Source organism: Chiloscyllium punctatum, chromosome 7 (genome assembly GCF_047496795.1).
Source record: "Chiloscyllium punctatum isolate Juve2018m chromosome 7, sChiPun1.3, whole genome shotgun sequence".
NCBI classification, from domain to species: Eukaryota; Metazoa; Chordata; class Chondrichthyes; order Orectolobiformes; family Hemiscylliidae; genus Chiloscyllium; species Chiloscyllium punctatum.
The window spans coordinates 81,141,754-81,200,884 of record NC_092745.1 but is presented as its reverse complement, the minus strand read 5'-3'; the positions used below and the strand labels follow the sequence as shown (position 1 = coordinate 81,200,884).

The following is a 59,131-nucleotide window of genomic DNA, read 5'->3' as shown; positions in this document are numbered from 1 at the left end:
TTTCATAAAAAATCTAGCTACTGAAATTGGTGCTGAGGCACCTTGTTCATACTAAGCACTTTGCACCTGACTGTGTTGGAGCAGATGGTCGGTATCTAAAGCAGATATTTGAACTTGAGCACAGAATTCATTATGCAGAGTACAATGAATGAAAAAATGCTGCATGTTTTAGTTAGGCAAAGATTAATTTAATAGACTTAGGCAAATCATTTCAAAGTTGATTATAAGCTCTTTCACATATTTCTGAACTTTCAATGCCATTAATTAGCAAATAGTAAATCCTGTGAACAAAAAGTCTGCTTTAAGTTATTGCCAGAATAGGTCAGTGTTTAAAAGAAGCACCATTTGATTCTAATTGACGAAATATGTTAGATTACTTTGTGTGGTCTCAAACATGCATCTCATGTGTTATAGAGTCCCAAAAGTGCAAAGCAACACATTCCTATAAATCATAGTCATATGTGTTTGAATGAGACACTGTTGAAGGCTTATTCCTTTAGAAAACTTTGCCGAGCTTGGTACCTTTTCAAGAGAAAGATGCAAGACTTAAATTTGCTTGTCAGTCCAACCTAAACAGAAGTAAAATATACTGACGCCACCTCATTACTGAAACTTCGAGCCAGAGTAACACCCAGCAGGAAGAAAAGACAAAGCAATATCTTGAGGTTACACTTGGGAGCATTGTTTGCCTCTGTTCAGTTGAATAGGCTCTGTGTGCGTGATTTTAAACGGACTCAGGTGCGTATCAGTCTGCATGACATTAGGACAAGCACTTGTTCAAATCATCGTGTAATGTGAATCTCCTGGTTGTTTATTAGGAATTAGCTGGAAATGTAAGTTTTTAACTTGTAAGCCAGAAAACATAAGTCACTGTTGAAACCCTAAACTCATAGGAATTCAGATTGAAATATATATGTTCTTAACAAAAGAATTTTGCTCTAATTGTTAAAGACAAAATATGAACAGTGACAGTAAACTAAATCTAAGCAATCTAATAACCAAAATCTAGAAAAGACATCTGCTGTATACAGAAATGCAATGAATCTTTTTTGTAAAATTCAAATATTCAAATAGCACAATGTGAGTAAATTTGTAGGTACATGTATATAGCTTCTGTTTTTGGTTTTCATAGGAAGTATTTAAATGAGTGCAGTTTGCTGTAGGATGGGTTCATGGTGCGATCGTTAGAACCCTGATTGTTGAAAAAGGGGGCTATTAATCAATTCCAGTTACAATGGAGCAGTATATATTTTGCAAAGTAAGATTATGCTTAACCAGACTTGTCCAAATCAGACAGCTACTTTTTTGAATAGCATGCCATTATTTTAGTTCTGTTTGTGATTATCTCAGTGCTTAGAAAATGCTTTGTGAATTTTGGCTTCAATTAATAATACCAGGCAAGGTAAAGCACTTTCAAATTTTCATTAAAAGAGAATTTAGAAGTTTGTGTTAAATTTAATACGTGGCATTTCCCTGCTTTCACTCTAAATGGTATGTTATTAGTGGGTTCGACGTGTTTCTCTGTTTTTATGGATCTTAGCCAAAAAGAAAATGTGTGATTAGATATAAAAGCAGACTGATGGTAAGCTCTGGTCTGTCTTTCCAGAGACTTCCCTTAGAAATGCCTTTGCAGAATTTTACAGTAGGCCGAAGCATTTCTGTTTCATATTTCTGAAGTATGGTAGAAGTTCTGTTTGGAAATCAATCCATATAGTGTCTCCATATTTTGTTTCACATCTGGAAAGGATCTTTCTTTTGCTCTGAAACACGTCTCCAAACCCTGTGCATTTTGGAAGTTTGCAAACCCCGTCTTCTTATTGCAATTCTTAATAGTGCATTAGTTGTTAAGATTTAATGAAGGTAGGTTGATTATATCCTCTTCCAGAAAAAAGGCAACATTAATAATATTCAGTTTAATGTACGAATGTACAGCTGACAAAATAGTCATATCAAAATTACTTAACCCTCAGTGGTAACTGTTCAAATGGAAAGAAGGGCCAAGTACATTAATTCATGTATTTTATATTTTTATGCGTGTCATGAATATCACAATATTTAATGGATAAATCAAAACCATCAGATTTCTTTAGGAAGTAATGATACTTGAGTAGCAGAACTTAACTAAATTAAAATATTGTATCTGGATGAAACATTCTACCCTAACTTGTGTGTATTAAGAATTATATGAATTATATTACTTTAGGAGTTAAAATGAATTGGAGGAGTGGGCATCCGTTGTTGTTGTGTCTCCTGAGCTTTGGCTGTAGTGCAAAGAGTGAGAAAAATGATTTTTCTGACTCAGTGGAGAATCAAACAGGAGGGACAACTACACGTGAAGTGCACATGCCTTATTGCCCTCCTGACTGCAGCTGTAACCTGGATGGAACTGTAGACTGTGGTGGAGTGGATCTAAAGGAATTTCCCAGGAATTTATCAGAGTCAATATTGCACCTATCTTTGCAGGTAAGATATGATAAATCCTTTGAAATTATCTTTGTTTGCAAAAAAAACTATTAATTAAGCCTGTTTTTCTCTTTACATAATAAAAGCTGCAGCAAATGTTAACCATTACTGTTTGTCCTGGAATAGTGGTGCTGGAAGAGCACAGCAGTTCAGGCAGCATCCAACGAGCAGCAAAATCGACGTTTCAGGCAAAAGCCCTTCATCAGGAATAAAGCTTTAGGACTTTTGCCCGAAACGTCGATTTCGCTGCTCGTTGGATGCTGCCTGAACTGCTGTGCTCTTCCAGCACCACTAATCCAGTATTTGCTTTCCAGCATCTGCAGTCATTGTTTTTACCTCATTACTGTTTGTCGCCTTGCGCATTTTCCCATTTCCGTTCCTGATGCTGAGCTTTTTTTTCCTCTGGTATTCACCCTAAATGACATTTGTGTAAATTTTAGCAATTAGCACCTACAGGTTACAAGACGATAAGGCTGACCCTGGTAAGCATTGGATCATTGGATAGTGGTCAGAGGTAGAGACAGGATGACTTTTCTCCTCCCTTGACTATGCACACTGCAAATAGTCATAGTACCATTATATTTATCTAAACTGAGTTAGCTAAGATCAACCTGAACCTTCCTGGTCAATATTGATTACATCTGTACTCGGCAGTGCATTTACCAACTCATTTATAGATTTAAGGCATAAATGGAATTGTTGTTGTATTCAAATTTGTAAAATTTGCACTTGATTTCATGCCAAAATAACTTTGCAATTCCTCAATCACTTCATTATTAATAAGGCTTTTTGATGTATTTTTAATGTGTTTTTAAAATGACAGTTTGCAAAACTAATCCATATAAATGGCAGTTGTAATTTTCTTAAATAAAATATTTAGGTTGTTACTTTCTCCAAAGTACTATCATTCCTAAAGATCCCATTTAATAGTGCAGCTGTATTGACAAAAAAGATGCGAATGTATTTGGAAACACAAAGTGTCACAAGAGAGCTTACTTGCTAATTGAGTATTAAAATTGTTGGTGTTATGATCCAAGTTTGGAGAAACCTGGAAAAGCGTTTTTTTGTCAAAGACCTGGCTTTGATGGATATAATCTTTTAAAGAATGGAGTGCAAGGAAGGAGCAAGCAAAGGAAATTAAGTGGCAAAATTCCAAGGCTGAATTGAAATATCAGAAATAATATTTATTATAAAATGTGAATAAAACACATATAATTAGTAATATGCACATTGATGAGGTAAGATAAATACACTATATGTACAACTTAGACCCTAATATTCAGGATTAACACGAGGAAAATACATATTAACAGATCAATGCTGGCTGAACATCCACAAATGACACTTTAAATAATCAAATCCAGTTAGATATTAGTTATACTGTGGTTCACTAAATCTTAATAATGTTGCCATCACAAAGAATTTAAATTTTTCACTTGAGAAGCTCTAGCCTTGGATCATGCTGAAAGCCTGTCTGACACAGACTACTTAAATGACTGTTCACAACTTGGTAGTTCAATCTCTTCTCCTGTGACTGAATTCCCTAAAACACCTGAAATACTTCTGAAGCATCAAATTGTTGTCATAATTTCAGCTTTTAGCAAACAGCGAGCACCATCAAGCTGTTGCTAAATTTCTGCAAGTGCCAATGATTTTCATAAATACTGCTGTGGGCTTCCTTCATCCCACTTCAAATTGCACTGAACTATTAATTTTTCCAAAGTCTTTCTTTTAGCCCTAACCCCTCTCCATAACATGAAGTCATGGCTCTCAGGAACTTTTCCTGAGAACTTTTTGCCTGGAGTCTGTTAATAGCAACCCTTGACAAATTGAAAGCAGAGAACACTCTTCGATTTCATCCATTTCAATGATGATGTGTGTTGAGCTATCCTTAACCTGAAGTTTAAGTTCACAGTCCTTCATTGATAATTTCTTATTGGTAATTTTTCAGGGTTCACTGATTTTTAAAACTATCTGATATAATATTAACTCCTAAAACAATAATTTATTTGGACACTCACTATTGCATGCAGTGTATACACCACATATCCAGCTCAACAAGCCCAACTGATGTTTCTAATCCTGTTATTCTAGTTGACAATCTCAGGGAGGTGATAATGAGTTAGCATGGCCTCAATAATAATGTTAATGCTAGTAATACTGATAACAGTTGTATTTATCCAATTTTTCTACAGTTAAACATTCATTTGTAAAACTAAAAATTACATTTTAGCTGGACTACATGAATCATGAGCTAGATATTTATAACACTAGGAACTACCTTACTCCAATTCTCAGAACCCTTCAACACAATGAATTAATCCATTGTGATCTGTATCTCAAAATAACGCTGTAATTATCAAGGAGGTGTTATCAAAGCTTCAGAATCTGGAAACTTTTATTTTGCAGAATAACTGGCACAGATCAAAGGGCAATGAAAAAAGCCTTGCTATTGTGTTTGCTCCAAAAATCACAGAAGAGCTCAGGCATGCAAACAGTCATTTACAGAATCACTACAGTGCAGGAAGAGGCCAATTGGCTGTCTGAGTCTGCACTGAATCTCAGAAGAGCATCCCACTCAGACCCTCTGTTCTACCCCTCCGCAACCCTGCATTTACCCTGGCTAATTCACCTAGCCTGCACACTGCAGGGCAATTTAGCATGATCAATCCACCTAACCTGCACCTCTTTGGATTGTGGTAGGAAACTGGAGCACCTGGCAGAAACCCATGCTGATACAGGGAGATTGTGCAAACTCCAGAGAAAATCACCAAAGGCTGGAATTGAACCCAGGTATCTGTGAGGCGGCAGTGCTAACCACTGAATCCCAAGGTGGTCAATCGAAGTGAATTGTTTTCAAACTTGCAGAATATATCCAGTGACATTTCAAACATGCTTTAGCTAAATCTTTATTAAGCATAATAAAGTACAGAAGAATCTCACTGCAACAGGTTGGCAAGTAGTTGTTCAGTGTTTGCCTGGGAAAAAGTGCATTATGAAATTAGCACATTCATGTCATAACCATTAAAGTTTTGTTTCAACGCACAACTTTTCCATCTACTTATTATTCATAGGATTATTTTCTAGTGAAAACTGCCTTCTGCTGTAAGTTGCACTGAGACTCCATGCATCCAGTTTCACTTATCCTCATCTCTGTTTAAAACTGTAGAGAGTAGTTTCAGAAGTGCTGGCCAGAACTCAAAGAACTCATGTCATTTCTTGTTACTTAGAACAATGCTTTAGAGGTGATCCCTATGGAGGAGTTATCAAGACTTCAGAATCTGGAGACTTTTAATTTACAGAATAACCGGCTTACATCAAAAGGTAAGGAAAAGCTTTGATTTTGTGTTAGTTCCAAAAATCACAGAACAGTTCAGGCATGCAGACAGTCATCCATCTGAAGATACATAGTTAACCTTAGAGTTTGATGGAAAATTGTTTCCATAAGTGTATAAGTCATAACCAATGTTCCTTCTACACTGTGCATACAATCCATGGCCATGCACAAGCTCGTCCTTTAAAATATTGTGCTAATGTGACCACACAAAATTATATAAAGGCCTTGCACTTACAAAAATTGAAAAAACATTTGTTTGGCCCTGGAAGCCCATAACAGGCAGAAGTTTCCTATTTGCAGTTAAAGTGTTTTGTCAACTGAAATTCATAGTGTTTGGCCTGCCATGTCTCAGAGTGACTTTTCTTAACTTTCCATCCTTCACTTTATTAACATTGCAACCTAGGTCTTAAGCAGCTTCCTCAGGGAATTGTGTGGCTGTGGAGGTGGAAATGCTCACCATTGTCAAGACTTTAAAAAGGCAACTAAATGCAATTGATTTAAAACGTATAAAATTCTGAAGTTTCCTGGCACAGTAGACGCAGAGAGGCAATTTCCACTCGTGGAAGAATCTATGATTGGAGGTAACTCTTTAAAACAGAAGTCAGGTGACTTTTTCTTCTCTCTGAGCGTTGTGAGTATTTAGAACTTTCTCCCTGAAAAGGTGTTGTAAACAGAATATTTCTGAATATTTTGAAGACAGAGATGGATAGATTATTGTTAAGCAAGGGGTTGAAAGATTATCAGCAGTTGGCAAACATGTGGATTTGAAGTTGCAACCAGATCAGTCATGAATTCATTGAATAGCAGAGCATGCACAAAGTGATGAATAGCCTACTTCTGGTCCTGATTTGTACGTTTGTATGATTTTCATACATTACCATTTGTTTAAAGCACATAAGGTTTTTTTAATGGAAACTGCTGTTACTTGCTGTGGGTCTGAGATTAACCTAGCACAGTGCTGCATAGTGACATGTGTCAGAATCACTGTCTGACTGAAAGATTATCTCTTTAGTGCTTCCCAACATCACAATCTATTTGGCCCTCTCTCTTCAGTAAAAAACAATGAAAACCACACAGAAACTGATACCCTGTAACTGAGCACTAAAGACCTTATGTGCTAAGAAAGCAATGCAACCCACACAGAGGATGGCAACCTTTACATTGTTGTTGAAATGAGTGTGTGATAAGAAAGTAATGCAAAGTGGACAGAGGCTGATCTCCAAATAATTGCTCAAGTGAAGGAGTGCTAAGAAACCAGCCTAAGAGCTATCACATGCATCTATCTTAGAGACGAATAACATGCATGTGTATTCCCGCACAAAAAGCCACCTGGCAGAATCATGTAGGTCATACGTGTCCCTGAGCTCCAAAGTGAAATCCTGAATGGCTGAAGTGATGTTTGAGTTGCTCTGAGAGCAGGTATGATGATGTGGTGAGGCTGGTGGTTTGATAATGTTGACTAGTGTGGGTGAAGGTTGATGAATGATAGTGGCCATGGTGCATGCAGGAATGATGCTCAGAAGAAGCTCTTGTGTGCTGGACAGAACAAGCATTTGTCAAGCTACAGCCATCAGGTATCCACTCTGAGTTGTCAGCAATTTGGAGGTATTGTATAAATAAACTGAGTCCGGGCTTTAATGAGATGCAAAAACATGGAAATAAAAGTAGTCAGTGCTCGATGACAAGGTTCTGAAGTCAGCATTTAAGGTCTGAAGAAACATTTAAGAACATGTTTAAAAAATATCTTTGTAATTTTGCATTCATTTGTTTATAAAGTAAAGAAAGCATGAGGTAGCCTGAATAATTTATGTTTTGTTTTATTGCTGATTTAATTCCTTTCCCACATCAAAGAAGTTTTGACTAAAACTTGTGAGGTGTGTATCTTGGAAGTGATAGCCCTAAGTATAGACTTCATAGCACCGTTCTAAAAAGCTTCCAGAGATATAAGGGTCTCCAGGTGCATTTGCATAGACATTTAAATATCTTCAGTAATTATTTTCTGGGTTGAAGGGATGTGCATTGTGGTGTGACAAGCAATCTTTGCTGACTCCTCTTTAGTTTACTATTCATACAAACAAATTGATCACAGAAGATTGATATTGACATTTTCTTGTTATCGGGCATGCAATCTGTGGGGAAGAATACAGGACAGGCAAGCAGACATAGACAGAGTGGATAGATAGCTGGCAGATTAAATTCAGTACAAATATTGGTGAGATGATTCATTTGGAGAAGATGTAGGCTCTAAATGGTAAGAATTAATGGAGCTGGCAAACCAAGATATATAGGGATCAGATACATATATTTTTAAAAGCTAAGAGTACAACTAGAAAGGAACATGTAATTAGAATGTATTTTACTTAGAGGTAAAGAAAGGTCTTTGAATATAAGTGTAAAAAGAGATATTGGCTTGGATTTTCCACATAAAAATGGTCTCTGCACTCATAAATTCCCCTGACCTGACACTGCTCCACATTTCTTCAAAACCTTCCAATTCCTGCTTTCCCAGAAATGTACAATGTACCCATAATTTAAGAGATTTCTTTAAAAGTGAAGCAGGAAATAAGATGTAGCCCTTTGCTTCAGCACCAGCTGCCCTACAGTGAGTTTAAATCTAGTCTTTGAATGTTAGTGAATCTACAAATCAATGAATAAGATAACATGTAGATAGGTAAGGTGGGCAATGGGTGAGTCACGAGTGTGGTGCTGGAAAAGAACAGCAAATCAGGAAGCATCCAAGGAGCAGGAAAATCAACGATTTGAAGAATTCCTGATGAAGGGCTGTTGCCCAAAATGTCGATTTTCCTACTCCTTGGATGCTGCCTGACCTGCTGTATTTTTCCAGCACCACACTCTTGACTCTAATCTCAAGCATCTGCAGTACTCACTTTCACCTTTGTGGGCGGCACGGTGGCACAGTGGTTAGCACTGCTGCCTCACAGCGCCAGAGACCCGGGTTCAATTCCCGCCTCAGGCGACTCTCTGTGTGGAGTTTGCACATTCCCCCCGTGTCTGCGTGGGTTTCCTCCGGGTGCTCCGGTTTCCTCCCACACTCCAAAGATGTGCAGGTCAGGTGAATTGGTCATGCTAAATTGCCCGTAGTGTTAGGTAAGGGGTAGATGTAGGGGTATGGGTGGGTTGCGCTTCGGCGGGTCGGTGTGGACTTATTGGGCCGAAGGGCCTGTTTCCACACTGTAAGTAATCTAATCACCTGGATAATGGGTGAGGCAAGTGATATAAGTAGATGGATGAGTTGGGTGAAGTGTACAGATGAATCTGAGGTAATCAGATAGGGTGGGTCTGATCAGGAGTACTTGGGGTGGGATGTAGTCAAGTCAGATTGGGATGTGAGTCTTTAGGGGTTAGTCAGATCCGGCTGATGTGTAGTCAAGTGGTTACAGGGAGGTCTAGTGGTAATCTTGTTGAAGCCGTAATTAGGTCTGATTGAAAGTGCCTGATTGAAGGATTGAAGGAGAGAGATTAATTGTGTTGTGTCAGGGGTGATGATAAGTTATTTAAGGTTCGTCAGGTGGTCAGAGGTGCGTTTGGGGGTAACTGTATTTAAGCTGTAATCAGGTCTGATTGGATGAGTAGTTGACTATGTAAGAATATTCATTATTGAAAATCAGACAATGCAGTAACATTCTGGACCCTCCAGTTGAGGCCAAAGAACTGTATTTGACATAGTACATATGTCATCTAAAGTAATGTGACAAGACTATGGCTCTAAGAGGTGTATTTTATCCTTTTTTTTGGAATGGAGATTTTGAGCCAGGTATCAAGCTGTCTGGTCCAAGCCAATAAAATTGGAACAATAGAAGCAGCCTGAATGGGTGGGATCAGGCTGCCACAGAACCAGAGTTTTAGTTTAGCTTTCAGCAGTTGTTGGTGTTTTTGAAGCCATTTGTGAAAGCTGAAAGAGGAAGAAGTAATTGAATATAAAACAGTCAGCAAGAAATCCATTAAGGAACTCAGACAAAGCTTCTTTTCCCAAAGAATGGTGAGAAGGCTTAATTTATTATTTCAGGGTGGTTGAAATAAGATTCGGTGTTATTCTATCATCCTTTCACCTTTTCTAGGAGGAGAAATTTACAGTTCATCTCTCCATGGCCTCAAACTATTCTCCATCAGACTAATCTGTTCAAATTCAATAAATAAAAAAGAAGTATTAAGTGCAAACATATTTATATTCATTACAAACATTGCTATTCTTCTCAAACAATCAAACAACAATGAGACTGATATACCACTGTGTGTATACCAGCAGTGTTAATGCATTTTACTCAACACATTTGGCACTGCTGATGCCCAGAGGAGATTTCCTCAGATTTTACATTATATTTTTATTTGGATTCAGCTGTTGAGTCACAGATTGGAAGAGGTTCACATTTTCTGCAGGAACATAGACATGTTGGCGCAGAAGTGGTTGTTCTTTCTGTGCTCACTCAAGTTTTTATTCACCTGGGATAGCTGAAACCTAACCACAATTTTCTGTCTTAGGCATGAGAATACTATCCCCAGCCAAAAGGCTATACTCACTTTACAGACAATGAATTATTCTTGAAGTGTAGTCACTGTAAGAAAATGCAGCAGCCAATTTGAATCACAAGGTCCAACAAAAAGAATTTTTGACAGCGTCGAAGGAAGAGTTCTGTTCAAGTCACCAGGAAAATTTCCTGGTCTTCTGTCAATGGAGGACTGTGAGCATTTCTGGAACCAACTTCTTAGGAAGGACACAACAACAGAAATTGATGGAGTCTGTCAGCATCTGTGGAAAGAAAGCAGAGTTTGCTAAGTTTAATTGAAGTGTGATAGCTTAGTGTGATAAAGGATAAAGAAAAAAAAGATATTTGTTGCAACTGACTGAGATTGGGTTAAGAAAGATGGGAGCTGTGACACCTCCTCACCTGATCATAACTGTCCTCACCTGGAAATCTGATGTCTGTTCACCCTTCACCAGTGTTGCCTCTGAACTGGCTGCTGCTCAGTGAATTTGACCTCACCGATTAGCATGGCAACAGGCATTCCGTCTAATTTATTTCCAGCAATATGGCCCTCTGAGCTTCATGCATGGCAGCAACTTCTGGAAGTTAACATTGAAAGTCAGTGCTGCAGCTGGTGTGCCAGTATCGACTACCATGTGTGCAGCTCTGGCAGCAGGTGCATGTGTCTACAGCTAAGCAGCTTTGAGAGGACTTGGTATTGGCACATTGACTTCAATTCCAGAAGTTACTGCTGCACTCAGACCTCAGAAGATCACACAATAACAACAAAAGTCATAAATCACACAGCACCAGGTTATAGTCCAACAGGTTTAATTGGAAGCACACTAGCTTTCGGAGCGACGCTCCTTCTTCACAATCACCTGATGATTGTGCTTCCAATTAAACCTGTTGGACTATAACCTGGTGTTGTGTGATTTTTAACTTTGTACACCCCAGTCCAACATCGGCATCTCCAAAACAAAAGTCATGGGGAATGTCGCCCATCACCCTTTTCCGATCTAAAATGTCTTCATTTTAGATTCTTATCTTTGACTCCATCAAAGCCTTACACTTCCCTATCTCTATGAGCTCCTTCAGTCCGATAACATTCCAAGATCTTAGCACTTTTCCAATATTTGTATATTTCCAAATGTAAAAGCTGAAGGGTTGGTAGCTGTGATCCTGCTCTATAATTCTCCCATTACGTCCTTTTGACTCCTTTTTCAAGCCTCTCTAAAACTTTACCTCTTTGATAAGCTTTTGGTATATATCTAAATATCTTCCTATGTGGCTCAGTGTCAAGCCTTGTTCTCCACATCCCCTGTAAAACTATTTTTATTGCATTAAAGTCACTATATGCATGCAAGTTGGCATTGTTGTCATATATATAATAACCACAATTACTACATTTTAAGGCCCAATAATGACTAGTTTTCAGGCTTGAAGTTTTAATTAGTGTAAAACTGATTGGTCTGGTGCTTAGAATGGCAAGTTTTATTTGCTACCATGAGTTTTGGTATTCTTCATAAAAGATAGGAAAAATCAGCTATTATCCTCACTCCTCTGAACTGTTCAGTAAACCCTGCTGGAAACTGTAAGTACATGAATGATTGATGAGGGTAATTCTGGCTCTAGCTGTGATACCTCTGCAATCACTTTGCCACTATCAACCAAAATTGATGCTTAAACTTACGAATGGTTACTGAGAAGTGCTCAGCTGGGAAGGGCATCAATATAGCACCATCATAACCTGGTAACCCCTTCTTGTGTTCAATACCTTGACTAATAAAGTCAAGGAGCCCAAATGCCTGAATATAAAACAAAGAACAGGAAAAATAATCAGTCCGTTCTGAAGAACAAAGCATATCTATGACTTACAGCAGCTTTGTTGCTGGTGTCAGTTGTAATAGGAGTAAATATTTACCATAGCTGATGCAATAGTAAAATGGTTTTACTCCACTTGGGAATATGATTCTTCTCAAAACATGTGGTGTAAAAGAGGTTAAAATTGGTCCAACACACAGTTCCTTCTGAATATCTAAACTGAAATTCACTTCAGATTTTTATGGAATATTATTGTGGAATTTACAGTATGTGCAGCCAAAGATAAGTGCAACCAGGAAAGCTGTCACACAGTGTTGAATGCATAAGAGCCCAAAGATTACAGGACAAAATTATGGTCACAGGGAAGTCATACATTTCTCAAAGGTGAATGAATGCGTTTTTAACATTTCAGTCTAGTAAATGACCTAATCTGCACTTGAATTTATGTAAAAATATCAAATACGATTTATGTTGAAGAGCAATTACTTTAATGACAAGGAGCGTAATATATAACAGTGCATTTGTTAAACTATTGGAGCAGGTGAAGAAATGGGCATGACTCCAGAAAATTGCAAACTGAAACAGAGGTGATGCTGATAGATTCTTGCTTTATGACGGACACAGCATCAAGCTATGACAAAGCTATAACTGGTTGAAATTATTCCTTTCTGTTAACTTCAAAAAAACACTGCATGTTAGGCATGCTTCATGTACCAGTACACTATAATGCAATCTTAAAACATTTCCATCAGTCACGATACATATCACGCCGCTGGAGTTAAGGAATGCATTACTTATTCTGGCTGTCTGCAAAGCTTAGGCAAATTTTGCAAAACAAGAGTTTTCAAGCTAAAGTGCATTTGCCAAATGAGCTTTGCAACCCAAGGAACAATTGATGCAGCAATAAGGGCTATCCTTTGGAATAGAGGATCATTGAAAGAAAAAGAAGTATGATAAAGAATCTTTTTCAAGCATTTTTCTATGAATAGGCACTGAGTAACAGAAACCATTTTCAGGCATTCTGATACTTTACTTGGATCTCCTTGAATTTGTGTAGAATATGGGACCTTGATAAACTCTGTACACACAGGCAATGTATAATCTCAATTCTTTGAGGGCTCTTGTAGTGCAGTGATAATTCTCTGCCTCTCGGCCAGGAAGCCTGGTTTCAAATCCTGTCTGTTCCTGAAGTATTCATCATCTCTGAGTAGGTTGATTCAGAATATATCTATAAACTGACCTTATTCAAATCACCAGCTAACTGACCTACGGGTTACTGACGCATTATGTGTTGATTGCAATCCAATTATTGATAGTACAAGGTGACCCAGCTGAAATACTCAAGCTCATTCTTCCACCACCTATCTGATAAGCATATAATCAATATTTTAAAAAAAGAACAGTAAATATTATTTCATTCTTATCCCATTGCTTTCTGAATGATATTTCTGGATAATGTTGCAAAACATGTCAAGATGCATTTACTAAGAGACACCACCTAATAGACAAAGTTGAAAAAATTAGAAAATAAATATACTACATGAGAAGCGGTGGTCAGACCTTTAAACTTTTGTATGTTAAAAGCCTACAAATTGTAAAACAATGGGACAGTGAAGGAGGTATGAGGGTAGAATTTACTGGAGAGTTAGATTTGAAATGACATGACAAATCCTGGCTGTAAAACAGAGAATTAAACAGTAAACAGTAGAATTAACATATGAGAAAACATTTGGAATTTAGCAGGAAGAGAGAATTAATTGCCTGCAATAACATTGATAAATAGGGAAAGATAAGGAAAAAAAAATATTGAGGGAGAAAGTTTGGAGGTTATGAATTGAAATACTTTTCTGTAAGTGACAATTAAAGCACCAAACACAAAGTATATGCACACATTGCTTATTAATGGTATGACAGACAGGGCACGCCATCATGTGCTTCAGACAGCTAGAGGCTCTCAGTGTTCCTTTCTCACGGTAAATCAAATTGTTATTTCTATTGACTTGAGATATAAATAATCTGCCTTTTCTTTCTATTAGTATTGTCAGGGTTACCAGGGAGCCAGCACGTAAAGATTTTGAACACTGACAGTTTGCAATAATCATAATATTCGGGAAGATAATAGTAATCCCAGAACCCCAAATTGCTGTCCTGGGGTCATGGATTTGATTCATACCACAGCAGGTGGTGAAACTAGAATTCATAAAAGTTTGAAATAAATAGTGAGCCTACCATATATTCACTGATAATTGTCATTAAAACCAATCTGGTTCACGACTCTCATTAAGGAAAGGGAATCTGACATTTTTGCTTGGTCCAGTTTATATATATATATATATATATATATGACTCCAAATCACAACAACATCTATGACTCTTAACTGGGATTAGGATTGGATGGTAAATTCTAATTTAGCCAGTGAAACTCATACCTCATGCATACATTTTTTAAAATTGTAATAACCTTCTTCACCAAAATTTCCTAAGAACTTGGAACTTCTGATTATTCTTAAAAGTATATTTTCCAGATTATAAATGTCCTCTGGAGAGGGTTGACTGGACTTGGTTGATAGGACAAAATCAGGAATAATAAGCCAAAAGCTAATTTTACATACTGCCCAACACTCTTTTCAGCTGGCCAGTTGTGTATTAATTCTAACACAAATATCTCCTCCTGTGGCTCCAGTTTTATTTGTAATTATCAGCTATTCAGTTTAGACTTGTGTAGTCTACTTTTTAGGTTTGTTTCTAAAGTGTAAACTGAGCACTAGAAATGTGACTTTTAAATCTAAAATCTGTCCTGTCATTCATTATCATGACATAAAAATTGAGCCATTTGATATACTTTTAAGATTAGATTAGATTACCTACAGTGTGGCAACAGGCCCTTTGGCCCAACTAGTCCACACCGACCCTCTGAAGAGTAACCCACCCAGACCCAATTCCCTCTGACTAATGCACCTAGCACTATGGGCAATTCCTATAACCTGTGCATCTTTGGACGGAAACCCACCCAGACACAGGGAGAATATGCAAACTCCACACAGACAGTTGCCTGAGGCTGGAATTGAACCTGGGACTATGGTGCTGTGAGGCAGCAGTGCTCACCACAAAGCCACCATGACATTGGAGAATTCTTATCAGCAAGAAAGGTTCCATTCGTATCTAGGTTCCATTCACTTTTATAATGAAAACCGATTTATTAACAGATTTTCAAACTGATTAGACATTTGGGATGGAAGGAAGGGGACAGGCTATTCACCACTCATACTTTACTCTAAAGGATAAATAAGCCACACTATCAGTCTGTTTACATTTAAATAAAGGCATTGTATAAATATAAGACCACAAAGTTACCATTTGTTATATCCATATTCTTGTGCATTCATATCTTGTCAAATTTTCTATGTTTTGATTTTATAGCTGGAGATAAATGCCTTTTTGAACAAGGACAAATTGCAGTTTAATTCTGACTGTTATATTAATTTCAACCTTCAGAGAGTTAACTTTCCATAATGCACTAGCATCTAGTGATATTTATAAGGCATATTATTCAGAGCCAAACTAAATGTTTATATGATTGTTTCTTTTGCATATCAGTATTGGTTTGCTGATATAGTTTAGAAGCATTCATGCTTATAAAGTTACAGTGACTCTCCTTCATTGAACATATTGGTTAAAAGGGGTGATGGGGAATAAGTTCTGATTTAAAGTGATGTTGGTCTGATCCTTTTCAAGAAGAAACTAGATATAGTTCTTAGGGTTAATCAAAGGGTATAATGGGAAAGCAGGAAAAGTGTGATGAGTTGGATGATCAGCAATGACCATATTGAATGGCAAAGCAGACTTGAAAGGCTGAATGGCCTGATCTTCTCCTATTCTCTATGTTTCTAATACAGAGAACTAAGGGTGGAATCAGGGGTTAAACTTTCCTTCTAAATTGAAAAGAAGCATTCTGAAATAAGTTTAGATTTGAAAACAGGCTTTATCTACAGTTCAGAGGAAAGGTGAAATAATCTCAATGTTGAGGCATTGTTGCATATGCGCTATATTTGTAAAGTTTACTATTAGCCCATAATTATATTGCATTAACAGTGATAGAGTGTTGTGTTTGGTACTTGACAATTTATGATTCATTTTATAAATGCAATTTACCTTAAAGGGCATGCAACTTGCTCACACATTGTATGTAAAATGAGCCTGTTTGCTAGTTTGTAATTTTGCTCATCTCACAAAGAAATGATCAGTGCATCTTACAAAAAGGTAGGCGAAACATATAGCATACATAAAAAATAATAAATGATCTTAAACTAATAACCTAGTTCATGCTATCCAGTGACTCTAAGGTTAGCTTCTGATTCTAGGAAATGTGGAGTCAATTTATGGAACTGCCCAGTGATGCTGAATGCAAGAGAACCTCTCTAATGAAACCTAAAATTTGTAACAAGTAGATTATTTTTGTTTTTTCTCAGGTTCTCTCTAGACATCCCTGAAGTAGCCAGTGTAACATGACTGCTGTGACAAATGGACATGCTTCTGCATGCTTTCTCCCCATTCTTCTGCATAGCCATTCTTCAAATACTGTATATACAAAAGAGCACCATTGATGTTATCCTTACTAGTTTCCCTCCTTTCCACTTGATATCTGCTATAACCTTGCTGTTTTATAATAGTTGGGTTGTCAGGGTTTTAAAATTTTAATTTAGCCATTCCATTACAATCCTGGGGTTAACATGTGTCCTTGACTATACAATAAATCATCGCAATGATTCCATCAATAAAGAGTTGATGTGAACTTCACAGTAGCAATATGCAGTATTTTGTTATGACTACCTAAAGTATTAATGTCTATATGTACAGAAAACAAATAAGAACTGAACAATGGAGTGTCATTTTCATCTGATGGGCAACTTGATCACATTTTTTGTAACAAATAATTCTATTGAATTCAAATATTCCATTCTTCATGCTAATCCTCTTCATATTTTCATTGTCTTGAAATCAGTGCTCCTCACATAACCTCTTGCAGTCTTTTAGAAGGTCTGGTGATATTTAATTCTTTCTCTTGCAAATGTTTTTTTTGCTTTCATTTACATATGTTTAAAATTCAAGTCTAATCATTCTTTTTGATTCTCAGACACCTGACAAGGATGATATAAAAACAGAAAGGTCTGAAGAAACTCAGCAGGTCTGGCAGCATTTGTGAAATGAGAAACAGAATTAGTGTTTTAAGACCAGTGTAACTCTTCTTTGGAACCCTATTGAGATCTGAAGAAGTGTCATACTGGCCTCAAAACTGTTAACTCCATTTCTTACTCTGCAGAGGCTGCCAGACCTGCTTGATTTCTCCAGCACACTGTTTTATTTCTGATTTCCAATATCCACTGTATTTAGCTTTTATTTTATGTATTAGGAACAATTTTACTGAGAAAATCTTCTTGGATCATTAAATAAATGGATGTTTACTATCTCCGTGGCACTGAACCCAATGAGCTCTCTATTGGAGACCTATACTTTTTTTTCTCTAAGCCTTTTGATATCCCTGAAGTACCCAGTATAATATGGCTACTTGCATCTTAGTATTGCAGATACATCATTGCAGTTTATTTTATGCAAAATACCTGAGTTAGCTCTGAAATATGAATTAAGAAAAAGAAATAATACTGCACAGTAGTAATTTAAATTAAATTATCCAATGTGATTAAATAAGTCATTTTAATGTCAAAGGTTGATGGTTGAATTTTCCATTGTTTGTCTTTTGAAGGACTTCCAGACGATGCATTTTGTTCTCTTGAGAACTTGCTGTATTTATATCTGGCGAACAATAAGGTAAAAGATTTTAATTATTTCAGACAGTTTCATGGCATTATCTGAATACAATTTATTGAACTAAATTGCAAGCCAGACGTTTAATTGTCCTTCTAGTCAAACATAAATCTAATCAATTGATAAAAATCTATACTATATGTTGGCTATAATGGTCTTGATAAAATAACTAAATTCAAACGAACTGCAGGACCACAGCACAAAACTGTCCATAACATGGTGTTTTCTGACTCAAAAATATTCATCTCATTCTGAGATAGGCTGTTTAAAAAATTGGCACTTTGGTGAGGCAGTGTACTTTCCCCTCATCATCTAAACCAGTTATGCCTGATCTGGGTGTGCTTAGTGTTGGCACAGGAGTGGAAAGAGTTGAATTCTAAAACATTGACACCTGCCATCTTTGAAAAGTTGTAAAATTCATCTTTAAATACCAATTTGTTGTACCATCCATTTCCCTTTGATTTGGATCTCAGAGCAGTTACTTTTAAGCTTATAAAATGTTAAAAGAAAATATACTTTTGTTGTCTTTAGTTATTTATGATGAATGTTGAAAAATGATAATCAGATGTCATAAATTTGCTTAACATTATTTTTGCACTGTTAATTATAAATAATGTACATAATTATAATGGAGCTAACTTGACTTGTCTAACTTGTATGAAATACTTTTCCATTTAGATCCAGAACAATTTTAATTAACATGATGCAGCTGTGGAGTGGTGGTACAAGAACCTGTAACTTACCCACCCCTCCGATCTCAGTCATTTTGTTGTGGCAGTGTTGAGTAGAGGCCAAAGGCTTCTACCCAGGGAGGAAATATCAGCAGAAATCCGACTGATGCTGCTTTCCTGTCATGTTATGCAAAATACTGTTGGAATGAATTTGGATTTAGATTGGCCAGATGCTATCTCATCTAGAGTTGGTATCATGGCTTAAATAGTCTAGGGAAAAAGGGAGAAACCAAAAAAAGCAGTAAAATTACATGCTATTCCAAACAAAAGTGAATACATATAGTTATCAGGGCTGTATCTGCCCATAATTTCTAACTTTAATCCTCACTAACAGGTTTTTCAAGATAAAATGGACAAAATCTTCAACAGAGGTGAAAGCCACATGACGTAAAGACATGGGAGGTATTAAAGGGCCATCTGTGTTTATAATCATTCAGATTACATATAGTTGGTACAATAGAAAAATGTAAATGTTCTTGTATTATATTTAAATTAATATTTACATTACAAGTAAAATACTCAATGACAAGCTCATATATATAAAACTTATTGTACTGATTGCCTAAGGTATAATTCTTCAGATGAAACATTAGAATGGGATGCTGCCTTCATATTCTAGTGCTTCAGGTAGATATGAAAGATCTCTGGGACAGTTCAAAGAGAAGATAGCCTTCTTCCTCCCCTGCTCAAAGCATGGATGAGTTGGCCTCTTATTTAATTTATCTTTGTGCAAATCTGTTACGTGCACAAGGGCTATGGTGGTGCTGGTAGACTTAGATATATTAGGTGGGGTTAAAGGATCTTTAGATTATATGAAAGGAATAGAGGGGTATGGACCAAGGGCAGGCAAAAGGGATTAGTTTAATTTGAAATCATGTTCACACAACATCGTGGGCTGAAGGGCCCGCTCCTTAGCTGTACAGTTCTATGTTCTACTATGTTGCCGACATGACAACAACCTAAATTCATTGCATGTGAATTGTTTCTGAGCAACATTGTGAGGTTGTATATAAATACAAACCTTCGATCTGAGTCACTTGGCCTTGGACTAAGCTGAATTACTTAGTCCCACTCACTCATAAATTTGCTGTTTGCCCTCTACTGGGTTCTACTTTTGTGTCATTAACTGATACTATGGACCACTGTAAATAACATCAGTTAATAGAATTAAATAAGCCAGCATGTGAGAGTATTTGGAGTCTAAAATGGGTGCTTACAATAGTAAAAGCCTTTACCCATCCTTTACTGCCAATAATTCCTCTTATATGGAAAGAATTCATGAGCAAAAGAAAGATCAAAAATGATTTCAGTGTGGTATATTGACACTGTGCTACAGAGTGATGGGTCATGGGTTTGTTCTGATGGTCCTCCACATACTGAATGCCTGATTTCTACTATACGATCAGGTGGTGGTGCCAAGTGCTGACCAGTCATACTCACAGTTATAGGGATGGCAAACTCATCATCACTTGCCACCTGGTACTCACAGTCTATTTACCATCTTCAACAAAGTCCTGGGATTAGTTCTCCAGTCTGCTTTCACCACAGGGAGCTTTGTGGCTCAGTGAAACCATAAAAGGAAAATATAATAATTGAACCAGAATTACTGGAAATTAAAATTGTTTCAATATGTCAAGAGTTTCTGTTGATGTTCATAAGGCCTTCATGCATTTATGATGCAAACAACACACATGATGGGTGACCAATGAGAACAGAAAATAATAATAACTATATAAAATTATTCATTTATAACATTTTTTTCCAATGTGTTTACTTCTGATTTGATTATAAGGAATACTATTCTATATCCAGGGCTCACTGAGCATGTCTCTGCTGTACGTTTGATGTCACTTAGAAATATTTCTAAATTATTATCATGTCTACAAAGCCTGTACCAATAAGAATTTTAAATTTGCTTTATTTATAAATATATCAATTTCATGCAGATAAAATTTACTTTTTGGCACTAACTTTTAAGTTTCTAACCACATTGGAACAGAGGCAGAATAATTTAAATTCATGTGGGTTTAATAGGGTGGCACGGTGGCACAGTGGTTAGCACTGCTGCCTCACAGCGCCAGAGACCTGGGTTCAATTCCTGCCTCAGGCGACTGACTGTGTGGAGTTTGCACGTTCTCCCCGTGTCTGCGTGGGTTTCCTCCGGGTGCTCCGGTTTCCTCCCACAGTCCAAAGATGTGCAGGTCAGGTGAATTGGCCATGCTAAATTGCCCGTAGTGTTAGGTAAGGGGTAAATGTAGGGGAATGGGTGGGTTGCACTTCGGCGGGTCGGTGTGGACTTGTTGGGCCGAAGGGCCTGTTTCCACACTGTAAGTAATCTAATCTAAAACTAGTGTATGGGATCTGATTTTGAGTTTCCCATCCCAATACCCCCAACTTTCACTAATATTGGGTAAGGTATGTGGAGCCAGCTTACACCTTGCACTCCTAAACTATCAATTCCATTGCAGGGGGCTAGCACCTCCTGGTCCCATGCAATTTTAATGGAGTCAGATCAGTTTCTTCATAACTTGTGGTTTATTATCCCTCAAAAACTTTGTGAACCATGTTCTGGATTCCGTAATTGTTCAACAGATGAAGTCCAAAGCTCTTATCCATGCTCTCCTTAGCCTTTACATGTCAACTCATGGAAAGCTATGCTACCTACCCACTCTATGGCCCCTCATACCTTCCATGTCAACTCATGGTAGATCCATACAAATTCATTCGGTGTACATTATATATAGAAACAATGAACCATGTAATAACAATGGCATTTGTAGAACTCCTTAAAACTGTTACTTTTCTTTTAAAAAGCTGCTGTTTCTACAAACCTATAAAAGTGACAATCAACCAGATATTTAAAATATCAAAAAACAGAAACTAAATCATCTGACATATCTTCATCTTGTGAAAATAAACATTGAATAAGCATCCAAAATTTAGAATAAAGGAAAATTAACTTGTAATAATGTTATAAAGCTCTCAGTTAGGCAAAGTTTTCCTTTCTGCCCAGCTGTGTCAACAAAGTAAAACCTTTTACATATGTCTGGGCCAAGCCTCATAATGCATGTGAAGAAAAAATACTAATGGAAAGATATGAAGCTCATACAAAATCAGTTTATGTAGACGATGGAAAGCAATGCTGAGGGTTAGTAACTATTTAATTAAAAGTACCTGATGCAGTTTTTCCACTTTGTTCATGTGTGTGCATGTTAGGTGACAATAAAAGGATATTCTATTCTAACATGCCACACTACTGCTAAGAAACCCTGACCTAACACATGGCAAACAGTTCAATAACAGCTGGCAGTCAAAGCAGAAGAGAGTTTCTCGGCCGACCTCAGGCCTTGATGCTGTCTAGCAGAGGCCTGCATCTTCTGTGACCTCCAGTGAGGTCTACGCCTCGGGCAATCCAGTTGCAAGAAAGTAAGCCATTTTTAAACTCTACTAGCAAGTTGAGGGTCATGGGGAGAATGGGGACCATGGTAGTTAAATGTGATGGCTTGAGATTGGAGCATTTGGAGGCTCCACGTCCACAATGGCAGAGTGGCCACCCGGGTATCCAGTGGATACAATAGTCATCTTTCTTCCCTACCAGGAAGGCCTGTTTAGAGCCTCAGTGGCCATTTACTGACAACTTAAGGACCTTAATTGTTGGCAGGTTAAGAAGATTATCCATGGTCATTCTCACTAGGAACATACAATTACTGAAATTGTAAGAAGGAGGTCAGCATCTTGCCCTGCCAACATGCCAATTAATTACACTTCTTGCCACCTCTCTCTTCATTTTCATGTCACATATGAAATTATTTAGTTTCTGTTATTGATACTTGAGTGGTCTGGTTGATTGACACTTTCTATAGGATTGTAGAAGCAGCAGAGGAAACCTGCATCCAGAGTTTCATTGTGTTCAGCTGGAGAGTGAAAAGGTGACTGGAATATCTTTATAACCAGCAAGTCACTGCTAAGACTTGACAGTGCTTGATACAGATTATATGGTATTTGGACATGTTGAAGGGTTGCAAAGCCAAGGAATAATTTCTCTAAAAAATTGTTCCAGAGTGGTACAAATGAGGATTGAATATGCCCATCAGTTATGAGGAGGCCAAAATGATCACCAACTGTGGGAAATTGTAGAAAACAAAAGTCAATTACTGCTAAAGGTAGTGGATTGGACTCAAATAGATGTTGTTATGTGGGTTCTGCCTAATACTTTAGGATTAATTTTGTTAAACGTAAGATAAGTTGCTGTACGTTGATGATCTAGCATGTTGGAAGGCTGTTGAAAAATAGAATGTGGATATGTACCTTTATAACCTCTAGCACCATCGAGAGCCTTTTCTGATGTTCCAATTTTTTGTCAACCTGTTTGCCCTGATGGAATTTTAAATGTTCTCATTGATGCCCAAGTAAAGCTATTGGAGAGTATAGGTCGGTTCATAAAGTAATTTGATAAACTATGTATCAGTAACATTGTGTTGGTTAACACACATTAATACCTAAATTACAAAGTAGATGTTCCCTCATAATACATTAAAAACTATAGGTGTTATATTTTGTTATAGACGAACCATGCCCTTTCTGTTCTGCTATTAATGTTTCAGGCAAGAGAAGAATAGCTGCTCAAATCATAGATGATGCAATTGCAATGCACCATTGATATCACTGTAAATGTAGCAACTCTTTTATCTGGAAAGCAACAATTCCCAAACCATGTCTGACTACCACAAGATCACCAACTGGGCCTTGCTGCCTTTTGCAAACTGGAGGCTGACTGGAAATTAATTGCTGTCTTTGAGGATCATAAGGAATTACATGCAGGCAAGTAGACCCCAGTGCTTCTGACCCAACTTCTTAAAAATTGACTGAAGACAGGGTGAAGCAGGGAATGACCAAATCTGGCTGCCCCACCGAAGGATCTGTTTCCATGCTGTACATCTCTATGACTCTAGATTAACAGAGACCAGGAAAGAGGCAAAGACTTTTAAAACAGTTAATGTAAAGACAATGACTGCAGATGCTGAAAACCAAATACTGGATTAGTGGTGCTGGAAGAGCACAGCAGTTCAGGCAGCATCCAATGAGCAGCAAAATCGACGTTTTGGGCAAAAGCCCTTCATCAGGAATAAAGGCAGTGAGCCTGAAGCGTGGAGAGATAAGCTAGAGGAGGGTGGGGGTGGGGAGAGAGTAGCATAGAGTACAATGGGTGAGTGGGGGAGGAGATGAAGGTGATAGGTCAAGGAGGAGAGGGTGGAGTGGATAGGTGGAAAAGAAGATAGGCAGGTCGGACAAGTCTGGACAAGTCAAGGAGACAGTGCTGAGCTGGAAGTTTGAAACTAGGATGAGGTGGGGGAAGGGGAAATGAGGAAGCTGTTGAAGTCCACATTGATGCCCTGGGGTTGAAGTGTTCCGAGGCGGAAGATGAGGCGTTCTTCCTCCAGGCGTCTGGTGGTGAGGGAGCGGCGGTGAAGGAGGCCCAGGATCTCCATGTCCTCGGCAGAGTGGGAGGGGGAGTTGTCCGACCTGCCTATCTTCTTTTCCACCTATCCACTCCACCCTCTCCTCCTTGACCTATCACCTTCATCTCCTCCCCCACTCACCCATTGTACTCTATGCTACTCTCTCCCCACCCCCACCCTCCTCTAGCTTATCTCTCCACGCTTCAGGCTCACTGCCTTTATTCCTGATGAAGGGTTTTTGCCCGAAACATCGATTTCGCTGCTCGTTGGATGCTGCATAAACTTTTAAAATAGTTAGTTAAGTGACTTACATCTCTCACAGTAATTGATATCTGAAAGAATGAGACATTTGTAAAAGGTTTATTTTAGTGTCAAGATGTTGTTGGCAACAACTAAAATTTTGCCAATGTTTCGAATGGACACTCCTAAAATATTTAGTAGTAGTTAGCTTGTTAACCCTGCAACCTCGCATTATAATTAGATACTGTGTCTTTCAGTGATACTCTGTTATGGTATAGCTTGTGGAGGAACAGGATATTTCGGATAGCAACTTCCTGATTTCCACATTTAACTGTTCATATGTGGCAACTGGTTGATGTCCAATTGGCTCTAAATTAAAAGTGAACATTGATGCCCTCACCATTTTTTCTACTGCACTATCATGGTCATAACTTAAATTATCTATTGTGTATTCATTTAAAACCAGTCTAAATATTCTTAATCTAATACTTTATTAGAAGACTAATTTAATAACAGAACAAGGTTGGGCAGTTGTGGCACAGTGATAGTATCCCTATCTCTGAGCCAGGGGAACCTCAGTTCAAGTCCCTCCTGCTCCTGATATGTAATAATGTCTCTAAACAGAGTGATCAGAAAATATTTAAATAGGACAAAGAAGGTTAGAATGCTCCTAATCAATTTTTGGTGCCAGGGTTCCCTAAAAAGGAAGCCAGAACTAATTAACATCTGTATTCTCCGTTAGCTGCAGCAGTTTGTTGATCAAAAACAAATAAATTGTTTTCCAGATCAGATTAAACATTTTATTATACTTCAGGAACTACAAACAGGTCTAAATTAGCACATTGTTGCTTTTACTCTTAGGAATTGGTTCAAAACCAGACCAGATTAATAGGTAAAAACAATGACTGCAGATGCTGAAAACCAAATACTGGATTAGTGGTGCTGGAAGAGCACAGCAGTTCAGGCAGCATCCAACGAGCAGCGAAATCGACGTTTCGGGCAAAAGCCCTTCATCAGGAATAAAGGCAGTGAGCCTGAAGCATGGAGAGATAAGCTAGAGGAGGGTGGGGGTGGGGAGAGAGTAGCATAGAGTACAATGGGTGAGTGGGGGAGGAGATGAAGGTGATAGGTCAAGGAGGAGAGGGTGGAGTGGATAGGTGGAAAAGAAGATAGGCAGGTCGGACAAGTCAAGGAGACAGTAACTGAGCTGGAAGTTTGAAACTAGGATGAGGTGGGGGAAGGGAAAATGAGGAAGCTGTTGAAGTCCACATTGATGCCCTGGGGTTGAAGTGTTCTGAGGCGGAAGATGAGGCGTTCTTCCTCCAGGCGTCTGGTGGTGAGGGAGCGGCGGTGAAGGAGGCCCAGGACCTCCATGTCCTCGGCAGAGTGGGAGGGGGAGTTGAAATGTTGGGCCACGGGGCGGTTTGATTGATTGGTGCAGGTGTCTCGGAGATGTTCCCTAAAGCGCTCTGCTAGGAGGCGCCCAGTCTCCCCAATGTAGAGGAGACCACATCGGGAGCAACGGATACAATAAATGATATTGGTGGATGTGCAGGTGAAATTTGATGGATGTGGAAGACTCCTTTAGGGCCTTGGATAGAGGTGAGGGAGGAGTTGTGGGCACAGGTTTTACAGTTCCTGCGGTGTCAGGGGAAAGTGCCAGAATGGGAGGGTGGGTCTTAGGGGATGTGGACCTGACCAGGTAGTCACGGAGGGAACGGTCTTTGCGGAAGGCGGAAAGGGGTGGGGAGGGAAATATATCCCTGGTTGTGGGGTCTTTTTGGAGGTGGCAGAAATGTCGGTGGATGATTTGGTTGATGCGAAGGTTTGTAGGGTGGAAGGTGAGCACCAGGGGCGTTCTGTCCTTGTTACGGTTGGAGGGGTGGGGTCTGAGGGCGGAGGTGCGGGATGTGGACGAGATGCGTTGGAGGGCATCTTTAACCACGTGGGAAGGGAAATTGCGGTCTCTAAAGAAGGAGGCCATCTGGTGTGTCCTATGGTGGAACTGGTCCTCCTGGGAGCAGATACGGCGGAGGCGGAGAAATTGGGAATACGGGATGGCATTTTTGCAAGAGATAGGGTGGGAAGAGGTGTAATCCAGGTAGCTATGGGAGTCAGTGCGTTTGTAAAAAATGTCAGTGTCAAGTCGGTCGTCACTAATGGAGATGGAGAGGTCCAGGAAGGGGAGCGAGGTGTCAGAGATAGTCCAGGTAAATTTAAGGTCAGGGTGGAATGTGTTGGTGAATTTGATGAATTGCTCAACCTTCTCGCGGGTGCATGAGGTGGCGCCAATGCAGTCATCAATGTAGCGGAGGAAGAGGTGGGGAGTGGTGCCAGTGTAATTATGGAAGATCAACTGTTCTACATAGCCAACAAAGAGACAGGCATAGCTGGGGCCCATACGTGTGCCCATGGCTACACCTTTGGTCTGGAGGAAGTGGGAGGATTCAAAGGAGAAATTGTTAAGGGTGAGGACCAGTTCGGCCAAACGAATGAGAGTGTCAGTGGAAGGGTACTGTTGGGGACGTCTGGAAAGGAAAAGATGGAGGGCTTGGAGGCCCTGGTCATTGCGAATGGAGGTGTAGAGGGATTGGATATCCATGGTGAAGATAAGGCGTTGGGGGCCGGGGAAACGGAAGTCTTGGAGGAGGTGGAGGGCGTGGGTGGTGTCTCGAACGTATGTGGGGAGTTCCTGGACTAGGAGGGATAGGACAGTGTCAAGGTAGGTAGACATGAGTTCAGTGGGGCAGGAGCATGCTGAGACAATGGGTCGGCCAGGGTGGTCAGGCTTGTGGATCTTGGGAAGGAGGTAGAACCGGGCAGTGCGGGGTTCCCGGACTATGAGGTTGGAAGCTGTGGGTGGGAGATCTCCTGAGGTGATGAGGTTCTGTATGGTCTGGGAGATGATGGTTTGGTGATGGGGGGTGAGGTCATGGTCGAGGGAGCAGTAGGAAGAGGTGTCCTCGAGTTGGCATTTGGCTTCAGTGGTGTAGAGGTCAGTGCGCCAGACTACCACTGCGCCCCCTTTATCCGCTGTCTTGATGGTGAGGTTGGGATTGGAGCAGAGGGATTGGAGGGCTGCGCATTGTGAGGGTGAGAGGTTGGAGTGGGGGAGGGGGGACGACAGGTTGAGGCGGTTAATGTCCCGGCGGCAGTTGGAAATGAAGAGGTCGAGGGCAGGTAATAGGCCAGCGCGGGGTGTCCAGGTGGATGCAGTGTGTTGGAGGTGGGCGAAGGGGTCCTCGGAAGGTGGGCGGGAGTCCTGATTGTGAAAGTAAGCTCGGAGGCGGAGGCGACGGAAGAATTGTTCGATCTCACGTCGTGTATTAAATTTATTGATGCGTGGACGGAGGGGGATGAAGGTGAGTCCTTTGCTGAGGACTGATCATTCGTCCTCAGTGAGTGGGAGGTCTGGAGGGATGGTGAAAACTCGGCAGGGCCAGGAGCTGAGATCTGGTGCGGGTGTGGAGCTGGGATTGGGGTCGGAGCCAGTACCTGGAGTGGGTGTGATGGTGAGGGGAATGGGGGTGGAGGCATGAGCTGGGGTAATGTTGCCCTCAGGGTTCTGGGGTGTGGGGATAGTGACAGTGGGGTCTGTGGGGGGCGTGTCAGCAGAATGCAGGTGAGTGGCGCTGGTGGGGGCGGAAGTGGTGGTGATCATGGCAGTAGGGGAAGTCATTGAGCGTGTGGCATCAGCGATGATGTGAGGTTAGGATGAGTCTTCTTGTCTGTTGGTCCGATGGCCCAAAATATATTTGAATGGTCTTTCCCATTTCCCATTGACAATGTGTGCACAGTATAAAGCTGCCTTTATATTTTTAATGCATTCACATGTTTTCAGAATGGCAGATCCCAGAATTGGGAAAACTTGCTGAGTTCTCTACTTTTTGCCATTTACCTAAATGATTTGGATGTGAGCATAAGAGGTACAGTCAGTAAGTTTTCAAGATGACACCAAAATTGGAGGTTTAGTGGACAGCAAAGAGGGTTACCTCAGATTACAACAGGATCTTGACCAGATGGGCCAATGGGCTGAGAAGTGACAGATGGAGTTTAATTCAGATAAATGCGAGGTGCTGCATTTTGGGAAAGCAAATCTTAGCAGGACTTATACATTTAATGGTCAGGTCCTAGGGAGTGTTGCTGAACAAACAGACTTTGGAGTGCAGGTTCATAGCTCCTTGAAAGTGGAGTCTCAGGTAGATAGGATAGTGAAGAAGGCGTTTGGTATGCTTTCCTTTATTGGTCAGAGTATTGAATACAGGAGTTGGAAGATCATGTTGCAGCTGTACAGGACATTGGTTAGGCCACTGTTGGAATATTGCATGCAGTTCTGGTCCCCTTCCTGTCAGAAAGATGTTGTGAAACTTGAAAGGGTTCAGAAAAGATTTACAAGGATGTTGCCAGGGTTGGAGGATTTGAGCTATAGGGAGAGGCTGAACAGGCTGGGGCTGTTTTCCCTGGAGCATCAGAGGCTGAGGGTGACCTTATAGAGGTTTACAAAATTATGAGGGGCATGGATAGGGTAAATAGGCAAAGTCTTTTCCCTGCAGTCAGGGAGTCCAGAACTAGAGGCCATAGGTTTAGGGTGAGAGGGGAAAGATATAAAGGAGACCTATGGGGCAACTTCTTCATGCAGAGGGTGGTACATGTATGGAATGAGCTGCCAGAGGAAGTGGTCGATGCTGGTACAATTGCAACATTTAAAAGGCATTTGGATGGGTATATGAATAGGAAGGGTTTGGAGGGATATGGGCCGGGTGCTGGCAGGTGGGTCTAGATTGGGTTGGGATATCTGGTCGGCATGGACAGGTTGGACCGAAGGGTCTGTTTCCACGCTGTATATCTCTATGACTCTATGACTCTAGGAGAAAGTCATTTAGGTACTCTACTGATGTTTAATGGACATCTCAGTGTGATTTACAAAACCAGTACTTGAAAATTTAGATCTCTCCTTTCACAAACAAAATATGCAGTTGTTACACCACAAGGAAAACTGTTAAATTCATTGCATGAGGACTTCCTTGTCCACAAGTTGGCCAGTAATCAAGAAGTATGTTTGTGTCAGTGGTGTATGACTTAAACTTGAGTTTGACTGATTCCTTTCATTTAAACAGACAGGACAGGGATCTGCTGATTGGCTATTGTATATTTTTCAGCTTACAGTTGCTCCAAAATACCTGCCGAAAACCTTGGTGAGTGCTGATGTTGCAGCAAATTACCTTACAAAGATCTATCCCCTCACTTTTGGGCAGAAGCCAAATCTAAGGTATGATTTGTCAAGTGAACCAGTATATATGTATGTCAGAAAAACAAATCAGAAGATGTTGAATAAAAACAGAAAGTACTAAAGACATTTAACAGATCTGGTAACATCTGTGGATACAGAAACTGAATTATCATTTTGAGTCCAATTTCACTACAGGATATTGAAGTTGATTGGTACAAAGTACTCACATTACCATTTCCCAAGGCAGAAATCATTTTCCCGTAGTTTTCTTCACTTTCCTCCTAGAGTTATGACCTTGTTTTAGGGTATAGTTTCATCAATATTATTAGAGGGCAGTGGAGGATGTTTGATCTTGAAGAGTGCAGAATTGAGCCCCACCCCTTTCATTTTATTGCTCTTCTGAATTGGAGTGACAAATCTGAGATGTGGGGGTTTGGTGGACCTTTAATTTGCATTGTGTTAACCTTTTAGCCAACTCAATATTCACACTCCTGTCTTGGCTAAGAATAGCTACTTCAGCAAGAATCCTCTGGTTTTACGGTCAGTGTTACACCAATTGGTATATTACCAACTTAAACATTTTGTGAAAGTTAAGCCAAAGTCTTAGATTTTTTGCAAGGGGGTTTGCAAACCTGGCTTCAAAATATGATTTGCAAAGCACTTGACTGAAATTGTCTTGTGACTTTTCTGTAAAGATTTTCAGATTCCAAGTTTTTGTGATTTTTCTTAAGGGATAGATGTTGCATGGGATATCTCCTCTATTCTCAAATACTGTAGTGCATGGATTTTTTTTCTTACATCAGGTCTGGCTATGGTTTAACTTCGTAATGGCTGAGTGGTATTACCGCTGGACTATTAATCCAGAGAGCCAGGTAATGTTCTGGGGACTCAGGTTCAAATTCCGTCACAACAGATACCTGGAATAAATACCTGCAATTAAGAATCTAATGATGGCCATGAAGTCATTGCTGATTGTCAGAAAAATCCATTAATTTCCTTCAGGGAAGGAAACTACCATCCGTACCTTAGTTGGCTTACATGTGACTCCAGGTCCACAGCAATGTGGTTGACTCTTAACTGCCCTCTGGACAATTAGGGATGGGCAATAAATGCTGGCCCAGCCAGCAAAGCCCTTATCTCCTGAATGATTTTTTAAAAAATCACTGCCTCTGAGAGTGCCACACTCCCTTGATTTTGTGCTCAGATTCTGGTGTTGGACGTAAACCTGTAGCCTTCTGAGAAGTGAGAGTGCCATTAACTAACTGACCCACCACTTAGCAACCAATGGATGTAGTCATCAAGCAGAAGACTAGGAATGCCAATGAACTTAAAGATCATTTTAAAAGCACTGTCTATTCTATCAGAGGCAAAACAAGACAGGACTCTCAGTCTAGGTCCACCTAATGAAAGAGTTGTCACAAACTGACTCTGGCCTAAAAATATTCATTGCAAAATAAACAAATAAGTACTTAGATATTGCATTACAATCCTCTGACATTGTTATATGTTCAACTGTACCATTCACTTCAAAAACAAAGGTTAAGATCGGCATTACAATAGAGCACACAGAGATATCATATGTGTATCCACCAAAATGATCAACAATAATTTTCATGTTATGACAAGAGAGGCCTCAGTGCTTATGATGCAGCATCATTAAAAGTTTGCTCGGAACACATAGTAGTTCGTATTTATTTCTAAAGGTTCTCATTGGAATCTTAACTGTGTTTTGGGGAAATCCTCAGTGGAGTTCAGATATGCTTCTCCATAAGGTTAAAGGTCAGACTTTGTACCTTCGAGCAGCTCTCTTCCATGTTGGAAGAGAGAAAGGTCCAACTTGTTTTTGTACCCTTTCAAGATTGTTACGGTGCAGTCGAGGGAATAAAACTATAGAATTGATTAGATACGTTACCCATAGAGTAAATCAAGACATTATGACAAATCTCATTATTATCTAATATTATATTACTCATTTTAAATAGGAATATTATGCTATTTACAAAACATAATATTTTAAAAGTTTCATGGAATAAAATAATTTGGTGTGCATTCTAAACCAGGGAATGCATCAAAATCCAACTGATATGAAGCATATTTTACTTCAGAAAGATGTTATTTTAATTGTGTTTTCATGTTTTCTGTACAACAGTTTAATTATTTAAGCACTGAGTAGATATTTGTCACTAATGTTAAGCTGCAAGTGAGTTAGAATTGTTATTACAATCCAGAAAAATGTAAAGATTCAAAATGCAAATGATATAAACATCGGCAGTTTTGTGGTGTTGATCTACATTTTATCATGTTACTTCTCCTGGATAGACTTTCTAGGTGCTTCTGAATAATTGTTCTGAATAGAATCAGAACATACTAAGGCCAACTGCAATGGTTCATTATTACCTTAGCTGAAATTACGTACACAACTCAGATAAGAAATGCCTCAACTTTAAGCATTGGCTTGAATTGCATAACTGACCTCAGCAGGTGTAAGAGACATTGCAGTTGACCTCAGTCTGTCCTGATCCTATTCTCAACCATTGTTCAGCGACACATAGGAATTTTGAGTGAGGACATAATTCAAATTGGTCTTCATGGTGTCACAGTGAATTAGCCTGTCATTACTCATTCTGTAGTCTAAAAAGCATTGAGAGGATGAATGGGACTCAGGGAGTTATCAGCCAGTACCTCAGGGGATGAGGAAGTAAATTGGAAGGGAAAGGACGATTATTAAACACAACGTTGGTAAACTGGCAAACATTGCAGCAACTTAAAAAGTAAAATAGCTGCCATGTTTATCTATAAAACAACAACACTTCAAAAACAATTGATTCACTGAAGTACTTTGGGACACCCAGAAGACATTACTACACAATTTCTACCTAGTTGCCTCATCATCTTTTCACAGAATCTTAGCTCATGAAAATAGGCTGACAAAATAGATACGTCGATTTTAAAAATGAATCAAGAATCAGCTGTAATTAAATCAGCGATGTGGATGTTGCCCCAACCAGAGTACACAATATATAAAAGAAAACCAATACATCTGGTGTAGAAAAATAGAGTATTTGTTAAAATCTGACCTTCAAATTTGAGTATAGTTTAGAAAATCTAATCCTAAGTATTCTTCCTTTTTGAGGGCATCTTCTTAGGTTTTGCAATTGCCAATTATATTTGATAATGTTAAATCCTTTTGTAAATTATTGGCAGTTATTTCTCTATTTTAATAGGTCTATTTATCTTCATAACAACAAGCTTACAGACGCAGGACTTCCTGATCACATGTTTAACGGATCAGATGGTGTTGGAATATTAATCATGTCAAGTAATTTCTTGAAGTACGTTCCCAAGAATTTGCCAAAGGAATTATTCAGATTACATTTAAAAGTATGTAAGAATCATTTTTTAAAAAAGCTACTATTTCCAGTTCAAAGTAGTACTTTTATCTCATTGTACTCTCTTTGTATTCAAATGTTGTCAGGACAACAAACTTGAAAAGATTCCTAAAGGAGCTTTTGATCACCTTTCCAAACTGCGAGAACTATATCTCCACAACAATTACATAACCAATGATGGAATTGATAATGAAACCTTCTGGTAAGGACCTTGGATTCTGCGGACATTGAACAGAATAAAAGCATTTTAGTTGGACATTTGTGCCATTTAAAGCTTTCAAAATATATAAATAATGTTATTGTACCTGACATCAATAACGCTTATACATAAATTTGAATTTTCAGTTAATAGTTGAAAGGTTTGGCATGGCGAGATATAATGTTTTAAGATTTTTACTGTAACAAATTGCAAGAAAACTATTAGATCTAATCATTTTTGTCTGCAACTTACATTTAAAATGACATAAATGTAAACCCCTCGTTATACTAATCATACATTATATTCTCCATAGAGTTTCAACTCTTGTCGCAAATAGTCAATCATTGCACCTTCTACCTAACTGCTAATAGGTTCTAATTTTGCCCTGTTGTGATATTTAAATGATCCCTCAGTTTTTGGAGTTTTCTAAATCGACCACAAGCAATAAAGCATGTTCTAATAATTCTTCCCCACTGGCCACGTCAAGTCATGAATTATTTAAGAGATTGTATCCCTCCTGCATCCAGCTGTTTACAAACCCAAGCAGCATCTTCTCCCTGCTGAGCACAATACAAATGTCTGTGCATGATATTAATTGATTTTTAGGGAGGCCTGTAACCACAAATGGCTTCCTCTGCCCAATGGCCAGATGAAAAACATTAGCCTTGCATCCAGGTAAGATTGCTGATCAATTATTCTTGAGTCTAACTCTGTTTCATCAGAAAAGTAAATGGATAGTTTACAATATAACTGTTAACCACCCAATATTTTCAACACCTTTCCAAGGTCATGGGGACTCAGAGTCTACCTTTTCTGAAATTAGAGATTACTGTTATTGTCTCCAACCATGAACACCTTCTAACATTGGCCTAGTGGCTGCAATGAGGATCTCCCTTTGGACTCTAATCACTCCAGGCCTGTTGCTAGGCAGACTGCAGAACAGTGGATAAAAGCAAATTACTGTGGATGCTGGAATCTGAAACCAAAAGAAAAAATGCTGGAAAATCTCAACAGGTCTGGCAGCATCTGTAAGGAGAGAAAAGAGCTGACGTTTCGAGTCTAACTGACCCTTTGTCAAAGCTGAGATTTTCCAGCATCTTCTCTTTTGGTTTCAGACTGCAGAACAGGATGCATACCCCCCTTAAATTAAACACAAAGTTCGAAAAAGTAACAATCTTATTGACCTCGTCATTGTTACAACATCTTCACATCCTCCACAAAATACTTTCTGTACAAATCTCAATTTTCATTTGTTCCCAACCCAGATCAGACAAAGGCAGCTTTAAACAAAGAATTTCTCTGCCCATTTAACCCGAAATGTGTAATGCCTCACAGAGCACTAGTATGAAACGTTCCATTTATTACACACCACCTAATTTTGTTGAAGTTCTAGGTGGGATAGTTTATATTATAAGTTTAATATGTTACTGAAGTAGCTAGTTTATTTCATGCAAAAATTTTAAATGCTGATTTCAAACCAAGTACCAAAGAGGGAAAGTTGTGCAGCAGATGTTGTTTTAAAAAATGCATTCTTGGACAGCTTGCATGATCGCTTTCCTTACTGCCAGCCAAAACAATATTAGATTTATTCAATGCTGTTTCACAACTTACCACAATAGGATTTGAACTCCTGAAAACAAAATACTTCATTTGTATCTTTAATAGTACCTTTAACTTAATAAGAATTTACAGAGCTTTATGGGACACTATCAAACAAAGTTTGATACTAAACAATGCAATTGAAGTTAGTCAAAAAAACTTAGTCAAAGAGGTAACTTACAAGACATGCCCTAAAGAAAGAAGGAAGTAGAGAGAGTTGGAGAGGGCATTTTACCTTTCAGGGTCATAGCAAATAGCAATAGCAAAGCAATGAAAACTGGGATATATGAGATGCCAGATTTGGAGAAGCCCAAGACTTTGGAAAATCATAGGGCTGGAGGAACTTTTGAGCTGGGAGGAAAGCAGCCATTAAGGAATTTATAAAAATAATGAAAATTTTAAAATCATTGCCATACCAGAAGGCAATGTTGCTTAACAAGCATAGAGGTGATATGTGAATGGGACTCAATATTGAATTATATTACTGACAGTAGGCCTCTTAGTTAGTACAATTGTCATTAGACTTCTATCCATAAACTATTGATCATTCTTAAACCACAAGTCCTACGACTTAGAAAATAGGAGAATTAACGGCTATTTGGCCCCTCAAGTCTTCTCTGCTATTTGAGTAGTCCAGATCTGATCATTTATGTCAATACCTTCTTCCTGCACTATCCCATGTCCTTTGATGTTTTTAGTATTTTGGTACCTATAGTTCTCTACGTTAAACATACTCAATGACTGAGCTTCCACAGCCCTCTGGGATAGAAAATTCCAAAGATTTACTATTCTTTAAGTAAAAAATTCTTCTACATTTCAGTCCTAAATGGCTTACCTCTTATGCTGAGACTGTTCCCTGGTTCTAGATCCCTCATCAAGGTTGAACTTCTTCCTGCATCTTCAATCTCTTTAAGAATTCTGTTTGTTTCAATGTGATAGCTGTCATTCTTCTAAGCACTAAAGAATACAGACCCAGTCTTCTCAATCTGTCCTTAGAAGACAGCCTCACCATTCCAGGAATAAATCTGGTGATCCTTATTTGCATTTTGTCTATGGCAAATATGTTCCTCCTTAGATAAGGGAATCAAAACTGTGCTCAATACTCACCAAAGTTCTGTATAACTTTACAAAGATACCTTTACTCCAGTCTCAAATCCTGCAATTCTTGAGGCATAACCTATACCAAGGCAAGTGAAGAATGGCTGAAACTCACCTAAGAAGGATAGTATGTAGAATTAAATAACATTCAATTTTACACATAAATTAAAATCATTGTGTTGGAAGAACACTAACTATCAGGCAGTTTTAGAGTACTTAGTAAATTGTAAATTATTCCTTAATTTTACATGACATCTGCTCTTCTTGAATTAAGGAAACTGTCAAGCTTGGAATACCTGGACTTGTCAAGTAACAATCTGACACAAATACCCAGAGGGTTACCTCGGAATATTGTCCTCTTACATTTGGAAAAAAATGCTATTAAATCAATACCTGGTAGCTGGCTGACGCAGATAAAGAACCTTGAATACCTCTTGCTTCATAACAACAAGATAAAGGCAAAAGCAATTCATCCACTTGCATTCAAGGGGCTTAAAAAACTTCATACCTTTCATCTCTACAATAATATGCTGGAAAGAATTCCAAGTGGCTTACCACGCCGGGTGAAGACATTAATGCTTCTCCATAATCAGATCACAGAAATTTCCAGAAATGATTTCGCTTACTCATACTTTTTGATAGAGCTCAATCTGAGTTACAATAAACTAACAAGTCCTAAAATCCACCCAGAGGCATTCCGGAAAATGAGGCTGCTTGAATCTTTGGATTTCTCTGGAAATAATCTAAATGTAGTGCCCAGTGGTCTACCAAAGAATTTGCATGTATTGAGGCTGAAGGAAAATGAAATAAATTCAATTCCCGATGGCTCACTTTCAGGAATGACAAAGCTAAAGGAACTCTTCTTGAGTAATAACAAACTCAAACTGAACTCAATATATCCAGGGGCATGGAAACAATTGACTAATCTACAGGTAAGAGATTAACATCAGAACAAATTGGGGGCATGAAATGAATAACAGTTTCCTATTCATGACCCATTGTAATAGTTCCTTGTCTTTTCTGGAAATGTTTGCTCATGTTGCTGATTATGTTGCCATTCTGCATGAGTGAGCCGACACAATGAACATTGGCTGACCATTCATTAATAAGGAGCATGTTTATAAATTATACTTTCAAACAGAAGTCAGGAGTGATCCCAAACATAGAAATTTTTTCTCTGGTCTGTGGACTCTGAGAACTTCACTTGGCCTGAAGCAGGATTTTCTTGGTCTCCCACAGAAATAACAGAGATCTAAATACAATTCATATCACAGGGTTGCTGAATTTAACTACTTTTTAAATACTGTATTGGTAGGGACTCCAACCAACCAGCAATTTGTGAAGGGCATAGTTAACACTTACATGAAATATTTAATAATTCTCAATGAATCCACATTTCATTGAGAAATAAAAACTCCGCAGAGGACTATTCCCTTTGGAACTTGAGACATAGCTGTTCGCTGCAGCACGTGTGTTGTGTTTGCCACGGCTGGCACATGCTGTAGATATGAGATTGATTTAAAGCTGTTCATAAATAAATAAGTCTAATCCATTAGTGGGGGAGACGATGGCCTAGTAGTATTACCTCTGGACTGTTAATTCGTGGACCCAGTTAATGTTCTGGGGACCTGGTTTCAAATCTCTCCACAGGAGATGGTGAAATTTAAATTCAATATAAGAGTCTAATGATGACCAGGATTTGATTGTTGGAAAAACCCATCCAGTTCGCTAATGTCCTTTGGAAGGAAACTGTCATCCTAATCTTGTCTGGCTTACATGTGCCTCCAGACCCATTCTTAGGCAAGGGCAATAAATGCTGACCTAACCAGTGAATTAATAAAATAAAATTAACTGATCATTGCTGACCAGCAAGAAATGCTGCCTAGTTTTGTGTCTGTACTAACTTGCAAGGTGAGACAGGAGTACTGGAAGCCTTTAAAGTGTAGCTGAGGTGTCAAGTTGTGAATAGGCAATACAAGGATGCAGGTAAATGCCAAACAAATGAATGCAAAGAGAGCAAGCAAGCAGCCCTGAGATGCAGCCTGGTCCAGTTCAAGAGCTGGGTGCCTGTCCCTGCACATATTGCATCCTCCAAAAGAATTCCAATGATAGATGCCAAGTGCAGCAAGAGAGTGGGGCAGTGTATCGTAAGTGGATTGGAGACAGATATGGAGAAGTTGGCATATGTCAGATGCCGGAGTCAATGGATGTGGGGTGCATGCAACCACTACCCATGGAGTGTGTCCTGAGATTTTGTTGCCAGGTGTCCAAGACAAAGGTCCGAAGAAACAAGCATTGAGCTAGAGTCAGCCACTCCCACTTTTGTGTTGGGTATTCTCAACGTCCAGTTTCTATCCCACCCTGGGTAGAATAGGAGAGTGCATATTAATGATGCAAGACTAAGTAATAATGAAGGTGATAATGAGTGGCAATCCCCTCTTATAGGAGTCTCACCACTCCATAGCAAGAATCTAGTCTCAATGTCCAGAATTTAACTGGACAAAGCAACTTGTTGGTCTTGACAATGAGAGGAGCCTCGCTCAACTTCTCACAGAGTTCTCCCACATTTTGTTCCATAGCCTCACATTGTTCGGTGATGAAGAATATTCTGCAAGTTGTATCTCTCCTCACGTTGGCAAACACGCAAAATATTAATATTAATGGTAGTTAAGAAGCAGTTCTGGAGAAATTAAAAGGGGAGAAAGTTGACAAACTGCCTGGACCTGGCAACCTACTTGCTAAGGATTTAAAGGAAGTGAGTTGGGGTTTGTGGAACCACTGGTTTTATTCTTGTAAAATTTCCTAGATGTGCAATGATTGCAGGTGATTGGAAATGACCCAAGATAGCATGCTTTATTCAAGACTGGAAGGAGACAGAAATTGGCTGTCTCTAGGTAGTTAGCCTGACATCAATCAAAATTGCTGGAATCCAATATTGACAAACTGATGACAGGAACTCAGAAATCTGTGGCTGTGATATATTTCAAATTTCTGAAGGCATTAGGTAACTATGGCCAAAACCAATCCCGTTGAAAGTTCCTACTTCATGCAACTGTGGGGTCTTTCATTTTCAAATTTGCAGAAGTCTTGTGAGAGTACTTATTTCATGAGATGCCCACACAATCATCCCTTTGTCTAAGCAGTGCCCACATCTCTCAGTGGAGCTGCTTGCCACTTTATGCTGTAGTCCATCTGATTGTGGTGCCCACCATTCCTGATGGGACAGCTAACCTAGAGGCAACCAGGCAGAATGGTAAATCTCAGCATATTACATTAGCAGGTGCCACACCAATGTGTGTGGACTGAGGCCCCAACAGCATCCCCATGTTAGGCAGCTGACAGGTGCCAGAAATCCAGTACAGCATCTACAAAGAGATATACGCAAGTTGAGTGGGTAAAGCAGGTGATAGATGAAATACACCACACAAAATTACAGGAAATTTACTTTATGAGGAGGAATGGAAAGACTGAAGACTTCTTAAATGGTGAGGAATTAACAAATATTAGTGTTCAGAATGATTTGGAAGTCCTTCTGCCCGAAACACATAACATACAGTTAAGGAAGGCAATTAACAAAAAACATAGAATGTTTTGTTGAAGTGGTTGATGTAAAGAATAAGGAAGTTTTCTTCCTACTGACTAGAGTCTAGAACTGGGGGGATATAGTCTCAGGATAAAGGGGCAACCATTTGGGGCTGAAACAGGGACTTTTTTCATTCAGTGGATTGCAAATCCTTGAAATTCTACATCTCCGAGGACTATGGCTTGTCAGTCATTGAGTATATTCTAGAGTGAAGAGGATAGATTTTTATATTCTGATCCAATGAATATGGGACTGAAGCAAAAAGAGAAGAGTTGAGGTTAAAGATCATCTGTAATTTTATTAATTTTGAGAGGACTTGAATATAAAAGCAGGGATGTACTTCTGAGGCTCGATAAGGCTCTGGTCAGACTGCATGTAGATTATTTTGTGCAGTTTTGGGCCCCATATCTCAGGAAGAAATTAATAGCCCTAGAGGTTGTTCAGACGAGGCTCACAAGAATGGTCCCAGGGATGACAAGCTTAACATATGAGGAACGTTTGAGGATTCTGGGCCTGCACGTGATGGAGTTTAGAAGGATGAGGGGAAATGAAGCTTACAGACTACTGAATGGCCTGGACAGAATGGATGTTGGGAAAATGTATCCATCTGTAGGAGAAGCTAGGACCCGAGGGCACAGCCTTAGAGTAAAGGGAAGATCTTTTAGAACGGAGGTAACGAGAAACATCTTCAGCCAAAGAGTGGCCAATCTATGGAATTCATTGCCACAGAATGCTGGAGAGGCCAGGTCATTAAGTATATTTAAAAAGGGGATAGATAGGTTCTTGATTGTCAAGGCGATCAAGGGTTACAGTGGAGAATGGAGTTGAGAAACTTATCAGCCATGTTTGAATGACAGAGCAAAGTTAATGGGCTGAATGGCCTAATTTCTGCTCCAATGTCTTATGGTCTTAAGTGGTGGAAGACCAATTCTTGCTTCCATTTCTTTTGTACTTAAGTCCTTATTCTCATCTAACTTTTTGCATGACACATATTTACTATACAAATGGTACAACTACAGTTTGATATGTTAGGAGAAGGCAGCTGGTCTTCATAAAATGGCAATAAACATTTCCAGTGAAGGAGTGGACAAAATTCAAGGAAACCATTGGTGTTAAATTTTCATATATTTTTAAAACAAAGCAGTTGAAAATTGCAAAAGGACAATATTATTGTAGAAACATACTTCTTAAGAAATATTGTAATATTAAATTTGTAAACTGCTGACGATCATGCTTTTATTCATTTATAGGATGTGGCAAAGCCAGCATCTATTGACCATTCCTAATTGCCCTTGGCCATTTTTCTTTGAAAGACATTAGTGAACCTTTTAAGATTGTAGGACACACTGGTAGTTTCATGGTCATGATTACTGATGCAGGTTTTATTCCATATCTATTTCATTCATTGAATGTAAATTTCTTAGCTGCCACCATAAGGTTTGAATTCATATTACCAGATCTTTAGCACAGGATTCTCATTAACAGTCCAGTGATATAATCACAGTGCTACTGTAACCCTGGTAATACTAACTTATAATGCTCACACAAAAATGATACAGTAATATTGCTCTTGTTCATGAAAAGTGCTGACAACAGAGCATTTATTAACTAGTCAGTTAATTGGTTACCTGCTCTTTTATGACTCTGGTATTGTGTCAGTTCAGAAATGGGCATCCAAAATCACTTAAGTTCCTGTCCAGAACATTAGAGCCTTAGCTGCCAGTTGGCATCCAAAATAAAGTCACATTTCTAGGCAGTTGTCTCAAAGGCTGAGAAATGATGTGAATTACTGTATCTTCTCATTACTAATATGATAACAGCTAACATTACTGAAAACTAATAAATTGGGGGACAGAAAGATTTCAGGTGGCAATCTTTCACCCAGTTGTGAATAGATCATTAGAATACTATGGAAAGTCTTGGCAGTGTTGCATGAATTGGTTTGAGCTGCAACAGAATAAGTTTTAGGAGCGAGAAGAAATTATTGGATGGGATGATCACAACACAGGAAGTTATATTCTTTGAATCATATTTCATGATGTATCTTTGAGTCACTTACAGCTGTAAGGGTCAATTTATTCAGCTAAATGAAAATTGATTATAAGTTTATAATATTAACTTGAAGGCATTAAAATAATTTGAATTATTGTATGTGTTATTTTAAAAAAACAAAGCTCCTTTATGTAAAATGGACAAGTATTTCAGCTTTAATTAGTTGTTTCTGTTTTCAGCTTTTGGATCTGTCAGGCAATCAGCTTTCCTATGTCCCTACTGATCTGCCAGAGTCTCTTGAATATATTTACCTCCAGAACAACCAGATTTCTGTCATCTCAGAGAATGCTTTTGAATCCACACCAAACATCAAAGGAATTTTTCTCAGGTAAGTTAATTATGAACACTATTGTAGGTGCTTATTATCAAAAAAGAATAGATCCCTTTGCAATGCTCACTTTAATGAAGAAAATGTGTTCATGAATAGGTAGCGGTTTTGCTTTCTATAACTGTGCCTTCTGACAGTTCAGTGCACTGTGATATGAAATCATTTGAACCTTTTCAATCCTGAATATTCTGGGGAGAAAATAAGGCAAATGGCAGGTGGTGCAGAATCCTGGAATTGCTTCCTGGTCAACATGCAAGATGGCCTTGGCTCCTTTGATAGTCCCTAGACCTTCCTGAAAAACTTTCAGGTATTTAATTAGGACTTCACTCAGGCAACAGTTTTCAAAAAATGTTGAGCCAATCTAGGTGATTTTTTCTCAACCAATTTTACCCCATCAAGCTTGGGCCTGATCCTTTTACTACAATCAGTGGTAACTGAACCAGCTGCTTCTCATGAGAGACTGGAACCAAAGTTGTACCCTTAATCTGTAAAAGTTCTCCAGTATAATTCACAGGTTATCAGAGGCCTTGTGCAAACATAAGGGTTAGAGTCTAGACTGAATTTTGCTGCAGATTAGTTCTGTGATCACTGTATTGACCTCTGTTAATAACCATTTAACTAGATGCATATTTTGATTGGTTCTGATTTGGACATTGCTAAAGCAATTTAGCTGCTCTAAACTAGATGTAGTTGGGCTTTCCAGGGTGTGCAACTCTCCTGGATAATGGTCTGTGAGTTCTGTAACTCAATTTCAATCCAGTGGGACTATTCTGCTGTCTTGAGTGTGCATACTGGCAGCAACTTTAACTGTTTGACTGAGGCTTGACTTTGTTTTGGGGTTTTTCTGTGGCCTGACTGAGGGTCCCTCAGTACAGAATATGTCCTGAATGCAAGTACGCAATTGCCTTCTCTCAAGTGGTGTTCCCCAAGTTCTGTCGGCCTGGTGAGGATGTTCACTTCAATAGGAATACCCTGCAAATCAAATGCACACTTGCCAAATTCTCTAATGACAAAGCCAGTTGCAATGTCTGTTTAAAGTCCAGTTGGGCTTCAGCTAGTAAGCACTTTTGCATGGTTACTTGATTAATCCCATGTACCAAACAGTCTCTTAGCATCTCATTAAGGGTAAACTAAAGTCACATGCCACTGCCATGCATCTTGACCGAGTCAAAAATCCTGACTTGGGTTTCCCTGGTCCTCGAATTGTCGAGTGAACCGATTGCATTTCAGAATTACAGGAGGCTCAGGGACATAATATTTCTTAACTAAATCCATCAGTTAGAGTCATAGAGATGTATAGCACAGAAACAGACCCTTCAGTCCAACTTGTCCATGCCGACCAGATATCCCAACCCAATCTACTCCCAGCTGGCTGCCAGCACCCAGCCCATATCCCTCCAAATCCTTCCTATTCATATACCCATCCAGATGCCTTTTAAATGTTGCAACTGTACTATCCTCAACCTCTTCCTCTGGCAGCTCATTCCATACATGTACCACCCTCTGCGTGAAAAAGTTGCTCCTTAGGTCTCTTCTATAATTTCAGTGTTTGTTCCTTTTCCTAGATGCACTCTGATGTCCAACAATGCATGAATTCAAACAGCAAAGGTGGTAACTGTGCAGGTTCACTGCTCTGTCAGTTAGCAATGTGGGTTTCTTTCTCTCCATCTCTCCTGCTTCCTTTGTCTTTTCCTCTCCCTTTCAAAAATCTGTTGTTCTTGAAAGGTTTTAGTAACTGGGGCCTCAAGGAAAGTTAGGGTCCAAATAACTGAAAAGGTTGTGGGGCTACAAGCTGTCGGGAGGATTTCTCCTTGCTTTTCATCTGCCCCAATGTCATTGGCCTGAAAAGAAATGTGTTCTTTCCACATACTGGGCCCAGTCTTCAACAGCAGATCAAACGAGTCAAGCTGCCTAAATAATGACATGATTCCAGAAATGTTTACTCCAACTCAAAAATGACTATTGCAAGCTAATTTTTTCAAGAGCATGCTTTCCTCTCAATAGCACTGAAATAATTGCACAGAGGCCAGTATCCTGTCACCAAGTCAATCTTTACTTACACATGGAAAATCCTTGACACGGATCCAATTTTCTCAAAGCCAAAGTGAACAGAATCTCTGACACTCCTGTTTATAGCTGTCTGCCAGGGCTCGCTGATTGGACCCGATTAAGAATCCCAATCAGGGAACTCATATTCTCTGAGGTCCACCCAGCTGACCTTGTTACAATCATGATTCGTATCACAAAGGATCAGCAGATGCACAGTCCACTTCAAACTCAGAGTAAAAAAATGCTAGAAAGCTTTCATCAATTTAGGCAGAACCTATGTAGAGACAGAGACAGTGTTAAAATTTGATGTCAGAGCCTGCTGAGTTTCTTTCAACATATCCTGTTTTATATCCGTTTTCTAGTATCCACAGGACTCTGCATTTCTAATTTAAAGCCATGAGGATTTCAGAACAGACAAATAATTTTGCATTCGCTAGATAATTTAACATATTGGAGAACAGCAATCAAGGCTGGAGACTTAATCTACAAAATTTAGGAAGTTCCTAAGAATAAATGTGCCCCAGTGGAAAGCTTAGCAGGTAATTGCATTTGGAAACCAAAATTGTAAAATACATCAATGGAAATCCCCAGAATTCTTGTGGATCTATCCAAATCCTCATCCTGAAACAAGTTAGAAAATTAGGCATTAATTTAATGCATCAAAGACAGATTTCAAAGCCACCCTGGGGATTGTACAGGTTTATGAAGAAAAACAATTTTGCATTGTGACAGATGAAGGTTTTACATTTTCTCCCATCAAAGCCTGTAAATAGGCTTATTGCATTTCAGCAGTTTATAGTCCAACATTCACAAAAGAAGAAAGAAAAAAATTGTCTTGTCTTGGGAGCATGGATAAAACTCCAACGAATTTGAACATCCCAGCCAGTCAAGCAGTGAGCAAAGTTGGAAGGAAAACATTGTAAATGTGAAGAACTGTCAATGAAAACAGTAAATTCACTGGTGCATAACTGTGTATCTCTGACAAGACAAAACCAAGCCAATAGTGATATTCAGAAGTGAAGCCATTTCAAAATAACAATTCCCAAAATATTTAAAAACAGAAAATGCCAGAGAAACTCAGCAGGTCTTACAATATTTGTGGAGAGAGAGAAGCAAAGTTAATGTTTCGATGACACGAAGGTCGGTGGAGTGGTGGATAGTGTGGAGGGCTATTGTAGGTTGCAATGGGGCATTGATGGGATGCAGAACTGGGCTGATAGAGGGCAGATGGAGTTCAACCTAGAAAAGTGTGAAGTGATTCATTTTGGAAGGTTAAGTTTGAATGCAGAATACAGGGGGTTAAAGGCAGGATTCTTGGCAGTATGCAGGAACAGAAGGATCTTGGAGTCCATGTCCATAGATCTCTCAAAGTTTCCAACTAAGTTGAGAGAGTTGTTAAGAAGGCATATGGTGTGTAGGCTTTCATTAGCAGAGGGATTGCGTTTAAGAGCCACAATGTTATGCTGCAGCTCTATAGAGCCCTGGTTAGACCACATTTGGAATATTGTGTTAAGTTCTGGTCGCCTCATTATGGGAGGGATGCGGAAACTTTAAAGAGGAGATTTACCAGGATGCTGCCTGGGCTGGAGGGCATGTTTTATGAAGTAAGGTTGAGGGAACGAAGGGTTTTTATAACTGGAGGGCAGAAGGATGACAGATGACTTGATAGAGGTGTATAAGATGATGAGAGGCATAGGTAGAGTGGATAGCCAGAAACATTTTCCCAGGGTGGAAATTTTAAGGTGAATAGGGGAAGGTTTAGGGGAGATGTCAGAGAGTGATGGATGCATGCAATGCACTGCCAGCAGTGGTAGTAGAGTAAGATACATTATGGATATTTCAGCGACTCTTGGATAGGCAGATGGAAGATAGCACAATGAAAGGTATGTAGGTTAATTTGATTAGAGTTGGATAAAAGGTCAGCACAACATCGAGGGCCGAAATGTTCTATGTTGATTGCTCTATGTTTTATGTTTCAAGATATGTCTCTTCTTCAAAACTGAAAAGGACTGGTAGTTTTTATGCTGTTGATAGGGAGTGGGAGAACAAGGAGACAGATAGTGAGGGTGTCCAGCACAAAAGACAAAAGGAGTACTAACGGTAAAGGAAAGATGGTGATGTTAAAGGGTCTACAAAATAAGTATGACAAGGAAACATTGGTCCCATCTGCTAAGAGCAAACCCAACAAAACATAAACAAGATGCAGTCTGCGAGCAGGGAGAAATGTAGGTCAAGTTCATGCTCTAAAGTTATACGCAATATTGCATCCTAGAGGCTGAGATGTTGTTCATCCAGCTTATATTGAGCTTCATTGGATCACTGTAGCAAGTCCAGGACAAAAATGGGAGCAAAATGTATATATGCACAGAAAGTGGAGTTTACAGTGTTATGTCTGGATGCCATTAATAGGCATGCTCTTAACATCATTACTGCATCACAGCGTGTGACTTGAGACTATAAAGGTCTCATATTCCATTTTGTCTCATATCATTTAAAGCATTGCATTCTACTGGAAGCATGCTGTTATTGTAACCCAATAGCTTAATATTATTGCAAATACTTATGTGCCCTCGGAGAGTTACATTTGTGCATAATAGCTAGTTGCAACAAATGTGGTGAACCCATCTATACCATGGTGTTCATGTCCAATTTCTTACGCTACAGAAGAGAGGCAAAACACTTTTTTTGGAGGCATGCTCACATCAGATTCAAGCCTTGTTTGAGACACCTGAGCATATCATATAGGTTGAAACTTCAGTATAAAACATGGTGAATACTACACTCTCAAAGGTGTCATATGGTATGAGATATTAAACTGCAGCCCAACCTGCCTTCTCAGGCAGATGTAAAATTCTTACTGAAGAAGAATAGAGGAAGTGCATGCAAAACTGATGATCTGCTTATTTATCTCATTGCTATTAGTGGGACTTGGCTGATGTGACATCCTACAATATGATGAACACATTAAAATACTTCATTGGCTATGAAATGCATTGAGTGGTCATTAAAGATGCTGAATAAATGCAAATTTATGTTTACATTACATTCACTACAGTCTTTTCATTTCACAGAGACAACAGACTTACAACTAGTAGAGTAAAAGAAATTGCATTTGAGAAGCTGAAGTTCTTGCAAGTGTTGGATATGGGGGCCTACTCTGAGTCTGCTACTGAATCCAAAAAGGACGGTGGCACATCAGGAGACAATTTGGAGAATGACAGTGAACAGGCTACTCAGAATGATAAATAATTTTCTGTGAAAAAATAACCAAGATATTCAGTGCAGTGTCTTCCATACACTGTTGGCTGGTATTACTCTGTTGAAGTCATATAAAATATCCATTTCTGCTACTCTAGGTTGTCCCTACCCACCTAACCTCTAAGCTCTACCAAAATCCCCAATCTAATGATACTCTTACCTTCCTGTTCTACTCCATTCTCCTCATCTTGTCTACACAGCCTTACACTGCTTTGCTGCCCAGTGTACCTACTGTTGAGTAGTCAGTTTGATTTCTTCAAGTTCATGCTTGATGACATAATCAAGTTATTCCTCTTGTCTCCATCTGAGGAGCATAGATTCTTAAAACAGCCTCTGTCATCCTCCTCCTGAGGAAACCTAACCTAAATATTTTTCGGCATTCCCAATTACCAGCCTTTTTCGAACTTGCTTTGTTCCCAAAGACTGGAAACAGATGATTATTCTGCAGCTACTCCCTCTAGCAACTCCTTAATCAAGTACTTCCAATCTATCTTCTCCTTCCTCACAATAGTATGACTGCCCATGTTAAAATCACATATGTTCCACCTGACTCTAGCTTACTCTAGCTTGGTCATTCTTTGATTGTTATCGCCACTGGACGCTCAGCTTGCGTCTATGTGCCTTCGTTGTGCATTCTACCCAAAGGCATTGTTACTTTCTGATTCCTCACCACATCCATCTCAATGCAGAAATTATGCTTTCCCAAGGTCTGCTCCCAATCTATTCACCAACTCATCTTATTGGGAAACAAAATAGCTCATTAATGACTACAAACCATCCTTTGACAATGTTACTTGTACTTTGTGATTATGATGCAACTAAAGCAATCACAATTTATCGCATAGTTATAGCCAGTCATAAAAGAAAAATAAAGTATGAAATCACAGTATTATGCAATTACGAACAGTCCATCATGTAAATGATTACAATATATTGCAAGAAGCATGTTTCGTTAGTTTACAGAGCAAAAATGAAAAGCGCCCTGCATTGATTATTTAACCATAATGATATAGTTCCAAGTCAGGATGGTTCCTAACTTAGGGGGGACCATGTAAGTAGTGATGTTCCCAAACATCTGCTGTCTTTGTCTTTCTAGGTGGCAGAAGTTTCAGGTTAGGAAGGTGCTGTTGCAGGATCCTGCTGAGTTACTGTGCAATTTGTAGATGGTACACTTGCTGCCGCTGTGCATTTGATATGCAAAGGTAATTGATTGGGTGCCAACAAAGTGAGTTGCATTGTTCTGAACAGCTTCGAGCTTTCACTGTGTTGTTGGAGTTGCAGCTATGCTGGCAAGTGGACAGTATTGCACTAGGGGACTTGTACCTTGTACTCAGTGGACAGGATCTGGGGAGTCAGGAAGTGAGTTACTTGCTGCAGGATTCCTTGCAATATTTATGTAGTTAATCCAGTTCAGTTTCTTGTCAATAGTAACCCCCAGGATGTTGACAGTGAGAAGTTCTGCAATGGTAATTCCTTTAAACATCAAAGGGTTAATCTTTAGATTCTCTTTTGTTGGGGGTTGTCCTTATCTTGTAGATGGGTAAATGGGTGAGACGAGTGAGTAGGTAACTGAGTAAGAAGTGGATAGGTAATATGGGTAAATCATATACAAGTAAGCAGATAGGCCAGGTAGATGGGTGAGAAGGAATAGGTTGGGTAGTGGGTACTTAAGTTCAAGGGTTGGTCATGTTGGATTGTGAGGGTAGTCAGGTTATGGCGATAGGATGGTTTGTTAACGGTCAGGAGGGTAATTGGTTTGGGGTCAGCTGGATATATCTATTGGAGGCAGTCAGGTAGTCAGACATTAGTTGAGGCTCATTAGGGTAGTAAGGTCAGGGGTTAATCAGATAAGGTCAAGGTGGTATTCAGGTAGATGGTGGATAGTCTGGTGTGGAGGGATGTGTTCAGGGAAGTAATCGATGGGGTTCGTTGTTAGGGTTACTCAGATGGTTGGGAGTTGTTCTGGGAGTTAGAGATGTACTCAGGTAGATCAGAGTGTTAGTCAACTGATGAGGGGGAGCTAGAATTGGGGCTGGTTCAGGGGTTTATTGGGGGGGTTGGGGGTTCATTGGGAGTTCAGTGGGTTAATTGGAGAGGGCAAAGCATATGATTGGGGGTTTCGTAGGGTAATTAACCAAGAGATGCATAGGTTTTAATTTTTCTAATATTTTCTGGCTAATTACTCAACCAAGCACCATGGACCTATCCAAGTTCTCCAACTCTAACTCAGAGTTAGAGTAATTTCTGGAGGGTCTCAGGAATCAGATGAATTGCCTATCTGAACATTTGCCTATCTAAATGTCCTGAACATTTCCCACATATGTTCATTTTCCCAAGGCACATCTTCAGCCCTTACCCAGTCACTGGTGATCTGGAGACCAGAAGATTAGGCCCTTTGTGTCTGTTACTGAAATCTAAATGAGCCAAAGGGTTTCACCAGTTGAGGAATTCTCTTTTTCATGACCACAATTTCATCAGTGTCTTCAGTTAATTTCCCCGAGAGACTCAAGTTGTCATTATTATCTCGACATCTAACTTATGTAACTTCGACATATCACCGCAGCCCTCCATAGGCTTCACCTCATCCAAAACATACTTCCATTCATTCCATTCATTCCATTCATTCCAATCTTCACTGTTTCTCGGTTTCTCTGATGTCAATTCTTAACCTTGTTTTAAGGTTCTCCATGGAAGTAGAGTCACTTGCAGCACATAAGAAGGCTATTTATAGCATATAAAGAGACATTTCAGCCCAACACATTTGTGCCAGAGCTGCACATGAGTAAACTGAATGGACTTTCCAATATCGCCTTATTCCATACTTCTTTCACGATTTCCTCTTGCTTTTTATCTCACGACGCACACCCACGGCTCCTCTAACACAGGACCTCTCTTCGTTGTTTGCTTCACCGTCTGCAATTGCTCATTCACTCAGATTCCTCATATATCCAGCTTCTCCGCCCGGTCACCTCCCTTCATAGTTTTATGTCCTTCTCAGAACACTCCTCTTCAACTGAATTCTTGAATGCTCATCCAAACCTCACCATTTTATTTCCCCTTTGCCTATGCGCTATCTCTGCTTTATTTGTTACTTCCATCTTGTTAAGTGCTCTGAAATATTGTCTGAATGTAAGGAACAATAAAAGAATGCAAGATGAAGTATGTATTTAGAAGGAAGGATAATGGAAAACGTGGTAAAGCAGTGGCAGAGATGTTATTTGAGTATCTTATAGATGAACAAGTTGTTTGTATTTATAACCATGTATGCTACTTAGAATGAACACTCAAACTAACAGATATATATTTATCTAACAGGTATGTATTTTAATTCTGAATTGCTTTGAGATGTAAAAGGACTTTTTATTAAGTTTATCGATCTATCCTTTAATGGGTTGTTCTGCTGATCATAGAATGATACAGCATAGAAGGAGTCCATTTGGCTTATTGTGCCTGTGATCATGAGATACATTACTATTTAACTAATTAATTAATGCTATAAATGGTAAAATGCTTTATTTGTCAATGTTGGTACAATTATATATTGACAGTGAAATTTAAAACAGGACCTGAACATGTTGCTAATTGAGTTTATTTGGGTGACCTCATATCAGAGGACTGTTTCTGGGCTGGGGTGTAATTTTCACAGAGATGATTTGAATATTGTCTTGTTGATGTGTTAGAGTATCTTTATTTGTAAATCATTTATTAAAAGTTGAAATAGATTACAATTGACTCTGAAGTTCCTTTGAATCTGCAGAATCAACAGTTAGGAGGTATTGTTGGTTATATCTACATCAGAGTAAAAAATTATTTGAAGTTAATGGGATTGTATTTTATATTCCTCAGCAATAATCTCTTAATAGAGTACATTAATAGAACCTAAGCTTTCTTAATGTGAATATTCCGATTGAGGGATCTGGTATCAGGTTGGATTTGAGAAATTCATTTCAGAGGATGAAAAATTATGTATTCTTCTTGGGATTTCGGCATTGCTGGCAATGTTTCCCGTCTCTAATTGCCCTTGAATGGAGTGTGATGCTAAGCCATTTCAGAGCAAAGTTAAGAGTCAGCCATGTTACTTTGGATTTGTATTCACATACTAGTGTGATCAGGTAAGATTGGCAGATTTCCTTCCCGAAAGAAGTTAAAGGACACCAATGAACCAGATGGACTTTTATTTCAATTGACAAAAAGTTCATGATCACCATTACTGAGACTAGCTTTCAGTTCCAGAGTTTAATTTGCTGAATTTAAATACTACCATCTCCCATATGGGATTTGAATTCAGATCCCAAAAGCTTTAATCTGCATTCCAGATTACTAGTCTAGTAATATTGCCATTATACAGTCATGTTCCTTGGTGCTGAATAATTGAGAATATGATAATACAAGGAAAGGGATAAATTCTAACTCATTTCTCAGTGAAATACAATCTATGAATTGTTCAACATCATCATGCAGAGCAAACAATATTTTGTCAAAGGGAAATCATGGTTAACTAATTTATTAAATTATCAAAGGTTATTGTGGAAAATGAAAGCTCGTGGTGTAAGGAGTAACATATTGGCATGGATAGAAGATTGGCTGGCCAACAGAAAGTGGAGGGGAGGAATAAATGGGTCTTTTTCAGGCTGGCAGGAAGAGACAAGTGGTGTGCCACAGGGTTATTTCTGGGGCCTGAACACTTTCCACACTTTATCAATGATTTGGATGAAGGGACTGATAGTATGGTAGCTAAATCTGGTGATGATAGAAAGATATGAGTTGTGAACAGGATGTAAGGAGTCTACAAAGTTAGAAAGAGAGATTAAGTGAGTAGACAAGGTTCTGACAAATGAAGTATAATGTATGGAAGTGTGAAATTGCCCATTTTAGCCGGAAGAATAAATGAAAAATATATCACCTAAATGATAAGAGTTTGCAGAGATCAGGATGCAGAGGGATCTGGGTATCCTACTCCATGAATCACAGAAGGTTAGTCTGCTGGTATAGCAAATAATTAGGAAAGCTAATAGAATGTTATGGTTTATTGTGAAGGGAATTAAATGCAAGAGAAGGGTGAATCTGCTTCAGTTATGCAGGGCATTGGTCAGGCCACACCTGGAGTACTATGTACAGTACTGGTCCTCATACTTACAGAAGGATTTTAATTCGTTGGGAGCAGTTCAAAGAAGTTTTACCAGATTAATGCCTTTAAAAAGCATGTTGCCTTATTAGGAATATTGAGACAGGCTAAGCATGTATCCTGTGGAGTTTAGAAGACTCAGAAGTGACTTAATTGAAATATATAAAATCCTGAGGGGACCTGACTGGGTGAATGTAGAAAGAATGTTTTCTCTTGTAATTGAGTAGATTAGATTAGATGACTTACAGTGTGGAAACAGGCCCTTCGGCCCAACAAGTCCACACCGACCCTCCAAAAAGCAACCCACCCAGACCTATTCCTCTACATTTACCCCTTCACCGAACACTACAGGCAATTTATCATGGCCAATTCACCTAACCTGCACATCTGTGGACTGTGGGAGGAAACCCACAGAGACACAGGGAGAATGTGCAAACTCCACAAAGACAGTTGCGTGAGGCAGGACTTGAACCCAGGTCTCTGACGCTGTGAGGCAGCAGTGCTGACCACTGTGCCACCATGCCATGGAGTAATCTGGAACTGGGGTTATTGTTTAAAAATAAGGAGTTGCCCATTTAAAGCAGAGGTGAGAAAGCAGTTTTTCTCTCGGAAGATTGTGAGTATTTGAAATTCCCTTCCTCAAAAAGCAGTGGATGCTGAATGGGGTATGGATGAATGTGGAATTGTGGTTAAAATCAGATCAGATATGGACTTACTGAATGGCAAAGCAGAACTGCCAGAGGAAGTGGTGGAAGTAGATACAGTTCCAGCGTTTAAAAGACGTTTAGACAGGTATGTGAAAAGAATGGTTTGGAGGGATATGGGTCATATACAGGCAAGTAGGACTAGGTTAGTATGGGAATGTGGTCAGCGTAGACTAGTTAGACTGAAGTGTGTTTCCATGCTGTATAACTCTATGTTTGTGCGGCTGAATTAACTCCTTTGTTCATACTTTGGTAGTACCCTGCCATGTGATGGAAAACATGGTGCTGATGAAGCCTATCATGCCTGAAGAGTCAGGAAGCAAGTTAATCTACAGGTAGAACATGTGTCTTACAGTCTTAAGTCATGCTAAAGTGCTTCAGACAGTTCTTGATATCTTGTTCATACAGCATCAGGGAGTGCTGAAAACACAGTTTAATGGTAAAAATACAAATCTTTATCAAGTGGCAAGTTGAACTCACTTGAAAAAGTGAAGCGATCAAGGTATCTGTTAGGATGACAGCAAGCAAAGGAAAGTCAATAGCATATTATCAGAATGTCCACAACATTGGCACACAGCAGGGTTCCTTCTAGAATCACGAAACGCCTGATGCAAAAAAAAACTCATTCAGATTTACATAATAAATTGGATACTCAAGTTAAAAATCACACAACACCAGGTTATAGTCCAACAGGTTTATTTGGAAGCACTAGTTTTCAGAGTGCTGCTCCTTCATCAGGTGGACGATCCCTTCCTCCCACCCTGTCCCGTCATCAGGTGGTGAAGGAGCAGCACTCCAAAAGCTAATCTAACACTGGCACCTCCAAACCTTGGATACTCAACACATTAAGAGTAACAAGTAAGGCACTAGAAGATCCCCCAAAAAACAAACACATTAGAAGACCAGTTCAAAATCAGTTAAGCATCTGTATTCATCAATTAAAATGCATGTCATTCATCAGAAGCCTACAGAATCCATAGAAAACTCAGTGATGCAGAGAACAGGGCTTTCCAGAAAGAGGCGCTTGACAAACCGAAATTTATAGCATCTAGAGATGGGCAATAAATGCTGGTCCAGCCAGCAACATCCGCATGATGGGAGTGAATGATAAAAAGAGCTACTGAAGGAGGGTTGTAAATGTGGACCAATCTTCACAGGTCAGCGAAACCTATAGGCCCTGAGTCTACACAATAGCAAGAATACCCAAATATAGCACGATGTGCAAAGTGTGGTCTTCTGTATGCATCAAGGAAATGCCCAGTTTTTGCTGTGTTTTGCAAAGTAGGTGGCATCCAGAGAGTAGTTGGGAAAACTGAGTTTTACTTGTTATGCATTGAGTAAGTTGCAAATTAGTGGCAGATAGTGTTTAATATGACTGAGCAGAGTTTTTATAAATTTATGAGGTGGAAAATGCACATTTTCTATGTTACAATTCTATTAATGATGTTGTTTGCTCTCTGTATTATAGTTGCAAAGAAAACATTACAAAAAACTTCTCAATTTTCATGAATGTCTGGATAGATTACTTTTCTTCTTATGATTGTAATGACATGCAGTTTTTATACAAACATACAGTTCAGTATCATAACATTTGAAAAATGTTAATCAAAATCTGTGTTATGCTTTGAAATCTACTATGATTATATTATCACAGGACTTTATAGATTTTAGGGAAGTTCAAAATCTGGTTTCAGGCATCAAGGATTTTTACTTCAGTTTTTTTGAACAGGAGTCACCTAGAAAAATAGAAAACTAATACTGTCCTTGATTTGGCCAATCAGTTTAAATTAAAATCATAACAACCTGACTACGATCTGAACACAAACAACACCTGCCCTGAGAAAGAGGATCAAGATTATATATCAAAATCATCAGTGTTAATACAAATATCTCTGGCAAGTTTGATCCTTTAGCCCTCCGGACTCTTTGTTTGTTGCTCAATATGCAGTATAGTCTTACCTCGAAAGTAGAGGTGGAAGGAGGGAAAACATATACAGTATAAGCTTTACCATGTGAGAGTGCATATATGGAACCTAGCTGTCCAATCCACAGGAAAATGAAAAAGTTCTTTGAACTTATATATTTCAGAAATTATATTTCTCTGATGTTAGCAATAGTGTAGCTTTTATACACAGTCACAATTAACAGAGAACAATATGCAGGCAGCTAAAATTGCAGAGTTTGCCATTGTATTAGAGCAATACAAATGCTGGTTTTTAATTGCACAGATATTAAAATTATGATTTTTAAGTGGCTTAAAAAGTAATATTCTGCAGTCAAAATTTTAAACTTTTTAAAAGAGTTACTTTCCTCTTTTTGCCTCAATTTCCAGTCCCATGTTACATATAAAGCTGCACTAAGAGGAAACCAGGCAATTTGGTTACAGACGGTCAATGGTGCCCTGAGATCAGCTAAATGCGAAATCATCCTCTATTTTTTGCCAAGTGGGAGGGAAGGGATGACAGCCTGGCCTGTGCTCAGTGCCAACTTCTCAACTGCATAATGTAAATTTGGTCTCCAGGGATCTGCAAATCATGGATCAGTCTCACATCTGGTACAGGATATGGCAGTGCACTGTTACAATGTGTCTGCCCTTGAAACATAAATATGAAGTGACCAAGTATAACAAAATGTTAACAAAAATCTGTGTTATGCTTTGAAAGCTGTTGTGATGATATTATCATGTGTTAATAATGGATTTAGGCTTTTACAGATTTTAGTAAAGTTCAAAGCCTGGTTTTGGACATTAAGGATTTTTGACCTTTTTTCATAACTGGAGTCAACAAGACAAATAGTAAACTAATACTGTCCTTGAATTCAGCAATCAGTTTACATTTATTTGAATCTCCTTGGAGGGGAGATTTCAGGCAGTCCAGAATCTAAAGATTAACAATGAAATTCATCCAAGGTGGAAAAGTGTTATAGTGACACAATTTGCTCCAGCATGCCTTTAAATTTGATACATTTGTATCTGATCAGCTAATATTGAAAATATTCTTTGCTAATTTACATTAAATGCTTCATTCACAGTAAGCACACAAAACACTATTTTGAGAATTTATTTTTTCACCCAGAAGTGCAGCATTTCCATGGAATTCTCTGCCACAGAAATTGATTAAGTTCATAGCATTAAATCAGTTGAAGGATTTAAATATTGTTCTTAGAGTTAAAATTAGATTAGATTCCCTACAATATGGAAACAGGCCCAACAATTCCACACTGACCTTCCAAAGGGTAACCCACTCTCCAATATTTACCCCTGACTACTGCACCTAACACTATGGGCAGTTTAGCATGGCCAATTCACCTGACCTGCACATGTTTGGATTGCGGAAGGAAACCCACACAGGCAGTTACCCAAGGCAGGAATTGAACCCAGGTCCCTAGCACTGCGAAATAGCAGTGCTAACGACTGAGCCACCATGCTCACAAAAGGATCAAAGAGTATGTGGAGAAAGCAGGAACAGGTTACTGAGTTTGATTAAATAGCAGAAAAGGCTAGGATGGCTGAATGTTTCCTTCTGCTCCTATTTTATATGTTTCTGTGTTTAAGTGACTATACTGTGGGGAAATGGACATTGAGATGTCTGCATTGCCAAAGTAAACTGTTGCGTTAGCCACTATATCAGTGATCTTTTGCTTTCACTGATATATAGTCTCAACACAAAATCACATGGTTTGCTTAAAGAGAAAAATTGAAAGTATGTTTTACAGGCCAGTGAAATATTTTTTCTTTCAATCATATCTGATTGAAATTGTATTACATCACCACCATGAAGTATTTTCAGAATAGAGAGAACATATGTATTAGTAAAATGTTACAAAGATGTGGAACCAATGGAAGATGGTGGCGGGGAGAGAGTGGGAGGGGGAGGGAAGGGAGAATGTTGGATAAGGGCTGGGTGAGGCCTGGATTGCAAAATCCAATTAATGTGCATTCATTCATTGTGATTCAAGGAACTTTGTACTGCCTCATTATTATAATGATGAAAAACTGAAAGGCTGTACATCTCAGCAGGGAGCCCAAGATTATACAATGCTGGCACCACTGAAAGCTAAATCTACTTAAAGCCATACTACATCTATTAAAGGGGAGGAGTATTCAATCAACTATAGAATTGTTTTTAGGCGAGATTAAATACAAATTACCATCACAGGACTGAAATCAAGATTCGCTGAGGGCCATGTTGCTGGAGGTGATCAGGAGGAGAGAGATCTCTCCTTGGGGGCAGGTGATCACTTGGACTGACACTAACACCTAGAGTTTTGCAGTTATGGAACCTCTGGACCTATCAAAATTACACTGGGAACAGATCCTATTTTCACCGGTAAGAGATCAAGGTGTGACTCATAAATAGGGGAAACCAAACTTAGCAATGTCATTAGAACTTTGTGCTAAGTTCAAACACACCTAATTCTTGCTGGAGCAATGATCTTACTCTGCAATGTGTGAGTTACAAGGTTTTAGAGCAGTTGTAATTGTCGTGAAGTCAGTAATAAACATGGAGAATTTTATTTCATCTCTGCATGGCCCCGAAGTCTGCCTATGGTGGATACCAGATATGTTGGCATGGCATGGAGTGCATAGAATGGTCAATTGAAGAATTACTGTCATAAGTTGGCATTCAGTTAACATGGGAGCAATACGGAACCATTTAATGATCTCCGTAAATAGTCAAAGGTCAGTGAATTTAGCTGTATCTTCCAGTTTGACTGACGCAGTCATAGAGTTATAGAGTGATACAGCACAGAAACAGACCCTTCAGCCCAACCAGTCATAGAGTCACAGAGATGTTCAGCACAGAAACAGACCCTTTGGTCCAACTCGTCCATGCCAACCAGATATCCTAACCTAATCTAGTCCCATTTGCCAGCAGTTGGCCCAGAGCCCTCTAAACCCTTCCTATTCATATACCCATCCAGATGCCTTTGAAATGCTGTAATTGTACCAACCTCCACCACTTCCTCTGGCAGTTCATTCCATACACGCACCACCGTCTGTATGAAAAAGTTGTCCCTTTTATATCTTTAATCAAGAGACAGATTTCAATAAAACCCATGCTGAACATAATCCCAAACTAATCTAGTCCCACCTGCCTGCTCCTGACCTCTATTCCTCCAAACCTTTCCTATTAATGTACTTGTCCAAATGTCTTTTACACATTGTAATTGTGCCCACATCCACCACTGTCTCAGGATATTCATTCCACATGCGAACTACTCTCTGTGTAAAAATTTGCCCCTCATGTTTCTTTTCAATCTCTCTTCTCACACCTTAAAGTGTTACCTCCAAATCATACAGTTTAGAAAACAATGAACACAAACATAGGAAAACACAATTGAGCTGTATTTCAAGCAGCACCTTGTCAGTGAAGCAGAGAGAAGGATGGATTTGCAACTGGAGCAAACTTGATAAATCTTGCATTTGCAATGTCTCTTAAAAGACCAAAGTCTAGTAAAAATAACAAATTACAGGAACATCCAATCACTGAGATTTCAAAGAAATCTGCAATCTTCACAATGGCTGCTAGTTCAGGTTATCCTGAATCAACCATGGTCTCAGGTTAAAAGCTAACAACTCAAAGCAACTCTAAGCACTTTAAACTGATATTTTATAATGTTCAACTTCTAAATGTTACACCTATGTTCGAGTGTATTTTGTTATTACATCTTTATTATTTTTATTTAGGCTAGCAAATAATAAAATTGTTCTTCCTTTCACTCAAGGAAATAACTGGCTCCTTTTTTGATTCTGGTGTACTGCGTTTTTACTGGAGCGAGGAGAAGTTTCATTTTTGTAACAACCCTCAATCATTTTGTGTTTTATAAGCTTCTCATCCATGGCTCTCAACTTCGGCACAATGTGAGCTTCTCAACTATGACAGTCATATCGCACACTCTCTGAGACACTTCCCTCACTCATTTAGGACAAGGTGGTACATGGTGACAGGTGGGGAAACCTAACCAATAGGCGACAGACATTGTTAGATTAACTCCTCTTCACTGCAGAGGGGGTATTGACAAGCACTAGAGTGTTCATGACTCAGGGTCTCACAGAACTAGGGCTGAAACCAGAGATAATGGTGGTTTATTCCTATCAAATCCACTTTATCTCATCTAACTCCCTCTATCAGAGTGGATACCTGCACTGTATCT

General features: G+C 39.1%; 1 protein-coding gene across 3 annotated transcripts; it reads left to right on the top strand.

Annotated features, from left to right (window-relative positions):
- Positions 1–510: 510 nt before the first annotated feature.
- podn (podocan) lies at positions 511–50,822 on the top strand. 3 transcript variants are annotated; one of them, XM_072574185.1, is made up of 10 exons: positions 511–738; positions 2,204–2,463; positions 5,694–5,787; positions 17,870–17,934; positions 29,521–29,630; positions 32,816–32,972; positions 33,067–33,182; positions 36,151–36,808; positions 41,691–41,839; positions 46,960–50,822. In XM_072574185.1, exons 2-10 carry the CDS (start codon positions 2,212–2,214, stop codon positions 47,135–47,137), a joined length of 1,779 nt encoding a protein of 592 aa, XP_072430286.1. In that variant the 5' UTR covers positions 511–738; positions 2,204–2,211; the 3' UTR covers positions 47,138–50,822. The 3 variants fall into 3 exon arrangements, with proteins under 3 accessions (XP_072430286.1, XP_072430288.1, XP_072430287.1); XM_072574187.1 differs by lacking the exon at positions 511–738 and adding an exon at positions 1,396–1,402; XM_072574186.1 differs by lacking the exon at positions 511–738 and adding an exon at positions 1,699–1,860.
- Positions 50,823–59,131: the final 8,309 nt, after the last annotated feature.

What these genes read in the sequence shown, in the direction of transcription:
- podn (XM_072574185.1), top strand. Translation starts at nt 2,212, where the DNA reads ATGAATTGGAGGAGTGGGCATCCGTTGTTGTTGTGTCTCCTGAGCTTT. An exon ending in TATTGCACCTATCTTTGCAG is followed by an intron (nt 2,464 to 5,693) that starts GTAAGATATGAT and finishes CTTGTTACTTAG; the next exon opens with AACAATGCTTTAGAGGTGAT. An exon ending in GGGCAGAAGCCAAATCTAAG is followed by an intron (nt 29,631 to 32,815) that starts GTATGATTTGTC and finishes CTATTTTAATAG; the next exon opens with GTCTATTTATCTTCATAACA.